Source organism: Leguminivora glycinivorella, chromosome 9 (genome assembly GCF_023078275.1).
Source record: "Leguminivora glycinivorella isolate SPB_JAAS2020 chromosome 9, LegGlyc_1.1, whole genome shotgun sequence".
NCBI classification, from domain to species: Eukaryota; Metazoa; Arthropoda; class Insecta; order Lepidoptera; family Tortricidae; genus Leguminivora; species Leguminivora glycinivorella.
The window spans coordinates 8978957-9051045 of record NC_062979.1 but is presented as its reverse complement, the minus strand read 5'-3'; the positions used below and the strand labels follow the sequence as shown (position 1 = coordinate 9051045).

At 36.9% G+C, this 72089-nt stretch overlaps 1 long non-coding RNA gene across 1 annotated transcript; it reads left to right on the top strand.

The window, feature by feature from the left end:
- The first annotated feature begins 26085 nt into the window (after positions 1-26085).
- LOC125229532 lies at positions 26086-33419 on the top strand. Its single transcript, XR_007177411.1, has 2 exons — positions 26086-26507; positions 27857-33419. It is a non-coding gene; the product is annotated as an uncharacterized LOC125229532 (long non-coding RNA).
- The last annotated feature ends 38670 nt before the right edge of the window (positions 33420-72089 follow it).

The window sequence follows — 72089 nt, the reverse complement described above, 5'->3', positions numbered from 1 at the left end:
TGAAAGGAAAATCTACCATATTTATTCAATAATTTGGTTTAAATTTCAATGGCTCAAATTGTATATGGTGGGCAGCCGGCGTATCATGCTCCTAATTTTATCACTTATCCACGTGGTGTAACAGGCAAAAGGTGACCTACCTACCCTAGCCTATACTCTACTCTAAGCACCACATATATTTAACAACCCAAGAACCCATTAAGCTTAAGAACTACCCCTAATTTAATCCCAATTTATTTTGTTTGTTTTGTTCTGCATTTTAAACGATTGGCCATAGAAAAATAATAAAATGTGATCGTTTAGTAGAGGAAGGACGCCTAAGTTGTACGAAGTAACCACAAATCCTTTTCTCAAGTGTAGGAAGTTTCAACACACTAGATATTCCCCTACTTTTACAAATTCTACCCCCAACATGATAATAGTTTCCGCTATTCTGATATTCCCTATAGATGAGTACCGATACATAATTTATTTTATAGAGCAATTACAACCAACATATTCTTTCAATTCTCATAGTCAAATATACACTTTGTGAAGTAGAAAGAAATAAAATACAATAATTAAGGTGAAAAATTCAATTTATTTGTCAAATTTTTAGGAATTTTATTTTTAAAGGTGTTTTATCCCCGACGCGTCTTAGTATGAATTACAATACATAGTCGGTAATACATACGAGACTGGACCATCAACGTAGAGCTATTTGCCAATTCAACTCTTTCTTTGAATCGAATATGAAATTGGAATTCTATTTCTATTATTTCTATTTTATATTATCAGTGAGAATCAGCGAAAATGAGAATAGAACTTCACTGTGAATACTATTCAAAGATAATTAAAGGAAAACTATCAGCAATTCAAGAATTCCAAGAACCCTTTGTTTTATTTTGTGTTCGGGGCTTTATTTAGGCAAATACCTCCTGGTTTGCGCATGAGGTAAGGTCGCCTATTCTGTCATCTAAAATGCCAGGCCTTGGATCCTTTCTTAGAATCATCTTTTCTGGAATGTGAACCTATCAACCGGTTCTCTTAAAAATTTTGAACTTTATAAACCATAGAACCCCAGACTCTCCTCCAACATATTGACAAATGAAAATTACAATTACTGTATTTGAACAAGACAATTCCATTTTATGGCCATCATTGTATGTGGTAAGCTTGTACGCATTGCTATACAAGACTTGCCTCAACTGTCACGTTACGCTTAGCTGATATACTCAAGCCTGGACCTCCTGCCCAAACAAGCATCATAACTTCAATGCCAAGTAGCAAGAGAAAAGACCTGAGTCTCTTTAATTTATCAAAAACAAATCCGAAATAAAAATATTTAATACAAACTGGCATTCCCGACAGAACCTAGTCCCTAAGCTTCTCAAAACCCGGCTATCCCATATACTTCAACAATTATACCTCCAAAGATATAGTCCCCATTAGCAGCTCATTCTAAAGATATAATAAATAATAAAAATATAATATCACAATATTATCAAATATCCAGAAATAAAATAATCTTTTATTTCTGAAGAATAAATAAAATATAATTGGCTTCAGCTTTTTCTGAAGTTGATTAAGAACCTTAGTTCATTTAAAAGCAAAAGCTTGTACAGAATAACCATATAATTAACACATAAAATATCATTTAGTTTGCTTCAGGACTCCTTGGAATTAATGTAAGATCCTTGGATCTCAAACACAAAAGCATGCAGTTAAGCATTGTTCTTCTGAAGTTGTTTAGAACCTTAGTCCATTTAAAAGCAAAAGCTTGTATAAATAACCATATAATTAACATTGTAATAAGTTCTCATATAAAATAATTTAGTTTGCTTCAGCATTCATTAGAAATTAATGGAAGACCCTTGGATCTCATACACAGAAAATATGCAGATAAGCATTTTAATAAAATTATAATATAATATGCTCCAGAATTTCAGAGAATTATTTAAAATCTATAGATTATTCAAAGCGTATAATAAAAACCCTTAATAAATCAGTTATGTTTCAAAGTACCACAAAATAGTCATATAACAAAGCACAATAGAACATCATAATGAAATCACAAAGAAAAACAGTGATAAATATTAAAGAACTCACATGACTCCTTCTTATCTTTGGAGAGATCTCCCAGTGGCTGCTTAGACCCGCGACTCGTTCCTGAATGTCCCCCTGCGCCCCGTGTACTGGCTTATATAGCCCGCTCGGGTGCCGGCCCCGCCCGAACCTGCCACGCTAGCGTCCCCCCGGAGCCCCGACGACCCTGCTCGCTTGTATTACCATATATGGGCATCCGACGCGCACCCTCCAGCGCCGACGCGCTCATCTCGATCGTGATTGGCTGCGCACCATCGCCTGACGCCAAGTCGAGTTTCGACCTGTTTCCTAGAACTTTTGCTACCAATGTTTTGAATGATGTTTCTATTTGGAATGAAAATAACGATTAGTATTGAAACATATTATTATTATATATGCATGCATAGATTTGTACGAAACGAGATGATCGGATCGTCACAATTGCCCCCAACATTTGTCACAGAGGAAAGGTTTCGTAACCCTTTACTCGGAGCACAAATGTTCCCACTCTAAATCAGATATTGTTATTTAACCCTTTGATGTAAATGTGGTGTATAAAGTGACCAATACTAGAAAGGAAACAAATTATCCGGCATGAAATTATAAACCCACAGAATTATGACCCATGAGTCCAATTGCTTTCAGACAGAATTTCCACCCTCCATGCGACACTTGGTTGTGAGGCAAGTGAGCCCTATGTAGCAAAGTCCTCGCGTTTCATCCGGAATCTACGACCGTAGCCATTGAGATTCCACCACCTACATTGCCCAGATGTCCAGAAACAACGAAAACCTCCTCATAAAGAATGGAAAAACCTTTGCGGTAACCTCCAACACTTTTTCCCAGTGGCAATAACTCCAGTCAATAACCCACACAGGACAACCGGTTCCTTTCTTTCTTGGCTTGATGTAGTACTCTATTTCCAAGCAAGAAAGCTAGAAGTATTTTGAATTCATATATATTACGTTATGGCTCAAATGATTTCCACTCGATTTTTTTTTTTTTTTTTTTTTTTTTTTTTTTTTTTTTATTCGTGTGGAACCCAAACGAACTCTAGATTCCTTATCTGAGGTTAGCGTCAGGATAGATGGACACGAAGTAATTCAAACATGTGTTTTAATTCACATGCTTGACCACCCCACATCACGTAAGCTCAGGAGTCAGCCAAATGGTCAGTTAAGAATGTAGAAGACATCCTTAAAAGTATTTGAAAGTCTCGACCGAGTTACTGGTAATACAAATGGACAGGAAGGAACTCCTGGACAGCCTCAGCCTTGCTATTACATTAATAATAACTTTATTTTATTTTGTGGAAGTTATTATTATCATAATCCTACTTATGATGAAAAATTACTATAAAAATTATACATATCTGGATGTATATCGGCTGCAAAATGCCATACTAATCTACAAAGCAATTGATTTCAAAAAAATCATTTCTATAGAAAGCTTTTCAGTTAAATAGCAATAACCAAACCTGTCTATCAGAGGCACACATTTCTCTCCAAAGGTAGGACCGCCACGTCACTGCAGTTCAAACACATGGGTCTTTTTTTTTTTCCACGTGCTTGCTGTGCAGCCCGGTACCCCGGATCCCCTAAGATAGGTTAAGCAAACTAAATCAAAACACTCCTTCTGCAAACCCACTCGTTCATAGAGAGTGTGACGGACGAATAGTGATAGCTTCTAGTACAGTATTGTGTTATCAAAAAGAATTTACCTATAAAAGGTATGACCTTAACCTAACACCAATATTCTCTTGATAACACATCTTTGTTCCCCTTTTCCCCGTTTGCAAATAACAATAACTGTTGTCAATATTTGATGATAAACAACTCTTAATAAACTCTCTCATACAAAATCATACATCAATTCTTTCATCCATCCTCTCTTACATCTACACATAACATACATCATCTGAGTCGTACACACATATCATACATGTTCCATTCAATCATCTTTTATTCTTCCTCACTCGCTCTTTCATACAGTTTAATACAAAGTTGCAAACAATCAAAATATTGACAGTAAAAAAAATTAATCCCATTTCCTTTTGAATAAAATATTTACTGCATTGTGCTTTATATTGAAAAAATCTACATAGTATACTATACTACAAAACATAACTTATAATTAAAGTTTACGCTTACGCTTAATATTGACAAAATTTAACGTAATTGGTTGAGACAAATTACGCTAAAAATAAATATAGTCAGAGCAACGTTAGAATTAATTCCTGATAGTCATGAATAAACCCTTTCACATACTAAACCATGACTTGCCGTTCAACAGAAAGCCATAGCCCCGCACATGCACTGGCCATCCACAACCACCAAAAACCAATCCCACATTACTCCAACCATAAAAGTTACGCCTTATATGCTCTAAAAATTACGCTTGGTTACGCCTTATATGCTCTAAAAATTACGCTTAATCATTTACGCCAAATTGCAATTAAATTTACGCAAAATGTACTTTACTTAACGCCAAATTAGTTACGCCAATTGCTTTAATCAAAATTACTACGCGCTATGCCACTTAACTTAGGTATTCTAACTACAAAATGGTAACATGTTCATCTTACATTTGACCAGCCACAAATATCCTGAACCAAACGATTACCCACGTCTCATTCTTCACTATCCAGATCCTCTTCAGATGTTTTTGAACTTGTTTATTCTGCCGAAGTAGTAGATCCTACTGACTGCACAAATATGTTCTTGGAGGGCTTCAGGCAAAGACAGCCACTTCAAATCGTAAATTTCCTACTGCAACTGCTGGCCCATACTACTGCTGCTGTCCCGTACAACTGCTGCTGGCTCTGTAACTCAAAAGCTCGAAGCACGAAACGCGTCGAGTTAGCGTAATTACAAACAAAATATGAACTTTGGATTATCCTTTATTTTTAGTTTCCCCAACACAAAATTGCAAAATTAATACTGTTACAGTTACACGATATTTATGGCTAAGGTGGAGGATAAAATGACGGCTTATAGACGGATGTCCCTTATTTACAATCAGTTTTACTTGGGAATAGAAAAACATGACAAAATCTATGCCTGATAAACAAAATAATAAATTTTAGTGTAAGTAGCTAATTGGTTCATCAAGCTAAGGTCTAATTAATAGGTTCTCGTACAACTTTCCAAACAACGAGATTCGCACAAAGTCATTACATTGTAGTTCATTGTTGCTAGGTCCTTGAATAAAATATTTCTATTCATTTCCCATCCACATGATAAGAAACATACTTTAAAGAACAATATTGTCATGTAGCGATGCGTAAATAGATACTACTACGCCACCATAACTAGATATCCTAACACTAAATTTAACGCATGTTACTTATGAAACTTGCCCCCGTGTCATTGCAAGTTTTATGCTATTGACTAACTCTGTAAATGTAAAACTATTAGATACCGGTGTTTGCTGTGTTTGTAGATTAGTTTGCTGAATTATGATAATGATGATGATGAGCACCCTCAGTTATTAATTAAGTTAATCGGAAACAAAAGTAACATACACATACACTTACAATGTGATTCATCTGCTGCTTACTCAAACTAATTACAATTTTACATGCTGGCACACGTGCCCCCCTGCGAACTAAACTTTTACATAATCAGTTGTGATAACCAGACTCGAGGATAACTCACAACAAAAGTCATCTTTAACACACAAAATAATTACAACTCTCTTTACTCGCTGGCATACATGCCCCCGTGACAACTAGAATTTAGCGTATTCTAAAGGGTTCAATTCGTGAGAAGCTGAATTGGAAACAATTGACCAAAGTTTAATCATAAATGGATAAACTTGAACAATAAGATTAAAACAAAACTAAAATAAATAAAGAGGAAAAACAATAAAATTAAACTAAAACAAAATAAAAGGAAATAACCAAACAACAAAATACACAAAACCTTAAAAAAGTTACAAAAACAATTGTCACTGGCGGGGTTCGAACCAGCAACCTGTCGCTTCGTAGCCACTATCCACTAAACTAAGTATGCTACGGCGACTATGGTGAGATAGGCAACGTATATCGACGATGACAGATTGCCTCGATATTTAATTTCTCTTTTATTTTTTTCTGATTATTTTACCACCGTAGAAGCAAGAGCGTTTCGGACAAAATGTCGCACGAAAAATATGAATGAACACTAAGCACATTTAGAACTAGTCCTGTAAATACACGAACAGTCGTATAACACTTACCCTGCGACAATAACACACTCGCACGTACCGCTTGTACATATGATTCCGGCATACACCGTCTCATTCACGTACGTAAAACAATTAAACTTTCCAGTTTACATTTCTAAAATGACGAAATTTCTCATCGACCTCTCACCTTTCTTGACGGTCCACTTTCCTTCTTTTCTTCGCGACACCCTACATTTTAAAATAAAAAATGTATACCTACCAATCTACCCGTTGCCCTCTAAAGACAACAAATTGAAACTAGATGGCGTTATTAGGATCATGTAATGTGATATTATGCTAAAACATCATGTTTCAACCACAAGCATTACAGTATCACTTGAAACAAACGAATACTAAAATAACATACATACACATACCTACAATTACATTTAAATTACAAAAGTGTTCCGTTACATAATTGTTGGCCTACTTTCAGGTCCTCTTTGCGAAATTAACTTTTCTTCATCTGTCACAAATTACACACAAAAATTCTAAGATTTAGATTATGGTGAACTATACAAAATGAATAATGATTAATAAGCTGAGTTTACTATTCTGACATTTCTAACTTTAAGCTTTATTTAATTGCGTCAACGATTTCAAAAGGAATTAATTAGATGAATAGCCCTTAACAGAAAATAAATGACTTCTAAATAGTCTCGTAACATACATACATTACATACCTACATTCAAACACAACTATACATACATTCAGAAAACACACAACTATGAAAATTGAAATTTGTCTTTAAGTGTGTTCTCACACTATCCGATCCGACCTCGGATATCGCATCGGACAATGCGAAAACGCCCTAGCTATGATGCATTTTAACCTCTTAATATAAGTTTATCTATGTATAATGATAGTAATGACAAGTATTAAGATGGAGACATCGGTTGCGGACAATCGCCCGTACTACAATACAATACAATAGTTAGTAGGTACATACTCTTACCCTCTGCTGACAGTTACATTGAGTTGAAATTTGACTAACAAAAATTTTCCTATTTCTAAGTAAGTCACATGTAGGTATATTTTCAAAATCAAATAAGTAGCTAGAAAGTATAAATACCTACGTTTATGAAAAACGTAATGAACTATCCCTTATTTACTGAATTGATGCTATAGAATTGGAATGTAAAATTGGATTTAAACTATTGAATATATTAGACGCAGATTTTACTGAGTAGGTATGAAAAATAATTTTCCTTTGACATGCAATATTATGAATACCTACTTACATACCTACTTCCACAGAATATATGATAGAACAAATACTTACTACTTACTTGGTACTTACTTATACCTATTACTTACTACTTACTTCGCTGGCACGATAACCCAAAATGAGTTTCGTCCTTCAACACAAGAACACACCGTTTCGTTCGGTTTTGAGCGGTATCGTTACCTCACATTCGCCTTGAGAGCATGGGAGAACGCCGTCCTGCTAGTCTCTCTAAATATCGTTGAGCGGATAGAGTGAACGTAGTATGAATACCCGACGATAATGGTAATCTACTAATATATCTAGTAAAACAAGTACTTACCAGTTACCTTGGTTTAAGAAACTAATTAAAGTTAAGAGTGAAACATTTCATAATACTACTTGACTCTATTTGACCTTACTTGACTCTAATGTTAATCTGAAAGTTTACTGATATGAGTGCTTATCAAAAATTTAAAAGACTAGTTAATTTAAGGACTAAAACGTTTAATATACTACGTCTCTAATTTTGTTTAAGGAAATATAAAAGAATAACATGAAAAACTTTTCTAATTTTAAATAAACGGAGTAATGTTAAAACTGACAATTACGGAGCAACATAACCTACAATAAGACTCAATTAAACTACGGTTGCACTCACGTTGTAATATCGCTAATGTTTCAACATGTCTCGGCCAATAAAAGTAATCACAAGACGATTCCAATTTAATAGGTTTATCTCGCCGAATCTATAAAATTACATAAGTAAAACACGAAGATTATAATATTTCAGACATGCTCACTTACCTCGACATAATATGAAACTGCTAACGGACTCCAACTAGTCTAACTTCATTTACCATTTTACCAATTTCTTCTACCACGTCGGTGACAAACAGGTAATTATACGGCCTGCCTGATGGAAAGCGGTCCCGCAACAATTTTTGAAACCTTTTAATATCTTCTGGCTGATATTTACTCCACTGTGCCTTGAGTCAATTCACATAAACTTCTAAAGTTTACAAAGCTATAAATGGGGAAACAAAACAATGGAAAAACATAACAGTACACAACAAAAATAAATAGGGTTAGTATAAAACAACAAAAAAGTAAATAAACATTTCAAATATGTCCCGTTAACTTGTAAATCTTGGTTTCTTCCAACTTCGAACTTCCTGCATCTTCACGTGCCCCCTCCCCCCTTATAGTAAAGTCTTGACCCACCATTATACAAGAACAAGACAAGTAGTGTAGACCTAAAAATATAAAAACACAATGTTATAAGAGAAATAAAAATTATGCAACTCTCATCTACTATTTATTCTGATTTCGAACTTTACTGAAAGGCGTAAAGGAAAACTTTACAAAAACCCGCCTTCAACAGAAGTTTCACCCTAAACGTAATACTTACATAATATCTACACATTATGTGACTATGTTTGGTAAAACATATAACTTTTTATGGGGTAGGAGGCAAACAAGCAGACAGGTCGCCTACTGGTAAGCGATCACTGCCACCCATGGACACTGGAAACACCAGAAGTGTTGGAGGTGCGTTGCCAGCCTTTAAGATAAGTGTACACTTTTTTTTTGAAGATTTCAAAGTAGTATCGGTCCGGTCCGAAAATAACGCCGATGACGATTCATTCTATAGTTTAGCTGTATGGGCAGACATAACAATCGAAGACATTTAAAACCAGGTTCGGCTTTGCGAGCCATACTTATACATATTCATAAAAGAAAGTTGTAAAAGTCGCTGACATGGACTATATTTTATTCGCGTTTTAGTGATAAAACTGCCTATTTCTACCTATTTATATACTCTCACTCAACATTATGTATACATAAATGTAATGTGTAATATGGTGCTATAAAGTATGTTTACATACTTACTTACTTATAATATTAAGTGATGATGATTAATGATATGTACTTAAAGTGTTAGTTCCTTATAACAATCCCTACAAACACGTTCCTTCAATGTTGTTCTTGAAACCCTTTCATATTTCTACTCATACATACATATAATCACGGCTATATCCCATAAAGAGGTAGGCAGAGCACATGAACTACCAAGTTTCAGTGCCACTATTCATACGAAGAAAGCTGAAGTAATCTTTGCTTTAGTTGCTAACACTAAAACCTGACGTCATATGAACATCTTATAAACTATAATATGCTCTTCACAAAATCTGAAGGATTAAAACGAGCTTTGAGACTAAATAAGAACTAATATTTGTTAAATATTAAAATAAAGACTACATGAAACTTTACACTAGCCGTGTATATAAACAATGATATCCTAAATGTTGAGGACGACAATCGTTCACTACGTAGAATTGCTATTACAAAATGACAGGCGTTATTTTTGTGCCATACTCCCAACAAAATCCAACTCACTAGACTATCCTGTTTGCCTTTTGCAAAAGCAAATCTATTCTATATTGACCATCTATCAAATTATAAAACTTCCTACTCTAATGTTGATAACCATACAATAGACCTATACATATCAACACTAAGATTAAGTAAAGATAAAAGTAAATTAAGTAAAGGTAAGTTAAGAACATGTTAAGTTTTAAGTGAGAACCCTTATTCTATAGGATAAAGTCCTGCTCCTAGGTTTTCCAGAGCTCTCTATCTGAAGCTGTCATCAACCAGTTGGGACTAGTCGGCGACGGCGGGCGACGGCGGCGAGGCGGCGGCGCGAGGCGGACGTGAGGCGGCGGCGAGGCGGCGGCGACGGTAGGCAAGGCGGTGACGGCAGGCAAGGCGGCGACGGCAGGCAAGGCGGTGACGGTAGGCAAGGCGGTGACGGCAGGCAAGGCGGCGTCGGCAGGCAAGGTGGCGTCGGCAGGCAAGGCGGCGACGGTAGGCAGTCTGACTAGCCCATGGAGCATGACTAGACAAGGTGGTGCATGAGGCGGCGGCAGCGACGGTTGACAAGCGCGTGGCGTGTGACGACACGGTGAGTGAGGCGGCGACGGTAGGCGACGAGGCGGCCGGCGCGGGCGCGGGCGCGGCCGTCCCTCTTCTCGTTTGAATCTCAAATTTTGGCGTAGGCACTAGTTTTACGAAAGCGACTATCGACTGATCTTACTACACGTAAAATACTAAATAAATGCTAAACAAGTAGGTATGTTGAAGTCATTGAAACTAACCTATTGCGGCTATGTACTTACAAAGTAAAACTTACAGAAATAAACTAAAACTACCTAGAAATAATATTTAACCTAGAAATAAAACTTAAAACAGGAAATTTAAGTTGCCTAGAAATATGTGAATATAAATTATGATGTATTATTTTTGGAATTTCCCTTTTTATTCTACTTAAGTAGATTTTTCTTTCTCGCTGATCCAACAACAAAATCTATAATGGTCGTTAGAACTTTAAACTGAATCATTCATTACGTATCGAAACGTAGGTGTAACAATAAATCGGCGACAACCTTACAAACAATAGCATAACAGTATATTCATAAATTCTATAGATAATCAAAATCAAAAATATAATTGTATATAAATATAAATTACCCAAATATCCTAGAAAAACAGAAAAAGTAAAAAAACAGAAAAATTTGATTGTCGCATCGGAGATTCGAACTCCGGACCCTCGAATCACATGTCCGACGTACTGCCGCTGAGCCACTTACGCTGTTAGCATAAACACGAATTTGTTGACCACTATCCACCCGTGTGACATAGTTTGAAAACCCCACAATCCCTAAAGCTTTGATCAATTTTACCTATAAAAGATTTTAGCTTAAAGTTTAGCTCGCTAACATTACTAAACACTAAAACTAACTTTCCAACGCTTTCTTATGAAACATGACTAAGAACACTCCCGACTAATTCAGTTTTCAAACAAAAAATAAATATAAGTTGGTTCCTGCGTTCGGGAGCTACGATAGCTCAGACAAACACACACACAAGACAAACAGACAGTCGAACAGACAGACAGACATACTTACATACAGACAGACAGACATACGTACAGACAGACAGACAGACAGACACACGGACAGTCGAACAGACAGACAGACGTACAGACAGACAGTCAGACATACATACATACATACAGACAGACAGACAGACACACGGACAGTCGAACAGACAGACAGACGTACAGACAGACAGTCAGACATACATACATACATACAGACAGACAGACAGACAGACAGACTTATAGCACTCCGTAGCGCGTCGTTTTTACTCGCTACGCTCGTGGTTCAATACCCTACTATCAACTTTGGCATGACCGGTCAAACAACAAACCACTCGCTACGCTCGCGGTTCAATACAAGAATCCCTCGCTTAAGTACTCAAGTATCAACATCGGCACGGCCGGTCAAACAACAAACCACTCACTACGCTCGCGGTTCAATACTAGAATCTCTCGCTTACGCGAATATCAACATTGGCAAGTACGGTTAAACAACAACTTTGCCCCCCTTATAAAATAAATAACTAGGTATCTATTATTATTTATCTAATCCTACAATACAATACTAAATTAACCTTCCAAACCCCTGTTTACAGTATTTTGAACAATTTTGTCGAAAAAAGATATAAAACCCTCTAAAAATCAAAATCGAAAATCAAAATCTTTTGTGATGAAATTTTGATTCCCTCATACATTTTCAACTTGAGCGCACCGTCTAGTAACCACGTAACCCACCAGACTATACTCGCTCTGTCAGTGTTGCCCGCTAAAGTTTACTGACAGATGGCACTTTTCCTCACTAGTAACAATAGTTCCATAGTTTGTCAAAAAAAACAAACAACTTTCTCCGTGTTTTTACTTGTTTATCAAGTTTTAAAGTAATAATTATTCTATTTTTTCAAGTGGAAATATATTCGCATACATAACAATCAATGAGGTAAAACCCCCGTACAAAAATAAGTGATAATTTAACCGCAATTCCACGACTATTGAAGCCGGCAAAACAATGTAACCTATCAGTGAAATTCATCATTTACTGTGAAACGAAATATAACAAATCTAGTTAAAATGTGTAATGTGTTAGATATTCAGGTAACTACCACATGTTGTGTAAGTGAATTGTGAACTAGTGTTAAGTGATATGTGGAAAGAAAATGGTCAATCACCATTTATTGTCTTCAAACCCGTTGAATGCTGTAAGGTTAGTAATCAATTTATAGTTACACTGTATATAAATAAGATGCGCATAATCAAAACTACTCAAACTTAATACAATGAGTTGAAACTACAACTTGAGTCCTTTTTCACTGCAACAAATTGTGACATTAAAACATGTCACTTGCAAAACAAAACAAATACACTCTTAAGTAAAACAAAGACATGAACAAATGTAAACAAATGAAGCTAACAACATTCTAATGTGGCAAACAACCGCAACATGGCATACAAATGCCCGTCCTGATCACAAATAGCCCGTGCTGGTCTCGGCACCAAATTGTAACAGGCAAAAGGTGACCTACCTACCCTAGCCTATACTCTACTCTAAGCACCACATATATTTAACAACCCAAGAACCCATTAAGCTTAAGAACTACCCCTAATTTAATCCCAATTTATTTTGTTTGTTTTGTTCTGCATTTTAAACGATTGGCCATAGAAAAATAATAAAATGTGATCGTTTAGTAGAGGAAGGACGCCTAAGTTGTACGAAGTAACCACAAATCCTTTTCTCAAGTGTAGGAAGTTTCAACACACTAGATATTCCCCTACTTTTACAAATTCTACCCCCAACATGATAATAGTTTCCGCTATTCTGATATTCCCTATAGATGAGTACCGATACATAATTTATTTTATAGAGCAATTACAACCAACATATTCTTTCAATTCTCATAGTCAAATATACACTTTGTGAAGTAGAAAGAAATAAAATACAATAATTAAGGTGAAAAATTCAATTTATTTGTCAAATTTTTAGGAATTTTATTTTTAAAGGTGTTTTATCCCCGACGCGTCTTAGTATGAATTACAATACATAGTCGGTAATACATACGAGACTGGACCATCAACGTAGAGCTATTTGCCAATTCAACTCTTTCTTTGAATCGAATATGAAATTGGAATTCTATTTCTATTATTTCTATTTTATATTATCAGTGAGAATCAGCGAAAATGAGAATAGAACTTCACTGTGAATACTATTCAAAGATAATTAAAGGAAAACTATCAGCAATTCAAGAATTCCAAGAACCCTTTGTTTTATTTTGTGTTCGGGGCTTTATTTAGGCAAATACCTCCTGGTTTGCGCATGAGGTAAGGTCGCCTATTCTGTCATCTAAAATGCCAGGCCTTGGATCCTTTCTTAGAATCATCTTTTCTGGAATGTGAACCTATCAACCGGTTCTCTTAAAAATTTTGAACTTTATAAACCATAGAACCCCAGACTCTCCTCCAACATATTGACAAATGAAAATTACAATTACTGTATTTGAACAAGACAATTCCATTTTATGGCCATCATTGTATGTGGTAAGCTTGTACGCATTGCTATACAAGACTTGCCTCAACTGTCACGTTACGCTTAGCTGATATACTCAAGCCTGGACCTCCTGCCCAAACAAGCATCATAACTTCAATGCCAAGTAGCAAGAGAAAAGACCTGAGTCTCTTTAATTTATCAAAAACAAATCCGAAATAAAAATATTTAATACAAACTGGCATTCCCGACAGAACCTAGTCCCTAAGCTTCTCAAAACCCGGCTATCCCATATACTTCAACAATTATACCTCCAAAGATATAGTCCCCATTAGCAGCTCATTCTAAAGATATAATAAATAATAAAAATATAATATCACAATATTATCAAATATCCAGAAATAAAATAATCTTTTATTTCTGAAGAATAAATAAAATATAATTGGCTTCAGCTTTTTCTGAAGTTGATTAAGAACCTTAGTTCATTTAAAAGCAAAAGCTTGTACAGAATAACCATATAATTAACACATAAAATATCATTTAGTTTGCTTCAGGACTCCTTGGAATTAATGTAAGATCCTTGGATCTCAAACACAAAAGCATGCAGTTAAGCATTGTTCTTCTGAAGTTGTTTAGAACCTTAGTCCATTTAAAAGCAAAAGCTTGTATAAATAACCATATAATTAACATTGTAATAAGTTCTCATATAAAATAATTTAGTTTGCTTCAGCATTCATTAGAAATTAATGGAAGACCCTTGGATCTCATACACAGAAAATATGCAGATAAGCATTTTAATAAAATTATAATATAATATGCTCCAGAATTTCAGAGAATTATTTAAAATCTATAGATTATTCAAAGCGTATAATAAAAACCCTTAATAAATCAGTTATGTTTCAAAGTACCACAAAATAGTCATATAACAAAGCACAATAGAACATCATAATGAAATCACAAAGAAAAACAGTGATAAATATTAAAGAACTCACATGACTCCTTCTTATCTTTGGAGAGATCTCCCAGTGGCTGCTTAGACCCGCGACTCGTTCCTGAATGTCCCCCCTGCGCCCCGTGTACTGGCTTATATAGCCCGCTCGGGTGCCGGCCCCGCCCGAACCTGCCACGCTAGCGTCCCCCCGGAGCCCCGACGACCCTGCTCGCTTGTATTACCATATATGGGCATCCGACGCGCACCCTCCAGCGCCGACGCGCTCATCTCGATCGTGATTGGCTGCGCACCATCGCCTGACGCCAAGTCGAGTTTCGACCTGTTTCCTAGAACTTTTGCTACCAATGTTTTGAATGATGTTTCTATTTGGAATGAAAATAACGATTAGTATTGAAACATATTATTATTATATATGCATGCATAGATTTGTACGAAACGAGATGATCGGATCGTCACAGTGGATAAGACTTATGTCACGCTTTGGCAAGTATGTCAGTGTGAGAGTGACAGATGTCTTATCCACGTGGATAAGTGATAAAATTGGAAGCATGGTACGCCGGCAGGACGAGGTTAAACCCAATTCATTAATACCTACGAGTATAACTTTACCAGGGGATCGATTTTTGAATTTTGAACGCACGAATTTGAATTTTTGAATTTCGAAAGTCTGTGGAAAATGACGTAATGCTATTTGGGTGAATTGCAGAAAATGTGTACCTTTTAGCTAATTTAGTGTCCCGTGAAAACAAGGAGGGTTTAAAAATATATTTTGAGAAATAAGGCACACCGGAGTTACGTTAATTTAATAAAAGCGAATCTTTTGATTCATTTAAAAATTAATCTTAAGACAATTGTAGCTTTTCTTTTTTTTTATTTTATTTTTTCGGTGATGCATGCAGTAACTTCACAGCAGTATAATCATGTCCCAATGTTGACCGTACTTCTCTCGAGGAAGGTTGTTACGACTCATATTAGTTTCTTAAAAGTTTAATTGTAAATTATTCAGTCTTTACATGTTCTTCTTTATGTTCAGTACGAAAATATTTACTTAAATTAGGAATAATATATTATTTTGGTAATATTACATATTGTCCCAACTTATAGAACTTTCGTTACTCAGGGTTAGTTACGGAGGAATATCCCAAAGATTAGTTTAAAAATATTAGTAGAATTACTTCTCATTATTATTATTACACATAGGGAACAACTGTCAAATTGTTGAACACAGCGGCATCCATTTTGTTTTTCAACGTAGTGGCTCATGGATGGACGCGTGGTGTTTATTGCTATAAAATCTCAGGGTGATTAACGGTGAGTTTCCAAGGTAAATAGTTTGATTATCGTACACAGTTTTATTCATAAATGATTGTTTTTACAATGTTTTCTACAAATTTACAAGATTTTAAAGCAATATGTGACATGTTTGACGATAAATATTTTTTGAGCTTATGATTTCTCATATATCTTTCTCAGTTTCGTTATTTTTCGTTACGTAACGAAACTATTTTCACTGCGATTATGTATGTCAAAAATTTATAATAAATATTGTTGATTAGAATTATAATGTTTCATTGATAATTCTGTTTTATATAGAACCGGGAACATTTTTATTCCCATGTATTCCACGCCTTATGTTATCAGTTTCGTTACAGCAATTATCAGTTTCGTTTTTTCTCAGTTTAGTTACTAAATCCAAAAGGTACATATTTTCTGCAATTCACCCATTTTTGAAGAAGCACGGCTAGTAATTTTAAAACTAGTAGTAATGACCACTTGTTTTCGATTCTGTTAGTAGAATTTAAATCGCTAGTAGTGGAGATATTATTGAACGAATTTCGCGAAATCGAATGGCCGAGATTCAAAAATCGGCCCCCTGATCAATCATCCTGAATTCATGACATATGTACCATTCAAAGTAATCATACCAAAATAAAGCATAGTGATTTACAACCATGATTGACATGTTCTCATTGCGTATGCCGTTAAGTTTTTTTGCAATTAAAAATGATTTGGCTATAAATTACAAATTGGCAGCCTAGTTTTGTCCTAATCATTGTGATAATGTATTCTAGTTTATGGTACGCCTACACTCCAGTTATATCGTTATCTTTGTACTTATTAGTATTTACAACAAGAACCCATTCTTTTTATAATACTGTACGTAGGAGTTGTTATAAATATGTTCCGAGAGCCAATTAAACATGTCTGATTGTTTATGCCGACTTACTTATTTATTATGTCTGTTAGCCTGGTGTGTACAAACATTTTTTTTTTTAATAGGTAAATGTAAGTAATATCTTTCCTACTCAGAAAACTCAGAATCACGAGCTCTTTCGATCCTACTAGGCAGCAAAGCGTCCTATTTAATTTTCCCACTTCGTTACCATTTTTCAAACACTTTGTACAGCGGTTAAAAAGTGGAAAGTTTGAAAAAATTATAGAAAATTTTGGGACCGTTTTTTTGTCCCTTGTTTTTTGTCCTAGATCAAAAGCGCTCGTGATTCTGAGTAGGAAAAACAACAAATTTACCTACCTTAGAAAAAAAAATTGTGATTGTTCTCGCGAAACTCTTTCTGCAAAACTTGTTTATGGCAATGTTAAAGTTTGGTCGACCTTTCGAAAGACGTCATATCCTTCGGAAGTCTTACTTACTGATTCATAATTTATATAATAGTTATTTTTACTAACACCTATATATTAAATAGTCTCTAGAATAAAAATAAATCTACCCCAATAAACTTATAATGCTATTCACGCCCTTTTTACATTTTTATAATACTCGCAGTCTCGTAAAGGTTGCAAGCACCCGACAGAATGTAAAAATAACTATTGGAATCATAAATATTTTACTTTTTAAGTATTAGAAGAATTGCGTTTCATTTTAAAAACAGACAGACTTAATTCAAATTTGTGTAGCGCTTGTTTTGAACAAGTCCTCTTTAAAATAATTCCTTCCCTATCAGCCTATCACTACAAGATATGACATACAGGATGTAATTTTTATAACCGGCAATGTTTAATCGTAAAAAATTCACCAATCTCGTATTCGATTTGACCTTTAACTTAAGTAATTACGCATGAACTCTTACTTTATTAACAGTATCTGTGACTTATCTGGCCAACATTAACTTTGCTGCACCGAGATAAAGAGCCACGCCCATTTTTACGATTTATGATAATAACCAGCACCTATACTGTCTCTGCGCGTGTACAGTCGGCATGCAATGAAATATAAAAAGTCTTTAGTATATTGACTACCAGCAACGCATTTAATATAAGTTCATCGTTATACTTACATGAATGCGTTAACGTAGGTATTATATTGTCATCATATAAAACTTTTATGGACAACTAGCTTTATCCCGGGGCTTCGCCCGTGTACCAAAAGTAATCTTATTAAAATGAACTTTGGACCCCCATTTCCCCCTTAGGATGTGAATTCTAAAAAATCCTTTCATAGTGCCTACACCTTATGATGAACCTACGTGCCAAATTTGAAGTCTCTGGGACCAGCGGTTTCGACTGTGCGTTGATATGTCGGTCAGTCAGTCAGTCAGTCAGTCAGTTTCTTCTTTTATATATTTAGACTATTAACCATATATTTTTATCATTTTATCCCGTCAGCCATGCCTTAGGAGTAAGATATATAGGTACCGTGGCATATATGTTTCTGCAAAACTATGTCATGTGTATGTTTGAAAAACCACCTAGTGTTTCTTGAAATTACGTTTTGAATAACTACTCAAACTAGTTCATCCTGCAAGGCGTATGCTAAAATAGTTTTGACTATAAACCCTGACCTTGTGATTGTTGCGTTTCTTCCAAAAATGTGTTGAGAGGGATGTGTTTTTAAGAATCAATAGAATCATTGTAATAAGGTGAGCTAGAAAAACACGTACACACGTAAAATTTGAAATGTTTTTATTTTTACCAAGTTTTTACCAAGTCACCCTCTCCCCCCCTTAGAACTTGTACACTCACACTGGGGCGTGCCCTCCCTGATTGCAGGCGTCCATAGGTTACGGTGACTGCTTCTATCAGGCGGACCGTATGCTTGTTTGCCACCGACGTTGTATAAAAAAGTCACTTGAAAACCTAGTTAAGGTTTAAAAGGGGGGGACGCGTTTTCACTAAAACAGTACGAGATCCCAAAAGGTGTTCTTGTGATCTGTACTTTGTTAATAATTAAAGTTTACAGTTACAGTAAAGGAACGTGAATCTATTTAATGGGTCTGATCATTTTATCAGTAATTTGTAAATTATTAAATACAGCTTTCATTCCGTTTCACTCCAATTAATTACGAGTATTTCCGTTTTGTGGAAAACGGGCTGAGTCACAGGTCGCGTTGTTAATATACTATTAAGAGTGATTTATGTATTTATTTACTACTATTTTTCAGAGCTTTAAAAATGTGTAGTAGGTATGTGCTCAAAATAAATGTGAAATATTTTTGTAAACACTCCATCGTTCGTAAATTTTATATGTCAATTTCTTATTACCTACATAGGTTTTGCTCCTGAGATGAAAGAGGGTGCGCCCACGGGTGACTTTTCGAAGCGACTTTTTTGTCGCGACCATGGGCTAGTATGAAAGTGCGCTCACGAAGCGACACAACTTTTCATACAAATACGTAAGTCGCCGAGTAACTTTGTCGCCCGTGGGCGCGCATCCTAACAGCATTACGTATAATCATAAATATCATAAACATGTATATTGACGCTTCATGCCAAATCAAGTGCTTCCATCATTCCCGTACGTTTTGCTGTGTATAGTAGGTTCTGCCATCTTGTGGGCTACATCAGCAGCATAAACGTCGCATTTATTTCCTAGCCCTTCCTAGATAATGCACGTTTCCTTATATAGTATAAAATAGGAGACCAGTCTTAGCATGTCCGTCAACAGAGCACAACTCTCACGATCATCTATTACGGATAACAGATCTACCAAATTAACAGTTCAAGACTATTAACTTGAACTTGGCCTAATCACTAATGCCGGGTAACGTCTTAAACAACATGATGTATGTGTGAACGCCCATTAATGTACACCCCACTACCTTATGTCTACATACATAGAGGTTGTTTTAAATATAGTAACCTGTAGTTTAGTATACATGGTAATTATCAACAGGCCCGCTAATGTGATAATCTTTTTAGTTTTTCTTTGATGAGTTCATCGAATGAATGCTGTTTTTTTTAGGTCATTTGATGGTTTTAGTAATCAGTATTAATCATTGGCAGGCGTATGTCAAAACGTATATTTAAATGAATGGGAAATATATTAAGCGATTTGTGCTTAAGTGTGAATTGTTATAATTGGAATGGTAAAAATACCAGGGTACGTATACGTAGCCGAATGGCACAAATGGCACAAACGAAACGCTGCTAGATATCTATCTCTATCGCTCTTGCGTATTGGCGCGACAGAGCCAATCTACCTTTCGCGGTGTTTCGTTTTCGCTTCGCGTCGGAGAAATGCCATTCGGCTACGGGGCCAGGGGGTCTAGTGTGACAACATAAAAACGCTAAACGGAACATAATAATGCATTGAAATAAGTATGTTCTTTTTTGTTACATTTTTTCCCCGAGTGATTATTCCACTCCGTTTATTAATTTTATTACGAATTAAATTAAATTTGATTGCAACCTTACCGTTCATAGTATCTAAATCATGACATTATGTGTACATATTTTACACAATGAAATGAATTTACGATACATTTTTCACGGATGAAACTTGTCTCACAGAAGGCGCATAGGACTTTTGTTGCAAGTGAGAAAGAAAGAGAGAGAAAAAAAATGAAGCATGCCTTTTCTACCCAAGTACCCAGGACTTACAGGTACCGTCATGCATACACAAATGTCACTTCTCAATTTTAAGCCGTAATATCCGAAATTACTCATACCAAACCATCGAATTACCAAAACCATGGGGCGGCCAAGGGCACTCGTACGCATCGTAATTACACCTTTCGAATATCTCGCCTCGTTTGATGCGCGGGCGCCGGTAACGAGACAGAATAATGATACGAGGCTTTTGTCTGTTTCGCCACCTGCCCAAACTGCCCAAACAGCGGGGTCAAACTCGATATCGATGAAGATAGTGATGTAGTGAAGTGTGGAAAGCACATCGATAATATAATATTTATGATAACAGTTTTGACTCATTGTTAGTTTCACTGGGCTTAGGCATATTGACCGGAATATAGACCGAAATTACCTTTTTGATATAATATATGTGATGCGCGGGCGCCGGTAACGAGACAGAATAATGATACGAGGCTTTTGTCTGTTTCGCCACCTGCCCAAACTGCCCAAACAGCGGGGTCAAACTCGATATCGATGAAGATAGTGATGTAGTGAAGTGTGGAAATATTTATGATAACAGTTTTGACTCATTGTTAGTTTCACTGGGCTTAGGCATATTGACCGGAATATAGACCGAAATTACCTTTTTGATATATGTGATGCGCGGGCGCCGGTAACGAGACAGAATAATGATACGAGGCTTTTGTCTGTTTCGCCACCACCTGCCCAAACTACCCAAACAGCGGGGTCAAACTCGATATCGATGAAGATAGTGATGTAGTGAAGTGTGGAAAGCACATCGATAATATAATATTTATGAAAACAGTTTTGACTCATTGTTAGTTTCACTGGGCTTAGGCATATTGACCGGAATATAGACCGGAATTGCCTTTTTGATATATGTGATGCGCGGGCGCCGGTAACGAGACAGAATAACGGCTCAGCCACGACATTGGTCTAAGCGCGACAGCGGTGAGCGGCGGCCATACATTGGAGCGAGACACAGCGATGGGACTTTTCATTCACACGTATGGCTGCCGCTCACCGCTGTCGCGCTTAGACCAATGTCGTGGCTGGGCCGTAATGATACGAGGCTTTTGTCTGTTTCGCCACCTACCCAAACTGCCCAAACAGCGGGGTCAAGCTCGGTATCGGTAATGGTAGTGATGTACGTAACACATATTTATGATAAATAGGTAGGTAACAATTTTGACTCACTATTAGTTTCACTAGACTTATATTGGCTGGGATGTAAACAAAGATTACCTTTATGCGATAATAGTGCGGAAAACATACCTATAACATTATAATTCTGGTCTGTGTTTCTAATGCGTCGCAAGAATTAAAAAAGAATGACATACATACTCATATTGACACACGGATCTAATAATGTAATTGATTAGAAAATTTTCCGTTTATAACTTTCTTTTAATAGCCGAAAGCAGTAAAATAAATGCTGACATGACAACATGACCAATGACAACATGACCAATGACAACATGACCAATGACAACATGACCAATGACAACATAGTTAAGTCAGTTTGTAACTGACATAACTATGTTATCATTGGTTTTTAGTCAAAATATATAGTTTGCACACTTTTCAAAAACAAAAACAAGTGTGACGTTAATAAAAGCTTATTACTGATAAGTACGTAATATGTAATTAAACATTTAGATACAATTATTTTTGCGCCTCCTCTCCTAGTTTACTGCTAGCAGCTTATTCTAAGAATGAAGTAATATTAACATCAATGATATATATTTTAAGTAGGTACCTATGTATCTAAACTAAGCACTGCTCATAAGCATTCAGCAATAGTAACAAAAGAAAAAAAAGCTTAATCTTCCACGCCATTGCCAAACGTAAAAAGATGGTAAAAACATCGATAAAGAGAGGTCGGCATCCTTATAATGACACCTTGTTAGCTCTTACTCATTCCGGTGACGGACGTGTAACGAAAAGGACTTAAGGACAGCCTTAAAGGTGTGATTTTTGGTACGGATTAGGAAGTGTTAAGAGGATGATGATCGCTTTTCTATACTATTGTAGTCCTCATTTCCCTCGAAATTATGGAAAAGATCTTTATATTTTTTGCTGCGTATTAACTACCTCTACGCGCGACTGTACTCGAATTTTTGATTATTATCAGAATTAAAGCCTTTTTATACAGTTCGAAAACTAGTATGAGATTTTCATTACAATGCGGTATTTTGATTGGCACGTTGAATTACATGTTATTTACTTCAATCGGCAATGTAACTAAATTTGCAGAGCGCGCGAAGTTTACAACATGATCCCTTTGGAACGAAAAACCGTAAAAAAAAAAACTCTTAGTTCTTATAATAATGGAATATATATTTAATGAATCTAAGGTTATACTCACGTTATTATATCGCTACTGCTGACTTGTATCGCTACTGCTGATTCATTAAATTTTTGAATGTCTCACGAAAGTTTAACGTCTATAATCGAAAATATGAAAAAAACCTAGGCATTAATATATTTGCAATGATGTCAATACCCAGGGAGGAAAACGAGGCCTACTTTTGTATAAGAAGGTAATTTCGCGCGTCCTCTTTAGTCTTAAGTAATTATGAAAATCGGTCCTCATGATAAACGCCGGTTATGTGTTTCAAGAAGCCTGTTAGGTGTCGAGTTTTGTATAATCTTCGCTCGTTATAATTTGACATCCGCCGTAACTTGCACCAATTTTGGCAGTAATGGGTCTATATTTTGGTTAAAAACTTTTTCATTTTGCACCTTGTTAGAACTTCATGCAAATTTGAAGAAACGAAATTAATAAAGGTGTGTTTAAGATTTAAACTGAATTCAGTCGTTTTTGTCGTTTACCATAATTACTTTTGTACTAAATTTTGCCGAAAAGTATTTAAGTGTATCTACGAAGTTAACATTCAGACTTATTAAACCCAATGCCTTTACGGTCTACGTACCAAGACTTTTTTAACATTTTACCAACCTCGTAGATATATTATATTAGCCAGACGACCGGTCTGGCTCAGTCGGTAGTGACCCTGCCTGCTAAGCCGCGGTCCTGAGTTCGAATCCCGGTAAGGGCATTTATTTGTGTGATGAGCACAGATATTTGTTCCTGAGTCATGGATGTTTTCTATGTAGAGGTATACAAGTATGTATTTATCTATTCAAGTATGTATATCGTCCCTTAGCACCCATAGTACAAGCTTTGCTTAGTTTGGGGCTAAGTTGATCTGTGTAAGGTGTCCCCAATATTCATTTATTTATTTTTATTATACTTATGTACAAATTTTGACCTTACGAATATAGGTAAAATTGTATATTGCTGAAGTAGGAGTGTACAAAAATTCCAATTTATATTTGTAATTATTTGAATACCACGCATACTTTGTTAAGTATTTTCACATGCAAATATAATGAACACTTTGTTCGAATACAGGTTATAAATATTATCAGGATACGGTCATAAACGCCTATAACTCTTGCATACGCGTGACGTTTCACTAAAAGCCCCTTAACCCGGACACTATCGCCTTTCTTTGTAAGTCAATTTATAGCTATTTCATGAGCTTTATTTAGTTTTATATACGCTAGAAGTCTGCGCTATAAATTACTTGCAGCCCATACCAAGGCCGGACACTAGCATATACTGAATAACTCCTCTTATTATGTTTTCGGATATAAATTAGAGAGATTTATGTCTTTTCCCCGTTGTAAACAGTGTACCGCCACTTTCGTTTAACAGTAACAGTGTGGTCGGGGCCTGATTGTGCGTGATTTAAACGAGATAGTTATCGGAATACGGTTGAAATGGTAGCGGTATAATTTATTGGTGACTAAATTTAGGTACATATAAGTGGGGATCCTGAAAATTTGCAAGGATGCGCTGACGACTTACTTGTCATGTCCTAATATCAGCAAATATTGATCGTTAAAAGTAACTTTTGTTTTTAGTTTGAATAGGTAGACGTTTGACTATGATCACACCTGATGGTAAGTGATGATGCGGTCTGCGGTAGAGCACGCTTACCTATGCCTGGATTGTACTCATGCGGAAACACTTGAATACACATAAACTCACGACTAACTTTCCAAAAAAAGGTACTTAGTAGGAGCACATGAAACTGTTGTATTTTTAGGAATATAGCAATAGCAAAAAAAAATTGTTGTAGTGACAGTTTGTGAGTTTGCTATTTAAGTAGGTTAATAAATTTTTATTTAGTAACTTTCACTGTACGGTGTACGTACAGGTTATTTATTACGCACTTTTTATAATAATTAATATAATTATTAAAATTATTTTACTCTACCATAATACCATAAATTCGAGATAGACATATTTACACATTTTGTATATTATAGAAATTATTCGGACTGTAAATCAATTTAATAATTAGGCCACGAACTCATTAACATAATAATACGTAATATGTTATTCACATAATTACAATTTTGTATCATTAATCTCATTTAAATATTCATATGCCATCGATTGTAACAAAACAACAAAGGGTCCAAACAAAAGTTGTATAACTGGTATATAAGGAACTTGCCCTTTATCCCCTTGGCCCCAAAAAGCCGTAAGTCGTAATTAATAAGGCCTGTTGTCGAAAACCATTGGATTTATTGTTTTACAGCGCATTTTGACTATAAATTCCTTAATTGGCCTCCACTTTACGCTCAGCGGCCTTAATTTACAAGGGTGAGCACGGACTGTATCGTATCAAGTTATTTTTTATAAATAGGTACAGAATTCGAGACCGTCGGGAACATTCGAGTCAACACCGACCATATAATTTGGGTAGAATACTCAACAATGTTAGCCTAGCTTCGCGGTGTTGCGAGATAATATTTTTCACATTCAAAATAACAGTGTATAAATATACTTTACGGTGGATTATTTAAACTTTATTGGGCCAGAATTAAACTCTAACAAGCCACTCAGATAAATGAGGTATAGCAGAGTCTGATATGACCGTAATTTGTAAATTAAGACCCGGCCCGGCGGTGAGTAAATGTTTTGAAATGGACCCTTCATTAGCTTTTATTAAATGTAGTCCATTTTTAAGTATTTGAAAGCGCCGGCCGGTCAAGCTGGTTTTATAAAAGGTGATGTTCTGTTAAAATAGTACATGGAATTTCGAGTTGCATCAGAGATAACGATTTTTTATCTCTAAGTTGGGTCATTTACAAGTTTATCTTAGAAAAATAACCTGTAGGTACTCTTACCACGAGTCATTGCTGGTGTGAATATTTACATGAACATGTCAATACACTACAAACTAATAAAATTAAACAAATTTAAAGCACAAAAAAAAGTACAAAAAAAATACACTACATTAAGTACTAAGACAATAGTGCGAGCGAAATGTATAGAAAGGTATTAGTTACGTAGACTTTAGCGTACATAGGTACCTATGTGTATTGTTAGCTTTCGACATTGAGTTCATAATTTTCATTGATTTTATATGTATACTGGCCTTTATCAAATTATCGGTAGATATAAACGTGCCTGAATAAGATTGGCCCTTTTAAAAAAATAAAACATTAGGCGGGAACCGCATAAATCTTGACAGATGTCACCGTGAAAAAAAAGATATAATCGGCATTATGGAAAAACTAGAAAAAGCAACCATATAACCAAGCTGTGATAATTTTAGGAATTTGTGTATTGTATTGTTAATATCGACTGTGATTGTAACCCAAACTGTTCAGTATGAGATTGGCATTGTAATAAAACAACGAGCAAGGAGAAGTTCTTTCATTTAAGACCAGAACATAGCCTTCAGTTCAGCAAGAGGGATCAAAGGCTTACTGTCGCCTAAACCACGTCCACAACTTTATGAACGGCAGGTAAACAAGTTAATCTGTATTTTTGAGTATTGGAGACCGAGTTATATGATAAAATGATATTAGTGGTCATATAACTGGTAATATCAACAAGTATGGGAAGTGATCGGGTCATACCGATTGTTTGGAATGGACTTGCTAAGTTATGGATTGAGATACAGACACTTATGAGTGGAAAATGTTGTTTTCGTGTTTATGCAGAATACTTATTCTAATTACTTGTGATAGCAAAGGATTGCATCAAATAGTATTACTCTCTGAATGACCTGTTTTAATTCAGGAATGAATGAGCATCAGTAATCAGTATATTTTATTGCTTTCATAGACTTCAGGTCAAAGAAACAAACATCCATACTTAATATTATAAATGGGAAAGTGTGTGTGTCTGTTTGTTTGTCTGTCTTTCATGGCAAAACGGAGCGACAAATTGACATGTTTTTTTAAGTGAAGATGGTTAGAGGGATGGAGGGTGACATAGGCTACTTTTTGTCTCTTTCTAACGCGAGCGAAGCCACAGGAAATAGCTAGTGAAATATAAACTGAACAATGTTTTATAAACACATGGGATAATTTCTTTTTGGAATAAATACTAATGATGTCTAACTTATTCAGTAATGATAATTATTTCAGAACTAGTTTCACTGTCATATTTCAGTTTAGTGTAAATATTTCATTTTGTGCTTTGAAGTCAAGTGACATCATAATCATTTTATTGGCTTTCAATTCTTTTACCGTTTACTTTTGTCTAGTGTGCTCAAATGCCAGTTGCTTGAAAGTCACATGCCTTTTTGGAGCTCATCTATTCAGGATGAAGTTGATGGGGATGAACTTTAATTAACATTAAGTTCATCATTGTTGTTTTTGTGTATCAGACTAGGAATGTATTAATCTTTTGACATTGACAGTTTATTTAGTCATTGGTGTTGGATTTCTGTCTAAGCTACTACATTTAAAGTATGACTACAAGGTATAGCAAGAAATCAATGATGGTAAATTATGAGGATGTTAAGCTAAGGATCAGGGTGTTGTATATAAGAAAAACAAACCATAATAAAGAAAAACAAACCATAATAGTGACAGCTCTGGACTAAGGAGGTGGCCGGTGACATGTGTTGTTTGTCTCAACACTAGTGATCCATTTTTTTTTTGTTACATGTACAAAAACATATTGAAAAAGTTTTCCTGTATATTACACATCTAATATACTTGTAATTCTACATAAAATTGTTTTACATAGGTAATGTGGTTAAAGGAGGAAGTGAATATTTAGGTACTATAAATAAGAAGGAGGAAGAGGTAATAAAAGGGGAATTTAAAATAAAGCTTATCTAACATATAATTATAATTTGCAGATTGGATGGTGGTACTGATTGAGGAGGAGGATCAGTACAGCTAGCAATTAATGCTGATGAACTTAGCTGCTGCACTAGGATAAAACAGCAGAGAGGTCCAGGATATGGCCATGAATCAAGGATGAAGAACCCGGCACAAATTAATGCTGATGATGGTCTTAGCTGAGGCTTTAGGCTAAGACATCAGGGAGGTCAAGGATACGGTCATGATTTAAGGAGTGCATTGGGTTCAAGGATGGAGAACCCGGCACAAATTAATGCTGATTGTCTTAGCTGTGGTGTTAGGCTATGGCATCAGGGAGGTCAAGGATACAGTCATGATTTAAGGAGTGTGTTGGGTTCAGGGATGGAGAACCCGGCACAGATTAATGCTGTAGGTCTTAGCTGTGGTGTTAGGCTGAGACATCAGGCAGGTTGAGGACACGGCCATGATTTAAGGACTGCTTTGGGTTCAAGGACGGAGAACACAAATGGTTTCAAGATTTTAGGACGAGTGGTTTCTTGGTTTTGTTTGGAGCAACTCTTATAAGGAAGGTTGGAGAAGTGAGCACTGGAGGTTGAGGGACTATTTTTCAACATCATCTGGGTCTGGTGGCAGTTCATCACCTCAACTTAGGAAATGATGTCGCGGATCAAGTATAGTGTTATATTAAATCAATTCCTTAGTATTCTTGACAAGGTCAAGAGTTCAGACAAACATAAGTTATCCTATAGGGTAGCTAAGACTTGTTATCAAGGATTATCCACCTTTTTATTTACATGGGATGGAGAGAGAAATTTATAGAATCCTTTCCTTGTCGAGAAGACTATGATAAACTTCTTTCATATATGTAATTTTAGTAAGGAAAGTAAAACATCATGTGAAAAGATAGGATATCTTGAAATTTATTGCCATAGAAATAAAAACACTGATTAAAGGAATGAAACTCAAACAACTACTAGTGATAGGACGTATTTGTGAAATTTGTAAGGTGTCAGAATCGGTGCTCGCGGTGATTTCAGTCAAAGGAAATAGTAAGTCCAATGTACTTAGGATATGTTTAGGAAAGTGAACGATAGAGGGCGTGAAGGGCAATTGAACGCAAAACTGACGCGTACAAATATATACCGTGGTGCAAGTTGTTACTAGACGTCACTATTACCATTTACCACTGCAAACTGGTTGGCTGGGTGTAAGTATTTCGCTAGATGTCGCTGTACCATCTGCAAACTAGCGAAAGGCGTTCTACGTATGGTTAGTTGTATTTAATTGGCTGTGATTTCTTGGAGAGATGGGTGTTGATAAATAATAATAAATAAATAAATAAATATTATAGGACATTCTTACACAGATCACACAGTGGTTGAAAAATTGCATTTGATCTTTTAATGTGCTAATGTTCTGGATAGTGTTCGCGCCTGGAGGCTTTTACACATGATGATTGTAATTTGGTTGTATTAGGCTCGGATTCTGTGTGAAAAATAAACCTAATTAAAAGTCCCGTCATAAATATGTGACATTCCATGTCAAAAGGGTGCACATGCTTTGTGTGTTATAAGGAACCTTAATAATAGATGGCGATGCATTCGAATATCTTGATAAGTTGATAACTCTATCATACTATTCAATTTTCATATTTAGATTGTCGCGCTGACAATGTTGTGTTACATTTCAAACAATTCATTAATATCATGGCATGATCAATTAGTCATTTGTAGGGTTCCGTATTTCAATTTATTGTGTGATGCATTTTCATTGGATAAAGCAGTTATTTGTTCGGGGATCCAATTCTAAATTTTTGGGCCAACGGTATAATATGTCCTTTTGGTAGATTTGGTCAGTCTGAAGTTGGATGTTTTTGCCACGCCCCTATTCCTGTTCCTTAAGCGTCTCAAGTTGACGACTCTGTGTGGAAATATGTCAATGTGGGTTCTTACGAGCTTTAAAATGTTAAAATATATTGCGATGGTAATGTCATGGTTCATAATGATATATAAATAGTTGTCGAGCTGGCAAACCGGAGGGCGAGTTGGCTATTATTCTTATAGCTCGCTTCTGCAACACGAGGACACCATGCCGGTCAGCGACGACGCTTCTGAAATTCTAGACTAGTTTGGCACAGAATGGAAAAGGACAAAATAACTACTTCGTACTGCTGCTGCAGAATTATGCTGGACTCCTAGACACCCCTAGAGTATGTAGAGGACCATAGAGGACTACATCTACCTGAGGACACTTTAATTTCATTTAAACAAGACTTAGAAAAAGAAATTGAAAGAAGAGTAAATCGAACATGGAACAAGTATTGGTCATTAAAGGAAATTTCAAAGGTAAAAATGTCTACAAAACAAAAATGAAGACTAAAGCAATGGAAATTTGCCTATTTATTACCCTGCCTTATATATGCATGCCAAACCTGGCCCACTAGGAGAGAAACATTTAGGAGAATAAAAGCATGTCAGGGAGGAGTTCAAGGAGGCTACCTAGGACTGAGACTGGAAGATGGAGTAAAAAAATAAACGTTCGAAAGAGGACCGGGGCAAATGAGCAGTTAAGCAGGTATTACGCTTTAAATGGAGATAGGCCGGACACGCAAGGAACCGAGGACGGACACTGGCCAAATGTGGTAAGCGAGTGGCTAACCCAGGGAAAGAGAAGAAGTGGAAAACCACTCATAAGATGGAGCGACGGCATAAAAAAAAATAGTAGGCTACAGCTGGCCAGAAGTAGCAAAAGGAAGAGAATGCTGGAAAGCATTGGAGGAGGCTTTACCGTTCAGGGTGGTCCTTATGAAGATGATGAAGAAGATAAAAAAAAACATAACTGTAAATATTTATCAAGAAAATAAAAGCTTATATTATATTATTATATGTTTGTGCTTGAGGAAGAACAAGGACAGTATTTTGGGTGCGAAACAGATTCCTGCTAACTTAGTGCGTGCATACTAATTCAATTTGGGTGTCCCATTTTAGCAATTGGTCGAGGGTAACGCTCAAAATTTGGCAGAGGTGACGTGCGGAAGGATTGTGTTGTTCATGGTAACTACTGGCGGTCTCCTTCCTAGGTTAAAGTGGAGAACCTGAGTTATTGATACATTTAAGGACGAGCCCATTAACGAAACCAATGTACTAGGAGTTTATGTACGTCACGGGTGATTGACGTCTTGAAGCTATCGTTGTTCGGAGCAGTTAGTATGTCGTCAGCAAAAACATACATTTGTATTAGAAAGCATAGATTGGGCCATGGACGAGCCCTAGGGGATCCCAATATCTACAGAACCACAGTCAGATTTTACCGAACCACTATTTATTACAACGGATTGCTGTCTTTCCTATAAGAAATCGGCCATGAACTTTAAAACAGAGGCACCTGGACCGTGGTGCTCAAACTTTTTGATTAGGACGTTGTGATCGCAAAGGTCAAAAGCATTCGTCATGTCGCAAACGACAATGGTTACATGTAAATGGTTCTCTTTAATAATTGAGACACATGAGCGATTTCGTCGATAGGCAAATTGTTTTGTGTGTATTAATTGAAACTTTTCTAAAAAGTTATGCGGCCGATTACTCACTCCCGCTTTTAAAACTTTGGACATAGTGGGAATTATACTTATTGGCCTAGGTATAGTTCCTCAACTCATCTTTCTGACTTTTGCCTTTATAAACGGGAACGACTGTTACATTTTTAAGTATGGTGGGTAAATACCTACTTTAATAATAAAAAAATGTTAGTTAACTGAACTATGCCTAGGTAGTCCAACTTTGAGCATTAGCAACATAGTTGAGGTATCATATACATACATATATACCACAGGTGTTTTTCTTGTAACAATATTTGTCGCTATATGATTTTATACAACTCATCAAAGGTAAACCGAGACCGATAACTTAACGGAAACGGGACTTGAGGTGCACGAATGTGTAAGAGGTACTTCATTAGTCAGTTCCGGGCGAGCGATAGGTGCATTTGCAGCAGATAAAAAAAAATTGATATCTTAGCTAACCGGTTCCGCGATGTGTATTGTTCATCCCGGCTATCTTTTAACGAGTCCAGATTGCATTGTCGCTTGCTGGAGACGCGTGTCGTGACGGTGTTTACGATTTGCCAGAGAGTGTTTAGTTGATAACCACTACTTTGTAACGTTTTAGCGTAGTATTCGCGTTGTGCGATGTGCGTGTGATAGAGATTGTTTAAATTATTAATATTTTGATTGTGATATAATTAGTTTCAATATCTCATTACTATGCGGGTGTTTTTGAGCGATTTCAATTAACTGGACGAGAAGTTTTTTTTTTTTTTTTATTATTAAGTCGTTTGTGACCCACGGATAGTTATATTTCTTGTGTGTTTGTACAAGACTGTATGGAAAACAGATACTGGCAACGTTATTTGAAATATAATGGATGTTAAATGTGTGATTTGAGCATTTTGTTAGATTTTTGGCCAATCAACTGAATAAAGATGTTTTTTTTATATACTCTATGACAGTAGTTACGCTATACATGTTAAGTTTATTGGATTAAATTTCTTGTTGTGTTTCGGATTAAATTATTATTCCATACGACTATCGGTTTTGTTATATCTTATGATCTATTTTTGTTTGTTAATGTAAAATTGAATGACAATGTTGGTATGCCTATAGGTGCAAAATTTAATAAGTAGGTACAAATTCATTGTTTTTTTTTATCGCTGATCTCTAAGCATATTATCTAATTGATAGTTGATACTCGTAGTTCCAGTCGTGACACTGAGAAATGCTCAAGGCGAAGGGACTCGCTTAACAACGAGGATGGCCGATGTACTTATTGCACTCTTCCTGTTACTGTTGTATAGTCGTATTATTATTGTCTGAAAAATGGAGCCTTTGATTTTTTTTTATTGTTATTATTGATGTTATTGATAAGTTTGCTATTGTCAAAACTCGTAAATTTTATTGTATAGTTGTGTTATCATTAACAAGCATGTCAACACCTGGAGGATTAGGTATGTTACCATTACCGTTGTATCAGACGAATGATTATTGTCTGAAACATGCAGCTTTTGATTTATTTGTTGTTAATTTATGTTTTTGAATAGTTTTCTATTGTTGAAACTCGTAACTTTTATTGAAGTTATGTTATCATTACAAGCAATGTTCAATGATATGTTATCATTACCACTGTTGATCTCTAAACTAGTAGGCATAGGAAGTAGGTTTGTGTTATGTCAACAACCTAGGGATCGGTTGCACCAATCCGTCTGTTAACGAATTAAACGTTTGTAATATTTTTGTATGGTAATGTCCGTAGACTTCTGCTGCGAGACGTTGATGTGCCTGCTAGCTGTTGTCTGCGGGTGATGCAACTGATCCTAAGCGAAGGGCCTCGCTTACACAGGAAGGCCGAGCTGTTAGCTTTCGACATTGAGTTCATAATTTTCATTGATTTTATATGTATACTGGCCTTTATCAAATTATCGGTAGATATAAACGTGCCTGAATAAGATTGGCCCTTTTAAAAAAATAAAACATTAGGCGGGAACCGCATAAATCTTGACAGATGTCACCGTGAAAAAAAAGATATAATCGGCATTATGGAAAAACTAGAAAAAGCAACCATATAACCAAGCTGTGATAATTTTAGGAATTTGTGTATTGTATTGTTAATATCGACTGTGATTGTAACCCAAACTGTTCAGTATGAGATTGGCATTGTAATAAAACAACGAGCAAGGAGAAGTTCTTTCATTTAAGACCAGAACATAGCCTTCAGTATATAATTATATTATTGGTTTTATGTCTAAATTTGATTGCATAACATGATCTATCAATATAGCTTTGTAAAGGTTGCATGCTCAATTGCGATTCATCATCATCATCATTTCAGCCATTAATCGCCCACTGCGATTACAGTACACTAAGGCCCACTTGCACCAACCACTTAACTCATGGTTAGTGGGCTGTCAACTGTCAAATTCCATATAAAATGTTGGGTTAACCCTCGGGTTAACCCACCATTTTCGTTGGTGCAAGTGGCCCTTATTGTATGTCACTATTTGTGTTAATATTGTATTATGGCAAATAAATAATAGATAGATAGATAGAATACTCTTTATTGGCACACCTCAGCAAGAGATACAGAAAAAAGATACAGCGGAGACAAAGCAAATGATTATAAATAGAGGCAGACAACAGGCGGTCTTATCGCTAAAGAGCGATCTCTACCAGACAACCTTTGGGTAGCGGAAATAAAAAAAACATAATCAGAAAGAGTAGGTGCTTCGAAATGAAAAATCATACTTATTCTAATTTGTTTTTGTGATGAATAGGTATGTCAGTTACTTGTAGTAAGGGTAATTGAAGAGACCAAGTGAGAGAGGTAAAATATTTCTATTAAAATACCAATTTTCACCAAAAAGAATTGGAGGCTTTAAACAAAAGGTACCTACATATTACATAATAAATTAAATAATAAAGTAAAATAACCAGCGGCGTCATAACATTTTTATAAACTAATTTAAACTTGTTCCAAGAACTTTAATCTACTGTTTTGGAATCCTGCTGTAGGCAAGCACTCATAAGTTTTATTTATGGAAGCCAGTCAGTGTCTCTGATGTCTTCTAATTAGACTTAAGTAGTTAAATCTTAATGAAATATTTTTAATTATAATATTCATTCATTCCCTGGGCTTCTAAAGTAGGACGGGAACGTTACATAATATATTCATAGTGACTACGGAATCATTAGCTGAAGCTGTTTTGTTTAGTTTTTATTTTATACTTTTACATCACTCTTCGCTACAAAATAATTTACCGACAAAATGCAACTCTGGACTTTTTAGTCATATTTTGTGTTTGCAATTCCATACATGTACATGTAAAGATGGCGCCTAGAGGCTTACCAAGTTAAATATTCAGGGCAAAAGTCAGTCACGAAACGAAATGCAGTGTTCTTGCAACTTCTGAAGTCTTGGTACCTGATTGTGTAAAGGCATTGCCTTGCAGCGACCGAATCACTACAAATTTCTAGGATGAATCATCGAAAACTTCTCTGAAGTTTTAAAATAAAAGAATAAAAGTGAAATCGTTGAGTAATATTTGTCAGTAGTAAACGACAGTAAAAGTATTGTGTCATAAATAAATGACTATAGTACAATACAGGAAAGCGAAACGTTAGTAGCTGCGTCATAAACCGGACAAATGGCTCAAACAAAGGCGACCCATATTTTCAATAGAACAACTATAAACCAAGTGCCATGAAGTTATTGTTGTAAACATAGTTTAAATAAAACAATTCGCTAGACCGAGAGATAAACAAAAGTTTTCGACGAAATTCCACGCCACCCTTTCGGCTTCCTTAAATTGTTATAGCGGTAATAAAGCCGGAGCGAACATGTGACTTTTATGGCCACCAGCTCTCGAGAGTTTCGGGATAACACAGTTTGTCACTGGCACAATTACGGCCAGTGTACGACACAGCCTTTGGACAATGACCGCTATTTTTTCAACTCATAACATGGGAACAGAACTCCTTTATTAATATACAGCCTCCCATTCGCCAGAATTTTCAATTATACAAAATATTGTCTTCGGTTACCGCGATAGTTACTCATGAAATAAAACTATGGAAACGGATTAAATCGCATATAATGAATTTAAAATACATCCCGACGTTTCGAACTCTGCACATTGTAATTTTTCCTCAGTCACCCGTTGACCACGAACGCTGTAAAGAGTTCGAAACGTCGGGATGTATTTTAAATTCATTATACGCGATTTAATCCGTTTCCATAGTTTTAATTATACAAAAGTTTAGCACGTTTACTTTCAAATAAAGTTATCTAACAAAGAGTAAAGACATGTTTTTGAAGAGTAATTTCTTGTTACCTGTCTTGACGAAACAAAGTATGAAGAGTTCCATCACAATTGTCGTCAAGGCTTGTTACATGTAATTAATAACTCCCGTCGCGGAATCCATTCGCGTCCCCGGTACAATAAAACGCTTTCAGATTATGATATGAAATGTTGAAAGCTTATTCAACTCATAATAAATCTCAGATTTGTTAATTACCTGAAGAGTCGTCGGCGAAGGGAGTCGTAAAGGCGTTATGCTTTTGTTTTAGCAATTCGGCGGCAACTTCAAAAGATTTTCATTGTTATTGAGTTAGCCGTAATAAACAGACTGTCCCTAGAGGCAGTCCGTGCCGTGTCTTGTGTAAACAAATTTTACTCTTCGAAACTGCAGAAGTTGCCATCTCTGTCTTGAATATAAAGTGCTAATAAAAATTCTAGACTGACCCTGCCCGGTCCGCTTTCTTTATTAGAGGACACTCAAAGGGAAATATGACAATTCCGCTAAGCGAATTAAAAAGTTACCTGCTCTAAGATTAGCGTGCTAACAAGTTTAATTTTCTTCTGCCTTTGTTTGGATTTAGATATGCCGCAAAATGTTGTAATTTCCTTTGTGTACATTTCGTCTTGATGAATCCATTCCGAAGTTTGATAATTTTATTTTTGAGTTTTAATTAAAAAATTAAGATATTTATTAATGGTCCCTTTTGTTTACAATTCGTTTTGAGCCCACAAGTATTAGTCAGTAAAGGTCGTTAGTGTCTACGCATGGTAAAGTCAAGATTAACTGACCGTGATACAAAGACGCTGTATATTACAGTCTTTATGTATCTTCAAATAGGCGTAGTCTACATGGTAGGGGCCGCGGCTAGCGAACCATAACCTCCAACGTTTTTATTTTATAACGAGAGTTCGAACTATTATTATGGCGTCACGTTGTCATGCCCACATCACCTCCACATCCGCCCCATATCCCGATTCTTGCGCATAATCAGATATCGCTTGTTTATCGTGCTTACTACGACAAGGTTCCACCCTCGTACCACTATTGTATAAGTTATACAACTTTGTGCGTTTCAACGAATTCAAATCACTAAACAGCGTTATAAATTGTTCGTAAATGATTTCTTGACAATTTAATACTGATGTAGGTTATCAAATTCGTTAATAACAATTATAGAAGAATGAAGATAAGTGGTCAAGAAATATTTTTGTATAAGCACCTGTTTAGCGGACAGTTTGTTTAAGGCGGTTAATGCGTTTTTAAGTAGATATCCTTGTCTTGATTGATGAATAGCTGTCTCTCGTTTTGTTACCGAAGATACTGAATCAGTTCTAAAACAAAGTGATTAATTTGTTTAACTAAATTAAGATTAATATACTTAGCCGAGGAAGACAATGAATGTTTGGTGATTGTTGTAAGAGTAGACAACAACTGTTTGATATAAAAATATGTATTATTATTACTTGTGGACCATGTAATAATTATATATTAATATGTAACATCAAACAGTATCTAATTGATAACCCATGCCATGTCCATATCAAATAGTGTAAAGTATATATAAATAGTAAATTTGACTTTTTGGTTCTAGTTTTTAATTTTGATCCTATCTATCAAATTTAATGAAAATGGAATGAAAATTTGTGACACAAATATAAATCATGATTTTCGTAGTCGTAATTTTTGACAGTAGTTAATTTGATTTGCCACATAAATCTAAATTGTAGTAGAAATATGTTTTATATAAAGCCTGCTAGAAAGATTTTTTATTAAAATTTGCATTTAAATATTTTTAAATTAACGGAAAAATGTAAAAATTCACACCTCCGGCAGGACTCAAACCTGCGACCTCTGGCCATGCCGGGCCCAAGGCCAGAGGTTGCAGGTTCGAGTCCTGCCGGAGGTGTGAATTTTTCAATGTTTCCATTAATTTAAAAATATGTAATATCGCTCGCAGAGCAGACGTTTCTGCATGATAAAAAAACACATTTGCAATTATATTTTGATAAATCTGAATTCTATTTGTTATGACAAGTTCGCATATTTTATTCGAAAATGGCAGGTGAGGGGACAATGGTATAATGATTATTATTAATGTTTTGGCTATGTAGCTTTGCTTTACATACGAAAATAACTGTATTATTACAACACTACGAGTATTAATATTTTACATACACGAATGACTGTAACTTCCATTGTTTTATGCTAGTTTTCCAGACAATGGTACTTATTCGAAGCCAAACAATAATGCGAGCGCCCGCAACGCAATCCCGAAACTAATCTGTTTCGTTTGCATTTTGTACGAGAGCCAAATCCGACCGAAACTGGAATCAAGCAAGATGAACTAGACAACTAATGAGAAGGGACGTAGTTGTGTTGGTTAAGATTTGAGTTTATTCAGTCTTGTGATTAAGGCTGGGGCCAGTTTTTGATACTCTTGCGAACAAGATAACGCAGAAACTTCAATACTCTTGTGATAACTCTCAATTTTCATAGAAAAATTGGACATGGAGGGTCTACAGTATGGAGTTCTTCAAAAAAGGAGTGCACAGATTTCTAAAGAATCGGCACAACTGGCACAAGTAACACCTCTAAAGTTGAAAGTGTACATAGGCTACGGTGACTGCTTACCATCAGACGGGACGTATGCTTGTTTGCCACCATGACGTGTAAGTTACACAAATTATACAATGCAACGTCACATGTTCTGAACAAAAAATCGGTATATTTTACTAAAATATCTAGAAACTATAAAATTTTAGGAATTTTCTAGAAAATTCAGGCTTTGTCCTTCATCAATTGTAAATTTCCAGTTTCTATTTAATGGTTGATCGCTCCTATGAAATATAATGGTGATTCATATTAATATATTAATTGTAAATAAAATTACTACCAAATTTTACTTTATCAGTGGTTTTTTAAATTATCACTATACCTTATTAGTTCTTTAGAAATTATAAAGAAAATTACAGAGGCAATGGAAACAAAAGACATTCAATTGTTCTTTTATTTTATTAGTACAATATTGTAAATTATTAAAGGGAGACATGACAAGTGATCCAAAATTTGCTCGTTTTCTCCATACAAACGCTCTCGACTATTTCCTCCCTGGTTTTTGAAGATAGAGCAATGATTTTTCCAACACAGATTATTATTATTTTTATCTGTGTCGGACCGTTTTGATTTTTTTGATATTCTGCTTTTTGACCCCCGACGCAATAACGAAGGGGTGTTATAAGTTTGACGTGTCTGTCTGTCCGTCTGTCCGTCTGTCTGTCTGTCCGTCTGTCTGTCTGTCTGTCTGTTTGTCTGTGTGTGTGTCTGTCTGTGGCATCGTAGCTCCCGAACGGATGAACCGATTTTGATTTAGTTTTTTTTGTCTGAAAGCTGTGTTAGTCGGGAGTGTTCTTAGCCATGTTTCATGAAAATAGGTCCACTATGTCGCGGTCGGGGGTTTTTTCAAAATTTTAATTTTGTGGTTAGGTTAGTTAAAGACTCTAGAGCCAATCAAAAATTTCCAAAAACGGCCTTTTTCATTGTGGCGCAAAAAAGGTGTGATAGTCAAGATTGGTAACAATTAACCAAAAAAGCTAAACGGTCCGACATAGATTATTTCATTGTTATTCAGATTCTCAAATTTCGTTCCGATTGATTCAGTTTTGAAGGAGGAAAGAGTCGAGAGCGGGACCTCGATTTTAAAGATTTTTTTTAAATATCTTTTGACTGAGTTGTTCTTAATGGACAATTTTTTTTCAACTTTATAAAGCGCGTGCCCGGCATGCCTCACTTAAACATTATTAGAAATGCTGGGCAGAACGTCAAAGCTTTGTCGTCCGTTGAAAATTTGAATGTCGCATTTTTGTAAGTGAAAAAATTTGCTCGGCCGCCTATATCAACCGCATATCAACCAGAGTATACATACATCTTTTACTATATCCATCATTGCCAACAGAACTAGTATCTAGTTACATACTCCATTTTCAATTTGTTCCCTTACATTTAACTCAGCACACGTCGGATGTCGTACCCTTAAAGGTAAATTAGGCAGCTTCGGCCGGCCACGAATCTGGTCATTCCTCCGTACCATTCGCTATTCAATTGCTGCTGTGAGTTGCGCACACATACCTACTAAAGGCCCGCGTACCTTTCTTAGCGTACGTGGGAGCTCGTTTAGTTTGTCATGGAGAAAAAAGACCTGTGGATTCTCTAAATTTCCTGGCTTAGCTTGCATACTTCTAATTGTGGTCGTGCTGGTCATTAAAGGGTAATAGGTTCAACTAGCGGTTTGAAAAACGGTGCATATCAAAGCAAACTTTGTGACTATACTAATCGTTAATTGGCCATGTAATTCAAAATACGTTTACAAAAAATCTATTCTTTCTGAAACAGTCATAGTCGTTACCTTTACTTAAACCTGTTCTTAAAAGAAAAATAAATCTTTGTGATATTTTCTACATAGGTAACTTTCCACTTGAGGAGGATTGAACTCACAACCTTGCCCTTTTACTGTCAATCGAAGGACCAATAACTATCAAATCAAATAAATTTACAACGACATTTATAAAGCCTTAAACGGATAAACAAATCAATGCCTCAACCAAAGCGTAATAAAAAAACATTGTTTTTACGACCCCCAGTTTCTAGCAACACCGAAGCGCGGTATTTAGTTAAAAGAGCCCAACATTTGCATAATCGACGTTTCCACAGGTGCATTGGCGACGCATTGGCAGCTGATTTAAGTTCCCGGCTAAGTGACAAGAGGGCCTGCTGGGCGTATAAGGCAATATGCTACAGCGGCCATTTTTATTTATCGACGACGCAACAAGACAACCGCTCGGTGTTTTACGCGCGTTCGAGGATACGGCAGTGGATGTGATTGTGTTTATTTTTACAGCCACGACGGTATAATAACTTGTCTCGTTTGCTGATAAATCGACTTTAAATTACTCTTTATGATGGCAACTACAAATATTAATAATTTTAATTGGACATACCGATTACTTGACGCACATCAATGAGCCCCCCCAAGTAAACTTCTTTTTAAATAAATGAGAATAAATTATTCTTCTCTTCCTCTTTGAATAACAAGAAACTAATCTAATCGGTAAGTAGTTATCTGTGGTAGCCAAAGGGATGTCAAGTTGTGCCAACCCTAATAATTGCTCGGAGCAATGCTGAGTAGAACGGAGCCAAGTTCGCCCGAAGCGAAAAGATTCTTACCACTGCTACTGATAAAAAAAATGATGAGGTACAAACGGGTAAATCGTGGCATTCGAATATGTGTTATATTTACTCCGAAGTTTTATAGGTATTTACTCCAAATTCCTACGTTTACTTATAAACGCAAGAAGCAATTCTATATAAATTCGTAATAAATACTAATTAAAGTACCTATTAACGAGCCGTCAATGTAAAGGCTACACAGTACATCGCTTACTTGTAACGACATCGCTCACCTCGTTTTTGCTATATTTCAAAAATCTATACTAAATCGTGGCACACCTGCGAAGCCCCCAACATAACGAATTCCAATTAAATACATCTTGATATTCCCACTGATCATTAAAGTACATTGTTAGGGCCCTGTTTATACGGAGGTGTTGGCTCTGTGTGAGGCAGACATGATTTCTGGGTACCTAGCCACCGTCATAATCGCTTACGCAGCGCAAGGTTTTCGTAGTTTGAGTAGTTTCTCCCTATCGCTCTCTGTAGTGGTGCGACAGGGCCAGACTGCGTTTTGATTTGATCGCCTCGTAGCGTCAATAATTGTCACAGCGGATAGGTCGGCTGGTGACTTATTTCTGTAACCGATCTCTTTTGAGAATCATTGCTAATGGTGCTAGACGTAAAAGGATCCTTATATCAGAAAATGTATTAAATAAACCTAGAATAGAGTATGCGAATATTGGTACCTATTCATTATTTTTGGTGATAGGGTAATAAAATAATTATATTCGTGTTTTATGAAGCGCGGTCCTGAAATCACGTTTCCTTTGTAAGGTCTAAATGTTAGATAAAAAGAAAGGATGTTATTATTTGTGACTTTTATTCTCCACAAAATGTATAATTTGTATATTTCAATTCTATGATCACTACCAAGAGACCGTCATAAAAGGAGCAAAGTTTTGTTTTACTAGCTGCCGGGAGTTCTCGGTAAACGTGATAGATTTTATTAGGTAGGTAAGGTCTTTGTTTAATTCTAATAATTGTATGAAAGTGTAATAATAGATTTGAGATTTGAGATCTAGAGTAAATCTATTTCAGAGCATAGGGAAGTCAAATCATAGTTATCCCATTTGAAACAGACTCTTCACATAGCCGAGTTTATGGAACCCCATTTCTCGTACTAAATTCACATCCTTGACCTCCTCCCATTTGAATTAATCCCATCGCAATTTCGCATTTGTTACCTATTTAATATACAAAGAAACGTATTTAAGAAACTAGTGCTAGTAGTGTATAGGACTAAACGTCATTTATTTAAAATAGATTATTAAAATGTTAACCCAGCCGAGTTTCAATTCAAGATGGTGCATCGTAATTATGATACAAAACTCATTTCTCCCTCTAAATCTCTGATTTCATTGTCGTTTTAATGAATCCCGTCGCAATTTCATCGCATTCGTTACACAATATCAACACTAACATAATAAACTAGCGCTAGTGTTCATTAATTAAACGTTCTCGTTATTATCAACACCTGCTCTTGAGCCGTTTAATAATGACGTCAAGCAGCAGCTGCTGCGGCCGTCGCCGGAACGGTAGTTTTCAGGGAAAATTAAAATCATATTAATTTATAGTGGTTTGGGTTAAGTAATTAATCTTCGCGGAGTTCAGATTTTCAGTTAGTTCAGCCGTCAACCTATATATAGGTATATATTATGGTGTACAGTCACCGGCATAAATAAGTGATGATTTCTGGACCTACCTTGTCGCTTTTAATCATTTGACAACTTCGTATGACATTTTAAACAATATGTCAATGTGACAAGGTACAGAAATCATCACTTATTTATGCCGGTGACTGTAATCACTAGGTACCATTTTTGTATCCTTACAGATACTTATATATCAAAATCGTACAAGATTATAATCACATTTTTGAACCAATTCTGCGGAAATAATGCATTTGGCTGTTTTGAAATCTGCCTCCGTGATATTCCATGTTTGTGAAAGTGCAATTTTTACCATTTAGTCTTAGAAGTTTTAGGTACTGGTAAATCTACTAGTAGATAAACAGAAAATTGGAAAAATGCGGCAAATCAATTCAAATGCCTGAATAAAAAAACTGACTTAAATACTGGGAAAGAAAGTAGGTACCTACATAATAATTTTATTATGTAAAAATCCATTAAGAATGGAACGTCAACAAAATATTTTGGCAGATAGCATGACCAAATGTATGAATGCCTGCTATGTCTGTTACGCCTGCTACTGGTCAAAAAACTAGCAGCACAATCCTTACAGCAAGTTATAAAAACATGCGCCCATGACCATATCGATACCATTTAATTCGTACACAAAGCAATAGAGATAATAATACCGCGATCCGAGTGATCTGATTGCTCCAACGGCAGAGCATCGAATTCTCAATTACCAGTCCGACGTATCACCTTTCTCAGATGCTGGATTGGTACAGCTAAAAACAAACGGTACAGTTGGAAAGAAGACAAAAGCTCCGACTTAGATTATTGTTTAAGTGGAAAACGAAAAGGACAGGATCATTTCTTTTCCTTTGTGTTGGTGATTACTTAGCTTAGTTGGCTTTGAAATTGAGTCACTACCAACACAACACCATACATAGTACTCACTTATATAAACACCTTTTTGCAAAAGAGTTGAAGTACTTAGTCCGAGTCCGAGTAAGAGTAATATGACTCTGCTACAAATTAAATCTGTGTTTATGTTATGCGTCTACCAGATCTAGGTCTGCCGAAAGAGCGAACTGCTAATGCGTCCCTGCCAAGAGACTAAAGCTTTTCGACAGACGTTTTCGGAACACAAGATGTCGGCAATCAGATTCACGCAGAATAGGTACCCTATTCACACCAACGGCTTGATTACTTAACGTTGAAAATAATACCAGAGGGCTTACCGCTAACCACGTTCGACAATTATTATCTCCTTTCTGTCACACTTACATACGAATTTAAAAGTGCAACAGGAAGGCATCACATCGAACGTGGTTTGCGATAGGACCTTGGAGCTAGGACAGTAAAATCACTGCACCCACCAAAGTTTGCTACGTATCTTGGAGCTACGCGTACTTCTCTGAACCGATTGGCCGATTCTTTAATTAGTAGCTTATCAAGATCGACACGTGGAGAGTAATCGATGCGATGCGATGGAATCGAATGCTAATGTATCGTTACCTTTATCAAGATCCGTAATTGAAGAAATGGAATCGAGATATCATAAAATATTATTGAAATAGTTTATTTGTACCAGGAGATACGCGCAAGTTTCTAATTTATTACCAAGTTAGTGCTTAGGTAACAACCTAAATTATGCAGTGTAAGTAAAATTCATGTTTGATAAAATAAGTACTATATTTAATGCGGTTGCACCCAGCGAGTGAAGAGCAGCAAAAGATAGATATAGTACCTCAATCTGCCATAGTTGTGTAAGTTGACAAACTTTTACCTATAGTAAATTACCTAACAGCTACAAAACAAACTAGTCACCAAAAGCCTATATATATGTAAAACAATTGCAAAATTCAATTGATACATTAAAATCGGACCGAATTACGTTTTCCCCGATAGCATTTAAAGTACTTGTCCAGTTGTTTCCATTCGACTAACACCCAGTCTCATTACCGGCCGGCGATAACATCTGAATGCCCGCAGCGTTGCTCCCGCCATATCAAAATATATGATTAATCTCAAACAGGCTTATCGAACCAACTCACGGACGAACTAAACTAAAGGATATCCAATAGTAATAGAATTTATAATACAACGGTGTGACGTGGTCAGTGTTTGTGACGCATGGGAGCCTTAAAAATGTGGTTGTGTTGAATGTCAGAAAAACCGAATATCGGTGCACATGAGTGGACAATTCCAAGCGAATAACTATGTGATAATTGTATTTGTAATGAGTCTAATTTAATATTAGAACACTGCAGTGAAAAAAAAAAGCCGAAGAGATGGTTCAGATTTCTGAGATGGTTAGATACGTTATATTTTGCACTATGTGCTGGGAAGTGGGAACTCAAACATCAAACAGACAAAATATATTATTGCAGAAGAGAAGTTGAATAAGATTTGCTCTTATCTTATGGAATTTTCTTTTCACCGTGAGTAGCAGAGACACCGCTATTATTGTTTGTCCTTTTCATAGTCTCACTCTCCTTTCTAAAACATTATTTGTAAGACTGGCACATCGAATTCCATAGTAATAGTAGGTAGGTATCTAGATCTAATATTTGGTGTGTACTAAATTTAGAATCGGTTCGTAAGCAAATTGTGATCACTGATCACATAGCACTCTGATTCCGTTGCGAATTGAGAAGGTAGTTCGAAGTTCACTAATTAACTCTCCCTGGCTTTCACTACCAGGGACCGATATGTCGGTGCATTACAGTCTAATGCACAAATGTACTGAGGCTTGCGTTTATGACGTCACTTGTAAGTAACGTGACAGGTAGGTAGACAGAAATTACATGTTTAGTAAAATTCGTTTTTCGGAACTTACATACGAAGTGTCATTTGATAATTGCCTGTCACGTTTTGGTGAAATAAAACGTCGTGAGGAGACCTGGCTAACCCCAACAAGACTAGTTCCCTTCTGGATTGTAAGGTTAGATGCTTGTCAGTTGCTTTCGTAAAATTGTCTTGGGATAAGTTGCCAATTTAAACTCCAGACCCTTTAGCACAACCTGCCTTGTCGTGCGCGAGTCCATACATTAGGCGCGACTTCAAGTATGGACTCGCGAAGGCAAGTTGTGCTAGAGGGGCAGATTTTTATGAGCCATGTCTACATGATGGGATAACGAAAGGAAGAAGAAGAGAAAATAAATAAATAAATATTATAGGACATCCTTACACAAATTGACTGAGTCCCACGGTAAGCTCAAGAAGGCTTGTGTTGCAGGTACTCAGACAACTATATATATAATATACAAATAAATACATAGAAAACATTCATGACTCAGGAACAAATGGCTGTGCTCATCACACAAATAAATGCCCTTACCGGGATTCGAACCCGGGACCGCGGCTTAGCAGGCTGAAGCAGGCAGAATGAAGATAATATTTAATTTTAAACTTCTTACTCTAACTTTATCGTAACCAATGTGCCAAAAGACAGTGAGAATAATATTATAGAAACTTTAAAATTAAGCAGTCATGTAGTCAGTCGTTTTGCAGACCAGTGGAGAATGATCCAAAAACATTTATTTTATACTGAAATTTCAACATAATAAAAACATATTCTACAATTTTCCCGTCAAGAGTTAGGCGGAAACACCACTCACACTAGCTAGGGTTTGAAACAATAAAATAAATGATTCAAACGATCCATATCGCAGTGAAGGAAATCATAAAGTCTAGGGTGTTGAAAAGGGTCCAGTAAATAGATTCGCAGATGTGCGCTATCGCACAATCACGTTTAAATCAAGCCAACACTTGCGAATTACTTTTGAAGAAGACTTAAGTCGGTAAACATTAGTTACTAATTTTTTTTATAAACATTTTGTATGTTTTAGTCCTGATTCTATTTTATTTATTTATTTAAACTTTATGTCACAAATTATCAATAAAAAGTACAAATGGCGGACTTAACGCCTTAAGGAATTCTCTACCAGTCAACCATTGGGCAAAACAGAGATAGTTAGTTTGGTGCACAAGATTATAAAGCCAGTATGAGATTTTAGTAGTAGACAGTAGTTTTAAAAGTAGCACGTATGAAAGTATTATTTAGAAAATGAAACGTTCGAGCCGTTTATATTATACAAAACCATTAATGACATTACATGAATTCATTGTAAGTATTTTCAACAATGGAGTAGTTTTATACATCATTTTATTAACTCTATAATAAAACACCTAATTATGATGCTAAAATAAAATACCTTTACCTGAAAAATTAGTATTTTAAAGCGAGAGCTACCAGTTTAATAGTAAGTTTATTTCACCGTGGTAGTCAATTTTGAAACAATAATTATATTCAATATATTTCTCATGTAACATTAAAATAAAGCGTTTAAAACAATGTAAAGATAAGAGGAATAAAATTAAATTCCCAGTGGTCAAAATTCCATTAAAAATAATAGTCCTGACATTACTACGCAATTCCCTTATTCAAGAATATCAGTTTTCATTGAAATCGCTCTTTGTACAAAGGTTTAATATGACTGTTACGAGCAAAAACAGCAATTAAACTGGTACGCTGGCTCAAAACAATGTCAAAGTAAATCTATCGTAAAACTGTTACAACGCTTTAAACTGAACCGCTACCATGAGTTCAATACATTTCTAGATTTAGTTCCTACGAATACTACTAACTTTCGCAAATTCCACTATATTTCGTGAAAAAAAAAACTTTGATTACGAGCAGTCAAAATAACATTTTAAGTACAGATGATGTATTTTGCTCGTGGTTAATTTCTTGTCAGGTCGAAACTTCAGAGGGCCATCTGTATTGAAAACCGGCGTACGATACAAGTGCAAAAAGAAAATTCGTAACTTTATCGACTATTTCTTGACTTTCATTTTCGAAGTTTCTTTTTCCGCACTTTGTATCGTGTAATATGAAAAGAGACACGAGAATTTTCGACGTCTTAGAATAGGTTACTATCTCGGTTCGAACTCGAATCTAACTCTGGACATGGTTCTTACTTCTTGGGCGCTTTATCTTTGTATATTATCCATACTAATATTACAAATGGAAAAGTGTGTGTGTCTGTTTGTTTGTCCGTCTTTCACTGCAAAACGGAGCAACGAATTGACGTTATTTTTAAGTGGAGATACAGTACCGGTCAAAAGTTTGAGTTCACCCTTTGATTTCGGTACAAATGAGTACTTTTGTACGATAATTATCTTCGGTTTGGTAGTCGAAATATGTTTTCAACTTATATTTATTGTTTTGTGGAGATTTGTTTTACTATTTAGACACAATTCACGTACCTTTCTTTCACTAAAATCTAATAAACATGACGGCAAAATGCTAGTTATATTTATGGCTTTGCCTTTGCCACTAATTGAGACACATCTTTACACGAAACACAGTTTTAGCCAGATAATATAGGCCAAATAATTATTTAGCCTATAAGATTTGAGGGAAACAGATGTTAAAAAAATATAAATTGTTTACGAAACAAATTTTGACGTCTGAACTACAAAAAACTATCTCTCTAAAGGAGTCAATTGTACTTAAAACAAGGAGTGAACTTAAATTTTTGACCGGTACTGTAGTTGAAGGGATGGAGAGTGAGAGTGACATAGACTGCTTTTTTGTCTCTTTCTAACCCCCCACTTCTCTAAAATGGGAGGTGGACGTTTGTATGGAGCATTCCGCCATTTGCGAATTTAACGCGAGCGAAGCCGCGGGCAAGAGCTAGTTATGACACAATTATATCCCAAATTATAGTTTAATTATAGTGCGACTACTTAAAAAATACAAATTAAATGCTATCGAATAACATAACATATTCTTAAAACGTTAAAATCCCATGGTAGTGGATTTGTTACAACGTTTTAAACTGTTGCCAATCAATACAACATTACGGCGCTCTGACCATTAAACTTAGCGATAAATTAAGGCTTAGGACATTCTCATTGTTGCCAGGAGATTCCTAAAGAAGTTATACGTTATAGCTGACTTCAACACAAATAACATAAGGTGGTAGTCAATGTTTGACAATCTCGCCATGTTTGCGGGCCCTGTGGCCGAATGGCATTTCTGCGATGCCAAACGCCGCAGAAATGCAGTCTAGCTCTGTCGCGCCCATACGCAAGAGCGATAGAGATAGATTGCATTTTTGCGGCGTTTGGCATCGCAGAAATGCCATTCGGCTATTACGGGGCGTAACATAGTAGTAGGTAATATACTACTTACATATTAGTTAATGAGGTTCAGAAAAGTTGGACGGACAGAAAAGCTTGGCGGTCAATTTACGTAATGAAATGGCAGCATTACATATATGCTAAGCCCGTTCATTATGGCATTGCATGCAAATTTTTTGTGTTATTTTGAATTTACTTATGAAATGTTCAATCTTTATTTGTGTGTAAATGAATGCTTTCTTATTCATAACATAATATAGTTGATGTTTAAGAAATATTATAACTCAAATCTCTTAAAAAAATTGTTGTGTTGTTGCACAAATAAAAATATTTTTTTTGTAACATAAAACAAATATGCTAATGGTTTCTACGAGTGATTAGTAACCGCGGTATATATAATGAACATAACTGTTAATATGACAAGTTATAAAACTTAACATTCTTGCTTCTAAATATAAGTACCTAATTAATTGGCGCCTACGCAAAGAAATCATCATTAATTAGTGTCCTTTAGTCACAACATAATATATCCACTTATCCATACAAGCATTTGACATTACCTACAGCATTAAATCAACCGAACATCTGTCAATCTCGAACGATAAAGATAAATTCGAGATACGATAGTACCCCCAACACAGTTTGTCAAAAGAACCGCCCGCAATATTGGGCTTGATTACTGTTTATTTAAGTGGAAATTGCTTTAATTAGTTCTTAATAATATAACCTAATCTTTATATCGTTTAATGGGCACTAAATACGGTGTGTGGGCTCAGTCGCTTTTTACTTTATATTACTTTAAAGACAGGATTATTTTATTCAGTGAAAACGAACTTAATTTCAAAGCTTAAAGAAAACTTGTGGTGAAAAAAAAAACAGTTGTTGTAATTATGATCCTAATGCTAACCTTGTCCTTTCTAGTTAAATATTAGCTTTTATATGTAGATTTCCATTTAAAAGGAAATTTCAAGGACTATTTATAATTGACAGCTAAAGTAAAATTCATAATCCTACGGACTAAATTGACAAATGACTGACAGGTAAAATGATACCAGGAACAGCAAAATTAAAATAGGGAAGGGTATATGTCGATAACAATATATCGACAAGTTGTAAAATACATACAACAGACAAGTTTAAATCAAGAATAAGTTTAAGAATAAGAATAAGTTTCAAATAAGAGGTACACATTTTGGTTTCTTCTATGTATCTTCGAGGTAGTGGATGGATACCATGCATTTTTACCCACTAGTTTTAAAACATAAAAAGGTTTCCGAGCCTGTAGGTAAAAAATAAAATACGATGTCCGACAATAATAAATTATCTGTCACGCTATGGCAAGTATATCATAAATATCTATATAATTTTCGAATAATATTATTGCTGCTTCGAAATAAAAAAAATATCTCTAATTAGCGGTCTACAGACCTTTTGATCTGTCGAAATCACAGAAAAAAATGGTATATTGATTAGCCGATCAAATTGCCAATTTCATTGTCCCGTCTGGGTGCACCTTAAATCTACGATGTAATAATAATTTTAATATCGATAAGAACGACACTGGCCAAACTGTGGCAACATTCGTTCACACTTACTTGTCAATTTGGTCCGTAGGATTATGGATTTTACTTTAGTAGCTACAGATAGGTACCCAAAGTATAACAGTGGTTAATATCAAGACTGGAATTTTGAGACAAGACTTTTGTTCAAGCTGTTTATAGTGTGTCTAGATCAGTACAAAATAGATACCACCAGCATTTAAATATTCATCATCATCATCATTCCCTTGCCCTTTTCCCATTATTTGGGGTCGGCTCAGCAGATCATCTTCCTCCATTCCTCTCTATCAGCCGTCATTTCAATACCTTTCACTCTCATATCATTGTTCACATATTCCATCCATCTTTTCTTAGGCTTTCCACTACCATTTAAATATTAAACTCCTCAAAACCAAAGGAAATGCTAAATCCGGCTCCTGTATTGTTGATATGTGAATATTTTTGTAAAGCGTAAAGTATTCTCAGCGGGTAACTCACGGAGCAATATTTCAAGCTCACCTTGCTTCTTGCCCTCTGTATCGTGTTGCATTATTACTGGCAATAGCGTGGATAAACTCTTTCGACGGAGATTTATTTTTATTTTGAAAACTGAAACGGTATTGGCGCTATACATATAAAAACTTTATGTTCGCGATTGGGTTTTATTGATTTAGCTGTCAGCAGGGACAATTGAAAGGCAAATTTAGATTATGTATTTTTATTTTTGTGGAGCTACGCAATATCTGACCTTGATGTCTGGGTGCCTAGCTAACGTCGCAATCGCTTCGTACATCATAGAGCGACAGAGCCAGACTGCGTTTGGAGCACCACTTAAAGCGTCATCGGTTGTCACTTCGGCTAGGCTGGCAGTTACATATAATATATATATATATATATATATATATAAACGGCAAAGTCCTGAGTGACTGACCGACTTAAATCAACGCACAGCCCAAACCGCTGTTGCTAAAGATTCCAAATTTGGCACGTAGGTTACTTTTAAAGTGTAGGGGCGCACTAATAAAATTATAAAAGTCACAAATTTCAATGTACGAGTAAGAGTGAAACTATTTTTTTTTTATGAAATAGGCAACAAACGAGCAGACGAGCCGCCTGATTTAAACCAGTCATCGCCGCCCATGGACATTTAGCAACACACCTGACTGTTCAAACATATATTATGATACAATTTTAACTATAAAACTCCCGTGAGACTCATACATATTTAAAAATATTTTAAGCGGGTTACTCACGTATTAAGTCGATATAGCGTTCGACATGTTTCGGTTCAATTTCAAGAACCTTTCTCAAGAGTAGCGACACCCCGCCTTTACATGTCGAGAGCGCGACGCATACTGCGGGCGCTTGCTCGGTGCGCGCGGCTGCTGAGGACAGGCGCAGGGGGGGTCGGCGGCGCGGGCGACGTCACCGTGGCGAGATCGGAGCTACCCACTATGTTACTTTTGTCAAAAGCAGGATTGCACACAACACTTATTACGTCACTTGTTAAGGGTGCGTTTACACTGGGGACCGACGTAGTGCCTAGAACTGTTTTCCAACTAGGTGGCACCGACCAACCACTGTCACGATTGAAATTAGGATGACGACTAATTTCTATAGCTTCCCGTATTTTCCGCTGAACGAAGAACTTTTCTCGCGCTTTTTTTTTATGATACAAAACATTTTAAGTAAAAAAATTATAATTTGTAAGTCATAATCATAACGTAGCTTATCGCTAAGTATATTAGAAAATATCATCGAAGAAAATGTTGTCGACTTAGAATTCTTAGAAATACCCACTTAGTGACAGCAAATATGCTTACTATCTGGAGTACTTCCAATCAAAACTTTGCTGTCTGCGAAGTTTTTGACTCATTTGAATTTTATCTTCCAAAACAAATTCCTTTCTATGCGAATATAAAACAAATGAAAAGTAAAAAAGTGGTAATGAGAACTGACATTTTCAGGGTACCGTACCGAAAAGGTACAAAAGGAACCCTTATGGTACCGCTCTGTCCGTCTGTCTGTCTGTTTGATACGTTTTAGATCGAAATATCCATAAATACCTATAGATTTTTTGTAAACTGAAACATAATTATGTGTGTTGTGTGGTGAAATGACTAAACCCATTGGTTCCAATATTTACATGAAATGGAAAGTCCCTTAATGGAAAGGCCCATTGTAATTTACCTACACATACAAATTATGGTGTGACGACTTATCTATTTTATTTAAAAACAAATAACTTTATTTTGAACTATTAAGTTTATTAAGATTTATTGAGGTTTATACCAAAAGCAAGGTTTCTTGCTGGCTGCCTTACTTACAGTAGTCTATGCTATGACATTGACGTGTTCTATTTTCCTACTTAATATTTTTCATTCGACTGTCATGTAAACTAATTTTCTTTAATATTATAAATAATATATTTATTTACGTGGTGCTTTATTATTTCCGTGCAACCTAAACGCCGGACCATTTGCGCTACTCGCCCGTAGCCCGAACAATGGTTACGGGCCCAGGAATAGGTTGCAAAAAGTGATTTATTGACGACGATTGTAAAATTTCTGGTTACTACTAGAAGTGAAACAAAATGAGCACTGTACGTATTGATGCGTTATCCAAGGAGAACTATGACAGTTGGAAGCTGCAAGCAGAAGCCGTTCTCATCAAAAATGACTTGTGGAAATATACGAACGGTAAAGTAACTAAACCCGCCGCGACTGATGCGGAGGGATTAGAAAAGTGGTTAACTGAGGACGCCAAAGCTAAAGCTGATCTAATATTGTGCATTAGTTCATCGGAACTTCGTCACGTCAGAGACTGCAAGTCATCAAGGGAGGTATGGTTGCGATTAGAGTCTATTTACGCCTCTCGCGGGCCCGCTAGGAAGGCCATGTTGTTAAAACGTCTACTGTTGCATAAAATGAATGAGTCTGGGGATGTTCGAGAAGAAATCTGCACATTTTTCGACGCAGTGGATAAGTTGGCCTCAATGGACGTAAAGATCCACGATGATCTTTTATCTATTATGCTATTATATACTTTGCCATCTAGTTTTACAAATTTTCGTTGCGCTATTGAAAGCCGAGACGAATTACCAAAACCTGAGGTTCTCAAAGTAAAGATTTTAGAAGAGTATGAGTCTAGAAAGGTTAATACAGCGGAAAATGATGTTATGTATGTCCGTGAAAAAAGGAGAACATGGAATAATCGGAAAGTTAATAATACTAAAGGAGAATCAGGGACGTCACGACGTCAAGACCACTCGGGTGGTGACAGGAACGATGGGAACGAAAGAAGAGTTATGACTTGTTACCGTTGTAATCGAATCGGCCATAGAGCCGCGGATTGTCGAGAAATAAACCCAAACCCAAAACAGTACGGTAATGTTGTGGATGAGGGATTAATGTCTTTAAATATTTCAGGTACACAAGAATGCAACATTATTGATAACCTTAAACAACAGTGGGTGCTTGATTCCGGGTGCACGTCCCATCTATGCAACGACGTTCATTTGTTTGGAGGTACACTTAAAGAGTACAATGGTAAATTGAAGTTGGCTACTAACACGAGCGCGGAGGTTCAAGGTAAGGGCTTAGTTAGACTATCGGCATTGACAGAGAGTTCAGCACCATCTATTGAATTTAAAGACACCTTATATGTGCCAGATTTGAGAACTAACTTGATGTCTGTGGCAAAAGTTACGGATAATGGCTATGACGTATACTTTACACGTGATTTAGCTGAGATATTGGATAAAAATGGCAACGTTAGGTTAATTGCGAATCGTAGAGGTAACTTGTATTGCCTACAAGAGTGTGAATCTGCAAACGCGGCCGCGGGTTCCGTGACAGATCTTCGTCTTTGGCATGAGCGCTTAGGACATCTCAATGCTAAAGATCTTATTAAATTATTACAGAAATCTGGTCATGAGGTAAGTCAAAATATGACAAACATAAATATACTGAGAGATTGTGACATTTGTGCAAGAGGTAAGATGTCTGCATTACCATTTTCAGAATCAAACGGTCCGTGTGATGAGAGATTGCACATTGTTTATTCTGATATAGTAGGACCCATGAGGTGTGAAGCGAAAACCGGTGCGAAATATTTTATCACTTTCATCGACGATTCCTCACGTTGGTGTGAAGTATATTTTCTGAAGAATAAAAGTAAAGCTTTAGAAGCGTTCAAACTTTACAAAAGTTATGCTGAAAATTACACGGGATTGAAGATAAAATATTTACAAACAGATAATGGCCTTGAGTATTGCAATGCGGACTTTAATGACTTTTTAAAACAAGAAGGGATACAGAGGCGACTAACTGTGCCACGTACACCGCAGCAAAACGGAGCAGCTGAAAAAATGAATCGCACTTTGATTGAAATGGCCAGGTGCATGCTTTTAAATAGTGATTTATCCATAGGTTTTTGGGCCGAAGCAGTAGATACGGCATGCTACATTAGGAACCGCTGCCCGACATCTAGTCTAGGAGGTGAAATACCATACGAAAAATGGGCTCAAAAACCAGTGAAGATCCATTATCTACGGAAGTTTGGAGAAAAAGTTCATTTCCTAAATAAGGATCCAAATAAAGGAAAATTTGATGCTCGTGGGATACCCGGGGTATTCACTGGATATCCAAAGACCAATAAAGGCTTCCGAGTATGGGTACCACAAGATAGAAAATTTATAATCTCAAGAGACATAAAATTTAATTGCAGTGTCACTGAGCCTGTGTTGGTGAAAGATGAAAAATACTTTCTTGAAATTGAAGATTTGCCTCCTACAAATGCAGCAAAAGTTCAAGAAACAAAAGGTATTGACGAAAAAGAAGGAAAAATTACAATTGTTTTCTGCAAAGACACAGAAGTGTATGATGAAGATGTCAACTTACCGATTGCTATAGAAAATATGGAAAGAGAACTAGAACTTGAACCAGATGTACAAGATATTATTGAGTCAGAGAAAGTATTTCCACAAGTGACAGATGAGGTTGAAAGAGAACAGGAATCAAAAGAAACAGGAGTATCAGACGAAGACCACCATGTTGTGTTAAAAGAGGACCTGGTAGACCGAAAGTCTTGCACACCGGCAAGCCAGGCCGACCAAAGAAGGTTTACAATTATGTTGAAGTGGATGAATGTAATAGACAACTTCAGGAAGGAAACACAACTGAAGAATATAGGGACTGTATGGAAGATGAAGAAGATGGAGGTGAAGAATATAAGGACTGTATGTTAGACGACGAAGAAGCTAATGAAGATTACAGAAATTGTATTGAATTTGCAGGCGTAGCTGCGGGGATAACTTTAGACAATGCCCTGCGTAGTGGAGAACGAATAGAATGGGAAGGCGCAATACTTTCTGAAATAAGAAGCCTGGTGCAAAAAGGAACCTGGACTATCGTCAAAAGGCCACCGAATACGAACGTCGTTGGCTGTAAATATGTATTGACCACTAAAGTTAACGTTGATAAGACAAGCAAGAAAAAAGCCAGGCTAGTGGCTCAAGGATTTAGCCAACGTTTTGGAGTCGATTACGATAAAACTTTTGCACCCGTTGCCAGACTAGAAACCGTACGGCTAATGATGGCTCTTGCTGCAGAGATGGACTTAGAGGTTCACCAATTAGATATAAACACTGCATATTTAAACGGCTACCTTGACGAGGAAATTTATATGCGTATTCCTCGCTTATTAAAAGAGTGTTTACTAAAACTGGCATATGACGATAATGAAGATCCTATGGTCGTGAAGAACGCTAAAGAAATGATTAAAAATTTGGAAACAGGTGGCGATACATGTCTTTTAAAGAAATCATTGTATGGATTGAAACAGGCAGGCCGACAATGGAATATCCGATTCGACAAGAAGCTAAAGGACATGGGATTAGTACAAAGTCTCAATGAGCCATGTCTCTATGTGAGAAAGCACGACGGTGAACATTTATTTGTACTAGTTTTCGTCGACGACGTACTAGTTGCATCAGAGTGTGAAGCCCGGATTAAGAGATTTAAGAATGAGTTGAAAAATGAATTTGACCTCAAAGATTATGGACCGGTTAAATATTTTCTGGGAATAGATATAAGGAGAGATCACAATGGCATTATGTTATCACAAGAAGGCTACGTCAAGACTTTATTAGAAAAATTCAATCTATCTGATTGTAATCCTTGCGTAACTCCAAGTGAGTTGTCTATTACTATACCCAGTCGGACAACTAAAAATGAAACAAAAGAAAAATGGCCCTACCGCGAGTTAATAGGGTCACTTATGTATTTATCGGTCGCGACTAGGCCTGATATTACAAATACTGTGATTAAGCTCGCTCAGTTCGTAAATAATCCCGAGTCAAGCCACTGGAAGGCTGCCAAAAGAGTTTTACGATACCTTAAAGGTACAGCCAAATACGGTCTCTTTTACAGTAAGACCGGTAAGTCAATTCAAGCATACTGTGATGCAGATTGGGGAAGTTGCCCAATAGATAGGAAATCTTATTCCGGATACTCTTTCATTTTAGCCGGAGCTAGCATTTCTTGGTCTTCTAAAAAGCAGAGGACAGTGGCGACCTCAAGTTGTGAAGCGGAATATGTTGAGTCTCGCGGAGGCCTTAAAAGAAGGTCTGTATCTCCAAAGTTTGCTAAATGAGCTAGATTTGACAAGGTATGCCGATATCTCTCTAAATACCGATAGTCGATCAGCTATGTTTCTTGCCCAAGACCCCGTGTTTCATGGTAGGTGCAAACATATAGATATAAAACACCACTTTATACGGGGGACTTTAAAAGACAACAAAAGTATAGTTCTGGGACATGTACCTACGGAATCAATGCTGGCAGATGTATTGACAAAGCCTCTACCCAGCATAAAGCATAATAAATGTATCGCTGGTCTTGGTATTAGACCCTTTTAATGCAAATGTTTTACATTTGGTTAGAATTATCTTATTTTGTTTTCTGTTTTATATATTATTTTTTAAATGATCTTATTAACTGTATTTAGACAATAAACTTTGCTTTTGAGGAGGTGTATTGAGGTTTATACCAAAAGCAAGGTTTCTTGCTGGCTGCCTTACTTACAGTAGTCTATGCTATGACATTGACGTGTTCTATTTTCCTACTTAATATTTTTCATTCGACTGTCATGTAAACTAATTTTCTTTAATATTATAAATAATATATTTATTTACGTGGTGCTTTATTATTTCCGTGCAACCTAAACGCCGGACCATTTGCGCTACTCGCCCGTAGCCCGAACAAGATTAGTATAATAATAACATATATTTAGGTATACCGGGTGGGGCCAGTAACAAAAGCAAAAGAATAAACTGTATAAGTAGGCTGTACTTACACTGACCAACATTTCTTCAGCGACTTTAAAAAATAACTTGTATTTTGTTATTTATCACCCTTAAAAGTTTTTCCTAAGAGGTAATGTACTGCGAATTCTGTTAAGTCTAAAGTGTGACAGACAACGTCAATGACAACAATAATGGCGTCCATTGAAGCTAATATTTATTTTGTATGAAAAATTAGAAAATTAAAGACTATCATTTTTAAAAGTCGCTTAAGAAAATGTTAGTCAGTTTAAGGAGTACAGCCTACAGTTTAATTTTTTGCTTTTGTTACGGGCCCCACCCTGTATTTGTAATTCGTTTCCTAATTTGTCTCTAAAACTATAAAACTTTTATGAATCTTAAACCTAAACTTAGCATAAACTCCGATACTAAATTAGTATGCGCGGACGTGTCTATAACCACCCAATGTATCCCGGAAGCCGGTATTCAGTTTCGTACTTACTCATCAACTGGCTCGCCTCAATCTAGCGAATCAAAAGAATGAAACAGAGTTTAGTTCAGGCGCTACCCGTTCTGTCTCCAAACATGAGTCCTAATGATATGTATAATTCATTCTTTCACACATATATGGAAAATTACAATACGATATTTACAACAAAAACGGTCACGGTTAGTGATGCATCAGTTTTTAGTGAGTGGGCAACTGCAGAGTTACATCAACGAAGACGTGCATTGTATGCCTTGTATGAGGAACGGCGGTTTAATACGAGTGATGAATTTAAAGAACATGTCAAACAATTTTCGAAACAGTTTAAATTAGATTGTCATACCGCTAAACGTAATTATTTAAGCAAGAAAATTAAAAGTAGTTCCGATATAATTAAAGCAACGTGGAAAGTAATTAACGTGGAGACTGGTCGATCAAAGCAAAGAACAAATGAACTGAAATTAAAAATTGATGGCAAAATTGTAGATTCCAATTTAGAAGTAGCAACAGAATTTGAAAAGTTCTTCACTGATATACCAGTTTCCACAACTAGGCACTTAAATTCATCACCTGCATCTGCCGTTACATTGTTAGAAGATAATGTCACAGAATGTAGTAGAGACCTTGTATTTGAACATGTTAGTACCTCAGATATAATTAAGGCATTTCAATCAATTAATGTTAAAAAAACTTGTGACCTTTGGGGAGTCTCTGTCCATGGTGTTAAATCTTTAATAGAAATTGTAGCGCCTGACTTGGTAGTTATCTTTAATAACAGTGTTGATTGTGGTGAGTTTCCTGATCTTATGAAACACAGTAAAGTCATTCCATTATTTAAATCTGGTAGCACATCCGACCCCACTAATTTTAGACCGATATCAGTGTTACCGACATTCAGCAAAATTTTTGAAAAGTTAGTGTTATTTCAGCTATTGCAACATTTTAACATCAATAATCTAATGCACAATAAACAATTTGGTTTTACACGGGGTCGCTCAACAACCGACGCTGGTGTTGAGCTAATCAAACAGATTTTCGATGCATGGGAGGAGTCACAGGATGCCTTGGGTATCTTCTGTGATTTATCTAAGGCTTTCGATTGCGTCTGTCATGAAACACTGATCAGGAAATTGCACTACTATGGAGTGAGAGGATCGGCACTGAATTTAGTCAAATCTTACTTACACGATAGAATACAAAGGGTCGACGTGAATGGACAGCGCTCACCGGGGTCACTAGTCTCTATGGGTGTACCGCAGGGATCAATATTGGGGCCTTTCCTGTTCCTTATCTACATTAATGACCTGCCATATCTTGTAAAGACCCACCATGATATAGTATTGTTTGCAGATGATACTTCCCTTATTTTCAAAGTCAAACGTCAGCAACAAACTTGTGAAAATGTAAACAATGCTATTTCCGAAGTAGTTAATTGGTTTAGTGTTAATAACTTATTGTTAAATGAGAAAAAGACTAAATGTATTAAGTTTGTAACGAGTAATGCTAAAAATGAACAAGCAAGTGTCGTTGTGAAGGATGAGGAATTGGAACTGGTAGATAGTACAGTTTTTCTTGGCATAACTTTAGATTCTAAACTTCAGTGGGGTCCCCATATTGCTACCCTCTCGAATAGACTGAGCTCTGCAGCATTTGCAGTGAGCAAGATCCGTCAGTTAACAGACGTGGAAACAGCTCGATTAGTTTATTTTAGTTACTTTCACAGCATTATGTCATATGGTATTTTACTATGGGGCAGTGCTTCAGAGATAAATACCATATTTGTTCTGCAGAAGAGGGCTATTCGAGCAATATACAAAATGAACCATAGAGACTCACTTAGAGATAAGTTTAAGGACATTAATATAATGACAGTGCATTGTCAATATATTTATGAGAATATTATGTATGTACATAAAAACATTTGTAAATTTAAGAAAAACTGTGATGTACATAATATAAACACTAGAAATAAGCATAAGCTTGCAGTGCCCTTCACTCGGCTCCATAAAATTAAAAAATCATTCATGGGTAATTGTGTAAGATTTTATAACAAACTTCCTAATGCCATCACTGAACTGTCTTTTAATCGATTTAAACATTATGTAAAGCGTATACTGATCTCTAAAGCCTACTATAGCACACAAGACTACATGAATGATGAAACACTGTGGGATACAAGTATTGCTGAAAACCATTAATTATATAGCTTATTAATGATGATATTGATAATTCAATGTATTTTTACACAATTTTTTTTGACATTTAGAATTTATTCTAGAAGTTTTTATACTAGTATTTTTTTATACAATTTAGATTGATATCATATTATTAAATCAATGTAGTTTTAAAACAATATTGTTTATTGCACCAATAAATTGCTCTGATATTTAGAATAAGATGAATATTGTACACTGTTGACAATTTAAAAGTGCTTATTGTAAGCCTATTTGAATAAAGAATATTTTGATTGATTGATTGATTGAACTTCCTCTTTGCAACATATTTGCTCCTCGGAATACCAAAACTTGTGAAACTCCGCTCATAATCGCATAGCACTTTGGATTTGTACGTTAAGCAAATGCTTTATAAATATAACTATGTAGTTCACTTAATTGAATAACTATAACGAGTTTGAGATGCGAAGTTATTAAAGTAACGTTTTGATGTTTAAGTATTGAGAACTCTTAGAAATAATAATTATTCTTTCTCATTATGAGAATTGTCTGCGTTCTTAATCCAATTAGCAGTGTAATTTTATTGTTTTTTTTTTAATTCTGGTTCAGTGGTAAATCATGATTCGGTCCGACTGATGTTAATCATTCACTGTAATTTGCCTATATTTATAGCCTACATCATCTTGTTGTTACATCCGTGTTTCCGAACCTTCAAAATTCGATCAATCCACTCCTTTTTAAAATCATAAATAAATAATTATGCTATATTTAATGACAATCGTTAAGCTAGCGAACAAATAAAATCAATTTATGAAATATTATGATTTGATTTCTAGTAGTTACACTTTTTTATTTTTTTTTTTAGCCTGTTATAGTGTCCCACTGCTGGGCAAAGACCTCTCCCCTTGATATCCACAACTCCCTCTGGTCTGCTTTTTCTGGCCAGTAACTCATAAAGGTGTGTGTGATGGTGGTGTCCAAGGTCGTCACGCCACCTTCGCCTAGGTCTGCCACGTCCCCGCTTCTTTGTCGGCATCCACTTACACTACTACTGCTATACACCGTGTTTTTTTTGTTTTCCGTTAAATTCGACATGTCGATAGGTTCGTTATCAGGAACCGCCCTGTATAACACTTTTAGTTAAATTCGCAAAAAATGTTTTCATCGTTTTCATACATAATAAATAAATAAATTAGTGTGAGAGATCCTTAAGAATAATATTCAAGTTAGTGTCAAGTGATTAACGGCACATGTCAAAACAAATAGCATTGGGAAGTGGTAAAGGCTGTCACACACGTGTTCAGTAATTATTTTTATTTTTTTAATAACTCGATAACCGTAAGAGTTAACACGCTAGTTTTTTAGAGAAATTAATTGTATTTGATCTAAAGAAGCATCCCTTAAAGTTAACGGAATTCAATAAAAACAGGGTGTATATAAATTATAAACTGAAATAGATAATTACGCCAATGAAAAAGTAATCAAGACCACTGGTGGCGAAGCTCACATACTCATTAAGTTCCAAGTCAAAACAACAAAACAAATACAAAACAACAACCCCAGTATATTAGATATTTTTATTAGGTACAAACAATTCAGTGCAAAAAGGGTTAACATTTGAGAGTCATTACTATGGTCCAATGGAGGCTGTTTATAATCCGTATGTAATATTAGACGAAAACTGTAATGAAGGCCGAGGGATTCCCGCAAGACGGTAGATAACAAGCTCCGGAGGCTAAATATGGTGTGCCCCAAGTTACAATCTAGAGCGTTTATAGTTTAGGCGATAATACTATTATACATTCAATAAATTTCTGAACTCGATGACATAATTTAAGATTTGCACTAACACATTATAAAACAAAGTCCCCCGCCGTACCTGTCTGTGTTTGTGTGTATGTGCATAATGTGTTCGCGGTAGACTCAAAAGCAAAACCTACTGACGTATTTTCATGTGGTTATCACCTATGAATAAATAGAGTTATTCTTGAAGAAGGTTTAGTTTAGGTATCTAATTTGTTAATATTTTGTATGAATTGCATGTTGACGTTTTTGCATGATACAAAATAAGTTTTGTGTGAATTACTTGCTAATCGAGTCGGAAAAAATCCCGGAGCTTTAATCGAAAACGCTACCCAATTTATTTTCTAAACTATATTGAAACAATGTATGGCCAAAGTATTTCTTTTTTACAGGTCTACAAGAAAACTTACTAAGTATACCAATGTGCGAAGCCGGGCGGGTCGCTGGTTCACGCATTAGAATATTTCAGACAAAGATACAGAAAACGAAGTTCAAAACAAAAAATCTTTTAATACATAAAATATGGAAAAACCTCAACAACTTGCAGGGGGTTTCTACAGATCTTGCGCGAACTGTCAAAAAATGTTCTAAAGCTTTTGCAGCTTTAAATAAAAATTTTCAAAACCTGAGTTTGAGTTTAAACACACCACGCGGAGTTGATTTATGCCCACAGAGGTTCATACGTTCCACGAGCGCCGTATAACTGTTTCTGACCTCAGACTCTCATCAGCATGCGTTAATCCTATGGGATACCACTTCTGTGGTTTAATCTAGGGGCAAAAAATAGCTCGTTATCCTTTTACTGAGGATTTTTGAGAGATTAAACTTTGTTTACTTAGCTGAAATGTGTTTGCTGCGAAGAGTGTTTTTGTATTCAAATGCTAATGTTGTATGTAAAAGGGTTTGCTTAATTTGTTAGATTGAGGGTGGTTACGAGTAAAACCATACTTATATTATAAATGGGAAAGTGTGTCTGTTTGTTTGTCCGTCTTTCACGGCAATACGGAGCAACGACATGATGTGATTTTTTTAGAGGAGATAGTTGAAAGGATGGAGAGTACATAGGTTACTTTTTGTTTCTTTCTAACTCCCCACTTCCCTAGAATGGGGGGTGGAAGTTTGTATGGAACATTCCGTATTTTTTTTAATTTAACGCGAGCGAAGCCGGAAGCAGAAGCTAGTGTCTGTATAAATATAGGTAATTTATTAATCACAAGAAGTTTTGAGTGGTCTGATAACTTTTTGCAACTCACATTGGTTTTATTTTATTTAAATCGTCAGCGTTTTTTCACTTCTATTTCATCTCCAGCGTTTTTTACTTAATTTATGTTCATCTCCAGTAATTTTTTACACAGTAAAAAATATTCGCAAAGTGTAAAATCTCACGCCAATTATCACGCCTCAGCGCCCCCGATAAAAGACGGAGCATTTAAAAATCCGAACGTAAATATTCCAGTTTAGTTACGCACTGTATTTAGCATTCAAGTGTACTAAACTTAGGTGATCAATCAGAAAATAAACACATAACGAGTGCTGGCGCGGACGTCGACGGGTAAATGGGGCCGGGGTAATCTTATCTTCATTTATAGAGCAGTAAAATAACGCTCCTCCTGCGAAACATAAAGGGCCGTTCATCATCCGCTACGCCACAGTAAGTATATCGGAAACAGTCCCTGAGATCATAAATTGACCGGGTCGTTCGGTATATAGTCGGCTGCAAAGCCAGATGTCATGAGTTCCGTGGCCATTAAGTAAAAGTTCTCTTGGGATGGGACAGTACTAACACGTGATCGTGTATGTGTTGACCTGTGTGTTATTGATATGATGGCAGACTCCAGGCAACTTATGATTCCTTTTTTAAAGTTAAACAGTAGCTAAAAACAATGCTTTGAAATAGATCATTTTTAAGAGGGAAACTAACGATTCGGAATAATAATGACTAAACTTGAAATATAATTTAGCTATAATTAAGCTTGAAATATAATTTAGATCTGCATTTACTCATAATATTCGTTTTCTTAAGGGTACGAGTATCTACTTCGAGACGGTACTGTTATTTTTTAACACGCTTTTATTAGGTCGTCGTGTATGTAACTAACTATGTAATGGAATCTGCGGAGGCTAATTTAACCATCTTCCAAGGATCGTAGCGTAATGAAAATTGGCAGCTATATGTAGTTCCGATGACAATACAATAATATGGTACTGTTGAGCTGATCTGATGATGGAGTCGGAAGATATGAACTGGAACTACATGATGGAACATCGTATCATAGCCGTTTTTGGGTTTCTTAGAAAAGTCTTGTAATGAACTTTGACTACAATTAGGTTTCAAGGTCTGATGATGAAGCCGAAAGATATGAACTGGAACTACATGATGGAACATCGTATCATAGCTGTTTTTGGGCTTCTTGGGAAAGTCTTGTAATGAACTTTGACTACAATTAGGTTTCAAGGTCTGATGATGGAGCCGGAAGATATGAGCTGGAACTACATGATAGAACATCGTGTCATAGCTGTTTTTGGGCTTCTTAGAAAAGTCTTGTAATGAACTTTGACAACGATTAGGTTTCAAGGTCTGATGATGGAGCCGGAAGATATGAACTGGAACTACATGATGGAACATCGTATCATAGCTGTTTTTGGGCTTCTTAGAAAAGTCTTGTAATGAACTTTGACTACGATTAGGTTTCAAGGTCTGATGATGGAGCCGGAAGATATGAACTGGAACTACATGATGGAACATCGTATCATAGCTGTTTTTGGGCTTCTTAGAAAAGTCTTGTAATGAACTATGACTACGATTAGGTTTCAAGGCCTGATGATGGTGCCGGAAGATAAGAACAGAAAAAGGGGGGGGGGGTCTCGAGGGGGAAGCATGAAAGAAAGATCAACGTAGTATTAAAAAAAGTTGGGTTAGCGTTTTCTAGTGACCTTTCAGAGCAAACAAAGGGGGCTCGGGGGCGAAGCCCCCTCATAAAAGAAAGATAAACGTTGTATTTAAAATAAGTTGGATTAAGGTTTTCTTGTGATCCTTAAGAGCAAAGAAAAGGGGGCTCGGGGGCGAAGCCCCCCGCATGAAAGAAACGTAGTATTTAGAATAAGTTGGGTTAGCGTTTTCTTCTGACCTTTAAGAGCAAACAAAGGGGGCTCGGGGGCGAAGCCCCCCGCATGAAAGAAAGATCAACGTAGTATTTAAGATCAGTTGGGTTAGCGTTTTCTTGTGACCTTTAAGAGCAAACAAAGGGGGGTTCGGGGGGCGAAGCCCCCCGCATGAAAGAAAGATCAACGTAGTATTTAAGATCAGTTGGGTTAGCGTTTTCTTGTGACCTTTAAGAGCAAACAAAGGGGGGCTCGGGGGGCGAAGCCCCCCGCATAAAAGAAAAATTTACGTAGTATTTAAAATAAGTTGGGTTAGCGTTTTCTTGTGACATTTCAGAGCAAACAATGGGGGGCTCGGGGGGCGAAGCCCCCCGCATAAAAGAAAGATTAACGTAGTATTTAAAATAAGTTGGGATAGCGTTTTCTTGTGCCCTTTCAGAGCAAACAAAGGGGGGCTCGGGGGGCGAAGCCCCCCGCATAAAAGAAAGATAAACGTTGTATTTAAAATAAGTTGGGTTAAGGTTTTCTTGTGATCCTTAAGAGCAAAGAAAAGGGGGGCTCGCATGAAAGAAAGATCAACGTAGTATTTAAGATCAGTTGGGTTAGCGTTTTCTTGTGACCTTTAAGAGCAAACAAAGGGGGCTCGGGGGCGAAGCCCACCGCATAAAGAAAGATCAACGTTGTATTTAAAATAAGTTGGGTTAAGGTTTTCTTGTGACCTTTAAGAGCAAACAAAGGGGGCTCGGGGGCGAAGCCCCCGCATGAAAGAAAGATCAACGTTGTATTTAAATTAAGTTGGGTTAAGGTTTCCTTGTGACCTTTGAGAGCAAACAAAGGGGGCTCGGGGGCGAAGCCCCCGCATGAAAGAAAGATCAACGTAGTATTTAAGATAAGTTGGGTTAGCGTTTTCTTGTGACCTTTAAGAGCAAACAAGGGGGGCTTGGGGGCGAAGCCCCCGCATAAAAGAAAGATTAACGTAGTATTTAAAATAAGTTGGGATAGCGTTTTCTTGTGCCCTTTCAGAGCAAACAAAGGGGGCTCGGGGGCGAAGCCCCCGCATAAAAGAAAGATAAACGTTGTATTTAAAATATGTTGGGTTAAGGTTTTCTTGTGATCCTTAAGAGCAAAGAAAGGGGGCTCGGGGGGGGCTCGCATGAAAGAAAGATCAACGTAGTATTTAAGATCAGTTGGGTTAGCGTTTTCTTGTGACCTTTAAGAGCAAACAAAGGGGGGCTCGGGGGGCGAAGCCCCCCGCATAAAAGAAAGATCAACGTTGTATTTAAAATAAGTTGGGTTAAGGTATTCTTGTGACCTTTAAGAGCAAACAAAGGGGGGCTCGGGGGGCGAAGCCCCCGCATGAAAGAAAGATCAACGTAGTATTTAAGATAAGTTGGGTTAGCGTTTTCTTGTGACCTTTAAGAGCAAACAAAGGGGGGCTCGGGGGGCGAAGCCCCCGCATAAAAGAAAGGTTAACGTAGTATTTAAAATAAGTTGGGATAGCGTTTTCTTGTGACCTCTCAGAGCAAACAAAGGGGGCTCGGGGGCGAAGCCCCCGCATAAAAGAAAGATAAACGTTGTATTTAAAATAAGTTGGATTAAGGTTTTCTTGTGATCCTTAAGAGCAAAGAAAAGGGGGGCTCGGGGGGCGAAGCCCCCGCATGAAAGAAACGTAGCATTTAGAATAAGTTGGGTTAGCGTTTTCTTGTGACCTTTAAGAGCAAACAAAGGGGGCTCGGGGGCGAAGCCCCCGCATGAAAGAAAGATCAACGTAGTATTTAAGATCAGTTGGGTTAGCGTTTTCTTGTGACCTTTAAGAGCAAACAAAGGGGGCTCGGGGGCGAAGCCCCCGCATAAAAGAAAGATTAACGTAGTATTTAAAATAAGTTGGGATAGCGTTTTCTTGTGCCCTTTCAGAGCAAACAAAGGGGGGCTCGGGGGGCGAAGCCCCCCGCATAAAAGAAAGATAAACGTTGTATTTAAAATAAGTTGGGTTAAGGTTTTCTTGTGATCCTTAAGAGCAAAGAAAAGGGGGGCTCGCATGAAAGAAAGATCAACGTAGTATTTAAGATCAGTTGGGTTAGCGTTTTCTTGTGACCTTTAAGAGCAAACAAAGGGGGCTCGGGGGCGAAGCCCCCCGCATAAAAGAAAGATCAACGTTGTATTTAAAATAAGTTGGGTTAAGGTATTCTTGTGACCTTTAAGAGCAAACAAAGGGGGGCTCGGGGGGCGAAGCCCCCCGCATGAAAGAAAGATCAACGTAGTATTTAAGATAAGTTGGGTTAGCGTTTTCTTGTGACCTTTAAGAGCAAACAAAGGGGGGCTCGGGGGGCGAAGCCCCCGCATAAAAGAAAGGTTAACGTAGTATTTAAAATAAGTTGGGATAGCGTTTTCTTGTGACCTCTCAGAGCAAACAAAGGGGGGCTCGGGGGCGAAGCCCCCGCATAAAAGAAAGATAAACGTTGTATTTAAAATAAGTTGGGTTAAGGTTTTCTTGTGATCCTTAAGAGCAAAGAAAAGGGGGCTCGGGGGCGAAGCCCCCGCATGAAAGAAAGAAACGTAGCATTTAGAATAAGTTGGGTTAGCGTTTTCTTGTGACCTTTAAGAGCAAACAAAGGGGGCTCGGGGGGCGAAGCCCCCCGCATGAAAGAAAGATCAACGTAGTATTTAAGATCAGTTGGGTTAGCGTTTTCTTGTGACCTTTAAGAGCAAACAAAGGGGGGCTCGGGGGGCGAAGCCCCCCGCATAAAAGAAAGATTAACGTAGTATTTAAAATAAGTTGGGATAGCGTTTTCTTGTGACCTCTCAGAGCAAACAAAGGGGGCTCGGGGGGCGAAGCCCCCCGCATAAAAGAAAGATAAACGTTGTATTTAAAATAAGTTGGGTTAAGGTTTTCTTGTGATCCTTAAGAGCAAAGAAAAGGGGGCTCGGGGGCGAAGCCCCCGCATGAAAGAAACGTAGCATTTAGAATAAGTTGGGTTAGCGTTTTCTTGTGACCTTTAAGAGCAAACAAAGGGAGGCTCGGGGGGCGAAGCCCCCCGCAAGAAAGAAAGATCAACGTAGTATTTAAGATCAGTTGGGTTAGCGTTTTCTTGTGACCTTTAAGAGCAAACAAAGGGGGGCTCGGGGGGCGAAGCCCCCGCATAAAAGAAAGATCAACGTTGTATTTAAAATAAGTTGGGTTAAGGTTTTCTTGTGACCTTTAAGAGCAAACAAAGGGGGCTCGGGGGCGAAGTCCCCCGCATGAAAGAAAGATCAACGTAGTATTTAAGATAAGTTGGGTTAGCGTTTTCTTGTGACCTTTAAGAGCAAACAAAGGGGGCTCGGGGGCGAAGCCCCCGCATGAAAGAAATATCAACGTAGTATTTAAGATAAGTTGGGTTAGCGTTTTCTTGTGACGTTTAAGAGCAAACAAAGGGGGCTCGGGGGCGAAGCCCCCGCATAAAAGAAAGATTAACGTAGTATTTAAAATAAGTTGGGATAGCGTTTTCTTGTGACCTTTCAGAGCAAACAAAGGGGGGCTCGGGAGGCGAGGCCCCCCACATAAAAAAAAATCAACGTTGTATTTAAAATAAGTTGGGTTAAGGTTTTCTTGTGATCCTTAAGAGTAAAGAAAAGGGGGCCTCGGGGGGCGAAGCCCCTCGCATGAAAGAAAGATCAACGAAGTATTTAGAATAAGTTGGGTTAGCGTTTTCTTGTGACCTTTAAGAGCAAACAAAGGGAGGCTCGGGGGGCGAAGCCCCCCGCAAGAAAGAAAGATCAACGTAGTATTTAAGATCAGTTGGGTTAGCGTTTTCTTGTGACCTTTAAGAGCAAACAAAGGGGGCTCGGGGGCGAAGCCCCCCGCATAAAAGAAAGATCAACGTTGTATTTAAAATAAGTTGGGTTAAGGTTTTCTTGTGACCTTTAAGAGCAAACAAAGGGGGGCTCGGGGGGCGAAGTCCCCCGCATGAAAGAAAGATCAACGTAGTATTTAAGATAAGTTGGGTTAGCGTTTTCTTGTGACCTTTAAGAGCAAACAAAGGGGGGCTCGGGGGGCGAAGCCCCCCGCATAAAAGAAAGATAAACGTTGTATTTAAAATAAGTTGGGTTAAGGTTTTCTTGTGATCCTTAAGAGCAAAGAAAAGGGGGGCTCGCATGAAAGAAAGATCAACGTAGTATTTAAGATCAGTTGGGTTAGCGTTTTCTTGTGACCTTTAAGAGCAAACAAAGGGGGGCTCGGGGGGCGAAGCCCCCGCATAAAGGAAAGATCAACGTTGTATTTAAAATAAGTTGGGTTAAGGTTTTCTTGTGACCTTTAAGAGCAAACAAAGGGGGCTCGGGGGCGAAGCCCCGCATGAAAGAAAGATCAACGTTGTATTTAAAATAAGTTGGGTTAAGGTTTCCTTGTGACCTTTGAGAGCAAACAAAGGGGGCTCGGGGGCGAAGCCCCCGCATGAAAGAAAGATCAACGTAGTATTTAAGATAAGTTGGGTTAGCGTTTTCTTGTGACCTTTAAGAGCAAACAAAGGGGGCTTGGGGGCGAAGCCCCCGCATAAAAGAAAGATTAACGTAGTATTTAAAATAAGTTGGGATAGCGTTTTCTTGTGCCCTTTCAGAGCAAACAAAGGGGGCTCGGGGGCGAAGCCCCCGCATAAAAGAAAGATAAACGTTGTATTTAAAATAAGTTGGGTTAAGGTTTTCTTGTGATCCTTAAGAGCAAAGAAAAGGGGGGCTCGCATGAAAGAAAGATCAACGTAGTATTTAAGATCAGTTGGGTTAGCGTTTTCTTGTGACCTTTAAGAGCAAACAAAGGGGGCTCGTGGGGCGAAGCCCCCCGCATAAAAGAAAGATCAACGTTGTATTTAAAATAAGTTGGGTTAAGGTATTCTTGTGACCTTTAAGAGCAAACAAAGGGGGCTCGGGGGCGAAGCCCCCGCATGAAAGAAAGATCAACGTAGTATTTAAGATAAGTTGGGTTAGCGTTTTCTTGTGACCTTTAAGAGCAAACAAAGGGGGCTCGGGGGCGAAGCCCCCGCATAAAAGAAAGGTTAACGTAGTATTTAAAATAAGTTGGGATAGCGTTTTCTTGTGACCTCTCAGAGCAAACAAAGGGGGCTCGGGGGCGAAGCCCCCGCATAAAAGAAAGATAAACGTTGTATTTAAAATAAGTTGGGTTAAGGTTTTCTTGTGATCCTTAAGAGCAAAGAAAAGGGGGCTCGGGGGCGAAGCCCCCGCATGAAAGAAACGTAGCATTTAGAATAAGTTGGGTTAGCGTTTTCTTGTGACCTTTAAGAGCAAACAAAGGGAGGCTCGGGGGGCGAAGCCCCCCGCAAGAAAGAAAGATCAACGTAGTATTTAAGATCAGTTGGGTTAGCGTTTTCTTGTGACCTTTAAGAGCAAACAAAGGGGGGCTCGGGGGGCGAAGCCCCCCGCATAAAAGAAAGATCAACGTTGTATTTAAAATAAGTTGGGTTAAGGTTTTCTTGTGACCTTTAAGAGCAAACAAAGGGGGCTCGGGGGGCGAAGTCCCCCGCATGAAAGAAAGATCAACGTAGTATTTAAGATAAGTTGGGTTAGCGTTTTCTTGTGACCTTTAAGAGCAAACAAAGGGGGGCTCGGGGGGCGAAGCCCCCCGCATGAAAGAAATATCAACGTAGTATTTAAGATAAGTTGGGTTAGCGTTTTCTTGTGACGTTTAAGAGCAAACAAAGGGGGGCTCGGGGGGCGAAGCCCCCGCATAAAAGAAAGATTAACGTAGTATTTAAAATAAGTTGGGATAGCGTTTTCTTGTGACCTTTCAGAGCAAACAAAGGGGGGCTCGGGAGGCGAGGCCCCCCACATAAAAAAAAATCAACGTTGTATTTAAAATAAGTTGGGTTAAGGTTTTCTTGTGATCCTTAAGAGTAAAGAAAAGGGGGCCTCGGGGGGCGAAGCCCCTCGCATGAAAGAAAGATCAACGAAGTATTTAGAATAAGTTGGGTTAGCGTTTTCTTGTGACCTTTAAGAGCAAACAAAGGGAGGCTCGGGGGGCGAAGCCCCCCGCAAGAAAGAAAGATCAACGTAGTATTTAAGATCAGTTGGGTTAGCGTTTTCTTGTGACCTTTAAGAGCAAACAAAGGGGGGCTCGGGGGGCGAAGCCCCCCGCATAAAAGAAAGATCAACGTTGTATTTAAAATAAGTTGGGTTAAGGTTTTCTTGTGACCTTTAAGAGCAAACAAAGGGGGGCTCGGGGGGCGAAGTCCCCCGCATGAAAGAAAGATCAACGTAGTATTTAAGATAAGTTGGGTTAGCGTTTTCTTGTGACCTTTAAGAGCAAACAAAGGGGGCTCGGGGGTGAAGCCCCCGCATAAAAGAAAGATAAACGTTGTATTTAAAATAAGTTGGGTTAAGGTTTTCTTGTGATCCTTAAGAGCAAAGAAAAGGGGGGCTCGCATGAAAGAAAGATCAACGTAGTATTTAAGATCAGTTGGGTTAGCGTTTTCTTGTGACCTTTAAGAGCAAACAAAGGGGGGCTCGGGGGGCGAAGCCCCCCGCATAAAGGAAAGATCAACGTTGTATTTAAAATAAGTTGGGTTAAGGATTTCTTGTGACCTTTATGAGCAAACAAAGGGGGGCTCGGGGGGCGAAGCCCCCCGCATGAAAGAAAGATCAACGTTGTATTTAAAATAAGTTGGGTTAAGGTTTCCTTGTGACCTTTGAGAGCAAACAAAGGGGGGCTCGGGGGGCGAAGCCCCCCGCATGAAAGAAAGATCAACGTAGTATTTAAGATAAGTTGGGTTAGCGTTTTCTTGTGACCTTTAAGAGCAAACAAAGGGGGGCTTGGGGGGCGAAGCCCCCCGCATAAAAGAAAGATTAACGTAGTATTTAAAATAAGTTGGGATAGCGTTTTCTTGTGCCCTTTCAGAGCAAACAAAGGGGGGCTCGGGGGGCGAAGCCCCCGCATAAAAGAAAGATAAACGTTGTATTTAAAATAAGTTGGGTTAAGGTTTTCTTGTGATCCTTAAGAGCAAAGAAAAGGGGGGCTCGCAT